Here is a 72,089-nt window from a genome sequence, read left to right as displayed (position 1 = left end):
CTAGTTTGATTAGTATGATGGATGAACAATTAATAAGGGACAGCAAAGCAATTTGACTTTAAGCATCAAGAAAAAAAAAAAAATATTGATTAATTTGTTATTATTTATGAATAGAGTGTGAATTAATCTAAAAGAAGACTTTCTAGTCTTTGTTTATTCCAACATTCCTAAGATTGACTAATTGGTTATCCTTTGTAAAAGAATATGAATTGAAGTAGGAAAAGACATTATGGTCTTTGTTGATTCCAAGATTCCAATCATGTTATTAGGCTTTCATGAAGCCCCAAATAAATTGATCTAGACAAAGACTTTCTTGTCTTCATTTATTCCAAGATTCCAAGTTCTAGTCGTTGTCATGTTATTAAGCTTTCGGGAAGCACCATGATGAGGACAGATTGTATATTGACCCACTTAGGCACATCTTGTTGAAAAATTTGTGTAAAATCACCAAGGGAATTAGTTAAGTGTCAAGAGAAATTGAGGATAATTACGAGATGAATATCTTTTGTTAGTATTATTACTAACAAAAGCATACACCCACAAGTTGTGTGTGCGAAAATTTGACATTTAAAAGATTTTATAAAAACTTATTTGCATGAAATATTAGAATTATTATTTAAAAGAACAATTTAAAAAAAAAATAATCGAAGCAATTGCACACACACACACACATATAGAAAGAGAAAAATATCCTAATATTTTTTTTAGGTTGTTTATTACACTAAAAAGATTCAAACTTTAAAATCAACATATGTTAGAGATTAGATAAATTTATTAATCCACAGATTTATCCATTAATAGAATATCTCCAAAATAACTCATGAAGTATATATTTCGAAGAAAAAAAGTTATGGTTCAGAAAAATAAGAGGTCTTTTTTACTTTATATAAATGATTTCTTTTTTCGTTTGCTTCCAAAGACATAATTGACTTGCCCACAGTGTAAACAATGCCCCCGTGATTGCAGCAAATTCTCCATTCACTTAATTGAGCCGCAGCCTCCATTTTTGACGAAATTCAAACAACTGGCAAAATGGGGATATGATATGGGAATGTGCTGGTCTCCCTCCTCTCCTTCACCAATTTCTCCTCTAGACTCGAATTCATTGGATAGGATACAACGCGTCACGTGTGGACCCACAACTTCAAGAGTTGTAATTCATTTGATCAGTTTGACCTGAATATATAAGTAATTCTCTTTCCTTATCAAAAGAAGCATTTTTTCCGTTGTTGCGTATAATTAATTTTGGCATGTCTGGGACCTCTAAATCTGCTTCACTCTATGTCTCAAGCTTTTGAGTTACTCTCATCACTTATGAGAAAAATTACAATTAATTTGAGCTCAAAGCTTACCTACCTAAAATGGATTTGAAGGGGCATCTCCTAGTAAGGTGAGGGCAATTTGTCGCTCTGGCCTAAAATGACTCCTTCTAGTTCTTTTCCCACCAAATCAAGCTGAAAAAACTTCAATCCATCTCCTTATTCACACACATCCATGATATGAGATTGATGTTAGAATAATTGTGGGTGGACGAGTCATCACTACAAGATAAATAATCTTTCAAAGCACTATGGTAGTTTTTTTTTTTTTTATGTAAAATTAATTCTACGTGAACACGGATAATCTAGACACATGATTGGATTTGTATGTTGAATCGGAGTAGTTAAATTATGTGAGGCAATTTCTTTTGTTCTTTTTTGATTGGCTAATCCTAATCCCCGAGTCATTCTCGAATTAATAAATCACATTAACAATGAAGTGTGAATAGTTAGTGGAATTGGGATTAGACACCACCATGCCTATCTAATGACTCGCTCAGTAGAGATATTTTTTCAACCCCCTTATTCAAGTCCAAACACGTGAGGCCAAACATTCAAAGTCATCGAAGAATGACCCACTCCTTTACTATACATAGAGATGGTAAAATGGGTCTTAGACCCATATATGACTCATTTAAATCATAAATGTGTCATGTATGTATCACTTATTTTTTTTAAAATCTAGTTAAATATGTTTAAAAATTGAAGGTTTAAGATAAATGAGTTTTAAATGGGTTGAACTTAGAAGCCATTTTCAACTAAAGTGTCACAATCTCTCTTCCCTCTTTAACTTTATAAAAATATTTTTTTTTTATAGAAATTGAAATTATAATTATTTTTAATATTTCAATTTTCTTTTCTTTTTTCTTTCTTCTTCCTCCTTCCTTAGCCGGTGGCCAAGGCGACAATGGCGACCGGCCAAGTAAGGCTTGAGGAGGCCTCGTTGATATTTGGTGAGGCTCGAGCTCGCTCAATGCCAGCAAGGCGAAGGCCTCACCGATGTCTAGCAAGGCTCGAGCCTCGCTAATCTCACGAGCCTTGAGCTTGCCAATGTCGAGTCGGCCTAGCTAGTTGGAGGCTCGCTTGTGGCCTGTCGTCGGTCTGTTGTAGTGGTGGTGGTGGGTCAAGAAGAGGAAAAAAAAAAAGAAAAAGAAAAAGAAAAATCATATTCTTTAAAAATAAAAATGAAAAATAATTAACAAATTCGTTTTTAAAAATAAAAATAATTAAAAATTCAATTTAAAAAATTATAAAAATAGAAAAGTATTTTAGCAATACCTTTTTTTTTTAATTATAAGAAATAAGCTTTCTCAAATTTAGTTAGATGAGTTGGGTAAAGGTCAAATATGGGTTGGGTTGAGTATGGAACAAAAATTTTGCATTACGATAAATAGGTCATAAGCAGGTTAAATGGATTGATTTAGATCAGACTATTTATGACATGACCCAAACCCAATCCAACCCACTCGTTTAACAGGTTTAACTATATAGTATTTGTCATATCATATTGTTTATATCACACACGTTCATCTTCTATCCAGTTCAGCCCATTCTATCTACTCAAAAGACGCATCTCTCTCGGAAGCTGTAAAACGAGTTCTTATTTATTCAGATTTTAGTTATCGTGCCATCCTTTAACGCCATTCTCAAGGGAGCGAGGCATTATCGCCCATTCCTGCATGCAAAATGCTCTTATATTTTACTATCTACCGTTAACAATTAAATTATTCTGGCCTAGGAAAGTTGATTTTCAAAGGCTGAGCGGGGCAAAATAAAGACCCAACCATACTGTATGATGTAACAACAACCCAACAACAACCCCAATCGCCCCCGCCGCCGCCGCCCACCCCCGGGGCCCGGGGGCCGGGGAGTTGTGAATTGTGAATTGTGATCTATACATGTACATGTGTTTCACGCTGATCGTCAGGCGGCCGATTCCCTAAAAAGTCAGTCCAATAATTATACCTGGCATGGTTAAGGTGGGACATTCTGTCTATCATCTCGCCCTCGGTGACAGCTTATGAATGGGATGACGAAATCCACGTGACGTCGCAGAGGCTTAGAGCACCATAAAGATCCCTTTGAATCTCGATGTTGGATACATCTCTCCTCTCTCCCAATATCCTCCCTGGACAACACAGTCCCTCGTCTCTCTCTTTTCGGCTGAGAAAGCATCAATTCCAAGATAATGAAAAAAAAAGCCCAGGAGAGAAACACACAACAATTCTTCACAAGAAATGTTCGCCGTTTTAAAGAAAAAGCTCGCTAGTTGGTATTCAATCCCTCTCAAGCTCGGAGAAGCTGTGCAATCTGTACTGCCGAAGAAATCGAACTCCAATGCATCCACAGAACTAATAGTTCACCACCACCAACAACAACAGCCTGAGGACCACCAGGTTCCCGAGTCACAGCAAGAACCATCCAAGGGCAAAAAGGTCGCCGAAGATAAGCCGAGGCCTACCAAGCCTGAGTGGGTCGTCTCCATCAAAAAGCTTGAGCAACTTTGCCGGGAAGACGTGGAGTCCCCGGGGCCAAACCCCTCCATTTGCCGGATCCCGCACTATCTCAAGGACGGCGAGGACAACGCCTGGGTCCCCCAGATAGTCTCCCTTGGGCCGTACCACCACGGTAAGGAGCACCTCCGCCATATGGAGCAGCACAAGTTGCGCTGCCTCCACCGCATCCTTTGGCGCACTAAGCACAAGAGTGACTTCTATCTAGACTCGGTGAGGGAGGTTGAACAGGACGCTCGCGGCTGTTACGAGGGATTGAAATCCATGAACATCGATGATTTCGTGAATATGATGGTTCTCGATGGTTGCTTTGTGATCGAGCTGTTCCTGGGGTTCACCACCATAGGGTTCGAAAAACTGGGCCACCCTCGCAATGACTCCGTCTTCTCAACACAGAGATCGATGCACAAGATCCGGCGGGACATGATCATGCTTGAGAATCAGATCCCGCTCTTCATACTCGACCGGCTTCTCGGCCTTCAGCTTGGTGATCCTAACCAGAAGGGGCTCGCGGCCAAGTTGGCGCTCCAGTTCTTCAACTATACCCGACCGACAGACGATCATCTTACTGAGGTTAGCATGAACAGAATTGCTATCGACTTGGTATCCGACCAATGTGAGCGCCATTGCCTCGAAGTGTATCGGTGGAGCCTCCTACACCCGAGCCAGAAGCGGGTGGGGAACCAGAGGCCGTTGCAGAGGCGGCAACAGCTCATCCACTGCGTGACCGAGCTCTGGGAAGCCGGGATTGAGTTCAAAAAGAAGAAGACAGACAAGTTCTGGGACATCCAGTTCAAGAACGGGGTCCTTTATATCCCCCAGCTTGTTATCCACGATGGGACGAGATCACGCTTCCTCAACTTGATAGCCTTTGAGCAGTGTAACTTCGATTGTGGCAACCACATCACCTCGTACGTAATCTTCATGGACAACCTGATCAATTCCGCCGAGGACGTTGGGCACCTCCACTCCTGTGGGATCATTGAGCACTGGCTTGGGAGCAATGCCGACGTCGCCAACCTCTTCAACCGGCTTTGCCAGGAGGTGGCCTTCGACATAAAAGACAGTTATCTCTGTGGACTGTCTAAGGAGGTGAATGAATACTACAGCAATAGGTGGAATGGCTGGATAGCCAGCCTCAAGCACAAGTACTTCAGTAATCCCTGGTCAATCATTTCGGTCATTGCTGCTTTCATTTTGCTCGCGCTTACTTTCACTCAGACCTTCTATGGAGTCTATGGCTACTATAGGCAGGGTTCTTGATTTCTCCTATAGTAGAAACTATCTTATGAATGATTTAGGAATGATTAAATTCTGGTGAAAATCTAGGAATTAGAATATTGGCTAATTGACTATTAGTAGCCAATTTGCAGATGAATGCTCGAGATGTAATGATCTCGCCTCCTAGTGAAAGAGAAACTGTGCTTGTGGTAAACTTGTACTCCATGAACTATATTTGTCACGCAATTTTGAGTTTAATATGGTAATGAATTTCCTGAAAACCATCTTATGATCTTTTTTTGTCAAATTATAACTTTCCACTTATGGTCTTTCAGCCTTTTTACTGCTATTAAATGTTTAAATTACATGACGAATCTAACGTATTCCGATGAAACTAGGCTACAGTTCTAAAGCATTCTTTTAAAAGGTGCAGAAAATGGCTGTGAAATAAGAAAAAGACAGCTCATCTATTAAAAAAAAAAGGTAAAATTTGCCTTTCTGCTGGACCCAAAGAAGCTCCATACTAACTCTTTTTGGGCGGTAACCCATGCAAATTTCGACTTCTCGTATTTCTTCTCTGTACCCGCCTTTATTAGACCGAGTATATCGCAATTATCAATGTTATACTCTACGTGAATTCCACGTGTTACCATGAGATCGAGGACTGTGTTTTACTTCATCCATCCCTAATCCAGACAAATATTTGCCTCTCTTCTTATCGAAAGAAGCATTTTCCCGCATTAATTTGGCATGCCTTGCGTTTCTACATGTGCTCCACCTCTGTACTTTAAGCCCCTAAGCTATTCTCACCATTTCTCTAAGATTTGTTCTCAATTTGTCACTCCTAAAAAACAGTACAGTTAGTTTGAGTTTGAAGCTTACCTATCTACAATGAATTTCAAAGCGGCATTTCTTATTAAGGTGAGCAAAGATTATCGTCATGATATGAAAATGATCTTGTGAGTGGATGAATCATCTCTACAAAAAAAAATGATCTAGAAGCCCTGCACAAAGTAGATACGGAGCAGGTACATGTACGCCACCACACTGCTAGATTCGTGACCCATTGCTGCGACACATGCGGCATCGACTTGTCTAGCAAGTGTTGGACGGCTGCAAGGCAGTGAATGCCCACCGCAACGCGACGGAGGAGGCGGTAGGGATTAGTGGTGATTGAAATGATCATTTGATGGGCTCAGGCCAGGCCCTAATAGATGGGGCCCAAGTTTTGGCCCTGGCTTGCCCAAAAGAATTGTTCTCCGCAAAATACTCAAGTCGGGTTTTTATTTAGACCCAAAAAAAAAAAAAATTGGGTTTTTATAACTAGTCAGCCTTGTCCAACTCATCCAAAAATACCTTTCGGTTCCATGTTGTTTAGCATGGGCTTGACCGAGCCCATAGCCCTGCCTTTTGTAATTAATTAGGACATGTTCATCAGAAATCTTAAAATTCATCACAAAAAATAAGTTTTAAAACTGGCAAAAAATGCAATCAAGTCCTAAACTTATAAAATCGGAGCACTCGAGTCATTCCGTTAATTCCGTTCATTTAGACTAATGAAAAATACTGACGTGATTTATCATAATCATTTTCTCTCCTATGTGGCTACTAGGTCAATTAAAACCATTCATGTCCGCAAAACGACTTTGTTTTGGATAATTTACTTATACAAAAATGACAATGTCTCGTCTGTCCCTCTTCACGTCTTTGTAACTGTGTCATCCTTCTTCCCAAATCGACGTCTCTTTTGTCTAAACCTTAAGCCCCAAATCAAATCGACGCAAATCATGATTTGGCTCCCTCACGAGTTGGAGTTCGATCCCCATGGTGATTTGGAGTTCATAGAGTTGGAGTTCAACGCCCATGACGAGTTGGAGTCTCTTCACAAACGCGAGTTCCTACAAAGACTAGTACCATGGGGGGTCTATATGTTAAAAACAAGAACTTTCACCAAAAGTTCAATCTATATCGTCTTCCTCTTTAAGTTATCTAAACATGAATGGACAATTCTCAACTATAATGAGTCTTTCCATGACCAGAATATCTCAAATTTAGAATAAAAAGAACACACAATTCCATCTTCAACTCCCCCAAATGCCGCATATCAATTCCATCAAATCCAATTGATAGCTAATTGCAACTACCAATCGAGAATATAATGCGAAGTGATCCCGACTGCAAACCTACCAAACCCTTGAACTCAGAGGCGGCAGATGAAGGGCCTAAATTCATCAGGGCCGCGGGCGGGGAGGGATGGGCCACCGCTGTTGACAAGGTCTTGGAGCCCCAGGTGGACCTGAGGGAGAGGAAGCTGATAAGCAGGGTCAGCTTGTAGATGCCTAGCGCGTACATCACGATGTAGAAGCCCAGCATGAAGTCGACCCGGAGGAGGTACGTGTACGCCACCGGACACGTGCGGCACCGACTTGTCCAGCGAGTGCTAGTACCGCTGTGAGACGACAAATGCCCACTGCAACTTGGCAAAGGCAGTAGTGAGCATCTAAGACTCGCGTGATAAAAATTTTGTTTATTGATTTATCGCATTTCTCGTTCTCCTAGGAATAGGTTTGGAAAACGTTGGTAACGATTTGATTTTCTATTTCCGAAACAGATTTCTATTCCGAAATAGATTTGAAGAAGAAATCGAAGCTAAAATTTTTAGCTTCTTAGTTTCGAAATAGAAATTGAGAAATCAATTTCTGCCGTAAATCAATTTCTATTTCAGAAATTTTATCATGCGCACCCTTAGTAACACCGACACCAACACATGCGACACGCGATACGGCACACCGACATGTTGTTTTTAAAAAAATAGATATTTTGATACGTTGAGATAAATTGTATATTAAATGTATATTTTCATACATACACGATAAATTATCATTTTTAATTAATTTAATTCAAGTTCACAACTAAATAAATTATAGAAAAAGAGTCGAGGATGAATTTATCCTAAAAACATTAATCCACCATTTGTTAATATCATTTATTATTTCAATTTAATAAATTCAACTTCATTCCGATAATCTATAAAATTTTAAGGAAAAAAGAAGAAGCAATCCACATTCTAAATTCACGTGTCAAAGTGTAGAAAGAGAAGAGAAAAATAAATTTGGGAGGTGAATTATGTGTTACGAGAAGTGAAAGTCAAAAGAAAAAATAAGACTGCTTTCTTCTTTCCCACTTTATTATTATTATTTTTATATTTTTTACATTTTGACTTCTCATTTATTGAAAATCTTTTAAAATTGACTCCGTGCTTATCGGAATCACATGTCGAAATTCCGAACTCACATGTTGGAATTATAGACTCAAGTGTCGGAGAGTATTGGAAGAGTTGACTAGGTGTCGGATTTTTCAACGCCTATTGACCGAGTATTGAAGAATGTCGGCGAATGTTGGACACATGTTGAAGTGTTTGACACAATAAAAAAAGCTCCCGAAAAATGTCGGTACTTCCTAGATAAGCATTAGTGGTGATTGAAATGATCAATTAATAGACTTGGGCCAGCCCCTCAGAAATTGGGCCTAATTTTTTGCCCAGGCTTGCCCATAGGAATATTTTATATATAAAATCTCAAGTTGGGCTTTAAAATTAATTAGCGTTGTCTAATTCATCCAAAAGTGCCTTTCAAATCCATATCACGTAGTGTCGTCTTGGGCAAGCCCATAGGCCACAATCCTCATAATTAAAGGTCCTTTTGTTGGAAAAGAAAGTTCTTTTCGAAAAAATTATTTTCTAACTTTTCGGTGTTTGAATGATAGAAAACTAGTCAATTTATAAAAAAACAAAATTGTTTTCGAAAAAATTATTTTCTAACTTTTCAATGTTTGGATGATGGAAAACTAGTCAAATTATGAAAAACTTTTTCATTAATTGAAAACAAAAAGTTTAGATTGGGGAAAAGAACTTCTCCCTTTGACAAAAAAAAAAAAAAAATCATTTTGCCATAATCAATAAATAAACAAAAATTAACTATTTTCTTAAAGGAGGATTTTCATAGAAAATATGTTTTTTTTTTCATGCAATTTTCAGTAAAACATATGCACCCTAAAATTTAGTGGCAATTTCTAGATAGTTCACGATGAACTAACAGAAGGGATGAGCGGAACAGGAAATCTATTGGATGTCGCCAGATTAGGGAGAGTCCCAACAGAGTATGCGCCTCCCTTATTTATTTTGTTGCTTGTCGGCCTCCTTTAACCACGAATGTTGGAAGAGTTGCGACAATGGAGCCGTATGATCATTTTTATTTATACCTCAAATGTAAAGTATTACCATAACACTCAAGACTCTATGATTTGATCACGTATGCACTCACACACTTTTGGTTAAAACATATAAAGGGGGCTGGCTCTTATTCCGTGACTTAAATAGCTTCTTTATACACATGCTTTCAAGTGTAATTGACGATAATGCCCATTGAAAAAGACAGTATTCTTCTTAAAACTCCTTTCTCTGAGTCGATTATTAAAATGCACATTAAAGTAATATAAGCTACAAACAAGCGCATCTCCTTTTTCCATTTTAGGCAACTCATCTTCGCGGACTTTCAGGTGGAAGTGTCACTCCTCCTCCGAAGCTCCTCAACTGTCTCTTCCATGGCGTCTGTCTTCTCACAGAAACGCAGGGCCACCTCCATGCACCCGTCGCTCCTCCACTGATGCTGTCATACTGGCTGCTCCATCGTGGATTCCCCCGTTGTCGATTTTTCTGTGTGATTGTGCAGCTGATTGGGCTTGCACAGGGATTTTTCTTTGATGCGGAAATGACTGAGGCTCTCCGAGAGGCAGAGTTACAATCGCTCTCGGGCGAAGTGACCAGGTTAAGCTGCATCATTTGGCAAAATGTCTTGAAGTTCGAAAAGTGAGGGTTTGCGTATAGTTTGTCTCTTGTGGTCGAGCTGTGGCGTTCTTTTTGAGATTTGCTTTATAAATGTTACTGGATTTGCCTTGTTACATGGAAAAGCGAAGCCTCGAGGATTATTTGGTCGGTTTGCCTGTACTCAAACTGACTTTTAATTGGAAAAATAAATGTACAGGGGCGGCTCTGATTCCATAACTCAAATCACTTCATACACATTCTTTTAAGTTTTAATTGACCATAGTGCCCATGAAAAAGGCAGTGTTCTTCTGAAAACACGCACTCTCTCTCTCGATTATCATAAGCACATTAGAATAAGAAGCTAGAAGCGCACCTTCTCAATCTCCATTTTGGACACTCTCTCAGACATCCACGGAGTAGCCAAACTAAAAGGAATAGTTTAATTAAACAACATGATGGAACATCGAAACATTTCAAATTAACACTTCCCCACATGAGCAAATATGCTTGGGTGATCCAAATGGCATGTGTATGACACCATATGAACCTCAATTCAACTCATTGCAAATCTGTACAGCAAGTATATCTACCATTTCAAATGTGTTTCAAGCTTCAAAATGTCATGATTTGAATAAAAACATAAGTTCCATGTAACGTTGTGGTATATGAATGCATATGTATGATGGGTCAAAATAACATCAAAATGAGATTCAACCACCATTGTGAAGTCACACTCAACAAATTTCAATAAGTATACAACATGCACAGCCTAACAAGTGCATTGATTTTACAAGAAGTTGCTAAGATTTCAAGTTTGATGCTTATTTATGTTAAGTATCTCAAGTGTCGCTTGCAAAAAGGATGAAGCTCTCATCATTCAATGACGAAATAGTGCAAGTAGCAAGTTTTCAGATCACGTTCCATATACTGAAGCCATGAAAATGCAATGATTCAATGATAAATCGATATGGATTCTGAGCTATTCAGCATGGACGTGAAACAGTAAAGCGCTAGAAATGCTGTCATCATGGACAACCAACGTCTTCCTCCCATGACACCGAAACACATCAAAGTTGTGCTTAACAGGTGTTGGCCAGCAAGCATTCCAACAACCATAATCCAAATTTCACTCCTTAAAATGGCGTTCAAACAAGCCAACGTGACCAGGGATTGAGCATAAGCGAGTCTAATATCATGTATTTCATTCGTACAAAACATCAAACATTTGGTGTGCACAAACATCAACAACTTCATAGCGAACATTCGGCTTCAATTAATACAGTGAATCAAGTGAATTTTAAGCCGTCAAAATATATACTATTTGGACAAACCAATGAACATTTCATAAGCGTAACCAACAATATAGTCTCTTGCAGTATATAGAGTAAACATTCAACACACATAGGCAGATGTCAATCATGAAATCGAGAGAGAGACAGAGAGAGAGAAGCGGAGCTTGTTGAAGCAACCGAGCTGGTGGAAGCTACTGAGAGAAACAAGTTGCTAGCTGAGGAGGGACGTGAGAGGAGAAATCAAAGGAGCGCTCAAGATTGGAGCGTGCGAGGGTGGACTCCACTCCTGAATTCCCATCGCTGCGGGCCGAGTTCTCCCTCGCGCACTCTGATCTTCAGGGTTGTGGATATAATGCCGCTGGCAGTGGAAGTTTGGGAGCGGCATCCAACCCCGCGTGCTCCGATCTTGAGGGTTGTGGGTGTGAACCGGACGAGTTTCTCATTGTGTCAATGACGGAGACCATGACGATTTCTTGACTTCACCAGAGGAATCGGCGGTCGGCAGCGGAAGCTCGGGAGTGGAGTCCACAAGCTCCAATGAACTACCTGACGATGATTCCAATTCCAAGCGAACCATCTCCAGCTGCAGATCTGGCCAGGAACTCCGTACTGCATCAAGAAAAAGAGCAGCAGAGATTCCAGCACATATCAGCATTAAAAAAAAAATGAAGAACAAGAAAAGAAAAGGAAAAACAGTATAAGAGATGATCGAGTGATTTGTGTTCTAAATGCAGATTCCAATGACCTATACAGACATTAATTCTTGCCCTCCGACTATTAGAAGATAAGAAACTGATCGGAGCCTAAAAAGGGATAATAAAAAGAAGGATATGAAATACATCACTGCAAATAAATTACGATTGACATCAATTTGAAGATGTCATCCAAGACTTCCATAAGGAAATTTGACAAAACAAGTTGCCACTACTAATATCTCAACACATACTGGGTTATCTGAGTTGGATTGTCATTGATAACTGCTTAGCTATTGCGTATCCTTTAACAACTGTTCTTGGCTTTGTCCACATTACTTTTTCCTCGCAAATCACTTTACCTACTCTTCATACAACCGTCTTGACCATGTTCCATGTCGTGAGGCTTCATATAGCAACTGCTCCCTCATAATCTGCACCTTTAGCGCCTACTATCCCTGCAACTTGTGTTTTTATTGAAAAGTCTGCCGCCGAAGTCCATTTGAGTGACTACCAATCATCCGTCGTTATATTTCAACAATTGGACACGGGGCATTTTCTTATCTTGCCATCGATCACCAGATGTTATCTCTGTGATTGTAAACCATTTTTGCCTAAATGTCATATTTTCTCCCAGGATCAGCACATGACGACAAGGTCAATTTTGGGTGTCAATAGAAATATAATAGTTTCATGGGTCGAATTCCTCCATCAAGAAGCAAGATGATTTGCCTCAAACTAAGCCTCTTAGAAGTTCTTATCCTTCTTTAGGTTTCCAGAGTTTTGAGACGAAGATTTCTGGGAAGGTATGTTGCCAGTTCTAGGGGCCTCCCCTCAGAAGGAGTCCAGAAAAAGTTCATAAGTCAGGTCAATTGCTTATGTGTGACATATATGTGCTTGATATTGCCAGGCCTATGAGCAGGAGTGAGCATTATGTTAGAAATTCTACATGCGTAAGGCCTTAAGCAACAGTTCAGGGTCAGTCTCGTCCTCCAAGAAATGTTGTGCAGAAAGCTCATATTATGCAGCTTCTTGTCTTTTCTAATCACTTTATTTTATATTCACTCTGCAGAAGCTTATACAAAGAGATTAATCGTATTGGGCCAGTTTTCACATGGATAACTTTTTGCTGGTTCTTGTTTTATGTGGTATCATTTTGTCTATAATTTCTGTTACTTTTAATTTGGCCAGATTGTGGAGCATGCGGCTGATGATGATGCACCGGTTGAAGGAGAAGCTCTAGCCAAGGTGTCGCTGTTTTAGAAAGAAACAGAGTCGCTATGTCCCAATGCCGAGGCTCTCGAACAAAGAACAAGCTCGCATATTGAAAATAGAAAAAGTACAATAAATCCAGGAATTTTTGCTGCTGTTGCTACTACTTTGTCTTCTCTAAGGCAAAGGATTTAGGATGCTTCCAATCTGATGTACATTCTAGTGAGTCATCTCTCATTACTTATTGATTTCTGTATTTTTCGAGGTGCATTACTTCTCTGTGCCATGGGCTTGGGAACTGCTTTTGTTGTACTCCCTTCTCCATAACTATTCAGGCTATCAAATCCATGTCCTATATGCAGCATAGCTATTGAATGCTCTTTCTCTTATTCCGCTTCAGTTAGCTAACAGTTGGCTGGGATTTGACAGGGGATGCTATAACTATCACTAATTTCGTCTTATCTTATGTATTCATCTTTTGGCACCTTTCTTCGAGTGTAATTCTTCTCTCGGTCTCTGGCCTTATGCACCACACAAACTTGATCGAATTCTTTCTTAACGTGTTTTATATTTGTCGAGACGAAGGGTTTGCTACTGATTATTACTCATGAGATGAGCTTTGAAGCAACATTTCTTAGCTTCCTCTCAAGACCAATATATATAGCTGATGGGAGTTGAGACCCACGAGGTATTTAAAGTGAAGCATCAGCATACTTAACGTATACTTGTAATTCATTTTGATGAAAATATGATGTGGGGTTTGTGATTATCACCAAGTAGTTCTCTAAGCTCCTTTATGAACATAATATTTGTTTTATACCAACCCAAATGGTCACAAACGTCAAACAGGCACTGGTATAAGTCGATCAGTACTTTTATTTTACGTCTTTGGCCTCATGTGAGGTAAAACATATTTGGTTGCGATCAACTTGATCATGAAATGTAACTTATTATTTTCTATTGTATGTTGAGAGCCACTTTCACTTTTGGGAAACCAACATATATGAAAGTTGACTGCATACGTTCAAAGTACACCTATGGACTCAACTAATCATAACTTCATTTCAATCTTGAAAAATTGACCCTATGACCATTCCAATGATCATCAATTCCGCGGCACTATATACACTTGCCATTTAAACATATCAAATGCAAAAATTCAACCAAAACAACAAGAAAGCTTAAGAAGAACAAAATCCTCCACCAAAAAAATCTAGACAACCATGGTTAATTCATGACACTGGACTACCACAACTCCATTTACTTACTAACTTCATTGAGACTCTTAAGAACTATCGTTAAATATTAGAAAAGATGAAATTACCTGGACACCAAAATTTAAAGAACGTAAATTTAACTAGATCTACACTGCAAAATTACTTAATTCGGAGATATTTTTTATTCTCTTTATGACAATCACTCATGAGGAGCCAAACTTTCCATTTGGTGCTTCAACCTTTGTGAGGGAAAAGCAAACGTTGTCATCCACTCTAAAGGATAAAGCTGGATGAGACCATCCTTTTTGAGTCTATTCCGCTTGTGAGGATGCATGACCACATTCCACTGCTCTGTCAAGATATAAGAAAAAGTTCTGCTTGCGTAACTTTGCTTCTTGACTTGCAACCCATGTTATGCTTTGAGAATGTTCGAGGATTGTAGAGAGAAACTTTTTAGACAGAGAAGTTCTAGATTTTTATTACTTGTGACATAAATGAGGAGAGGAGACCTTTATATATACAAATACTCTTTTGATTACAATGGTAGATCTTTCCTCAATCTAACAGTGAAAATTTTATATCTCCATTTACTAACTACCCGTATTAATTATAGGAACACTCCAAAATAGTGTACAATTTTCATATTGCCTGCCCTAAGAATATTCTATCATAGAGAAAAAAAAGCCTATCACTTAAAGGCTCGCTCAGTCTTCTTGGATGATCCTTAGTCCATCGTGCTAGGAAATCTTTGGACCATGACACATGGCTCGATGTGGGTGGAGTTATCTTTACAAGATAATAATCTTTCGAAGTACTATGAATATTTGGTTATGTAAAATCAATTTTACGTAAACAAAGATAGTACATACATATAATTGGAAATGTAAATGTCGAGTCAGATTAATGAATTATGTGGGGCAATTCCTTTTGTTCTTTTATTTTTTTATTTTTTTAGGTAATCACAATCCCCAAGTCTACCATGGACAAAGGACCACATTTTCCCCACCCCGAACTAATAGTGTATGTGTCAGGTTAGGTATGGATTGAAAATTTTACATGACGAATAAATGGGTCATAAACGGGTTTATTTGAAAAACGATAAATGAAATTACAAAAATGCTAGGTGAGGTATGATGAGAAGGAAGTAATGGCGGTGCTTGGAACCGTCAATAACTTAGAGGCATTTACATCATCCCTCGAAAAGTATCTTCTAACAAGTTCCAATGGTCATATCGTGGATTTAAATATCTTGCATGAGAACTTCCAAAAGTGTGATTGTATCAGAATTTGATTAGGGAGGAGGAGGAAAGAGATTGTGCAGTGGCAAATTTGTAATTAGATTGCCGGTGGAATTGCGGATCGTGCATGACTAAAAAGAGAAAGAAAGTCAATGGGTCAAGATTCACCATCAGGGGTCCCACCTAGGAAAGTTCAAGGGATGTGGTACAAGGTTGGACGTGGCTCAATCACGAAAAGATAAGAATTTCCCAACTGGCCTTCAATTATTAATTTCAAGAAAAGGACCTTAGGAGAGTGCTTAGAGGGATAATTAACCACCTCAGGAGAGTGCTTAGAGGGAAAAGGACGGAGCTAAACACGAGTCCATATGCATTGAATAAAATCAACATGATATATATATATATATATATATATATATATATATATCTACTATTATGTCTCTTGCTTGATATTATCATGTCCAATCAATACTAAATATGTTAAAATCAATTTATAAAATATATGACAGATTGAAAGTAGGCATTAAAGCAAGTGAGTTATCTTCAATACATTCTTTCAGTCACATTTAATTTAGTATACCAATTTAGTAACCCAGATTTAGTAAATATAACATTTCTTCATTAATTACAATCAACCTCATCCATGAATTTTAAAATTCTCTTTGTTTATTGACAAGCCTTTCTACGTGTTCTTGTCTCATGATGTAAGTACTATGTAAAATACCTTCTTGGCGAAGCAAGGAGGAACTTCATGCATGAGTTATACGAACACTTTAACAAAACCATTTTCGAATTTGATCCTTGATTAGTGTTTTGATTAAGGATTCACTAAATGTTTGATTCTTCACAGATCAAGTACAAAACTCAAATTTATATTTTGATAATCTCAATCAACTTTAGGTTTGCATCTTATCCGATTCATGAATTAGATAATGATATTCATTTTTTAAACGTAACAAATGATCATTTATAGGAATATTTTTGAAATCATTCAATATTTGCAAAATAAACCGAAGCTAATATTTCCTCTATTTTGGAGAAAAGAAAGATATGTAAGTATGGGAGGGAAAATATTGTATGCATGCAATCAAATATCTCAATTATTGGGGTTTGGTTTAATGCCTAGGGCGGTGCCGGTGGGGCTCGCTTCATTAGTAACGTGATTAGTTCGTTGGGGGAGGACCCCATTGAACGCCAAGTAGTCAAGATATTTTTTCGAACCCTTCTCCAAGTCCACATACGCGAGGCCAAATATTCAAAGTCGTCGAGATATGACCACACTCATCATATTAATAGTATTGCACACTAAAAAATTTCTTCTATTCAATCCAGCTCGGTCTATAAATACTTGAAAGGTACTGCACCGAGATGTGTACATACACACAATTTGGTGAAAGAGAAAGGATACGAAGAGCTTAAAATTCATTCGATTGCTTCTATGAGAGAGGTGAGATGGGCATAATGATATCTAATTCTCGTGCTATCATTTAAGTCTGTTCTTAAGGAAAGTGAGGAATTATCACCAATTCCTACATGCAAAATGCTGCTATATGTGACTATATATTTCTCCCAGTCATAATTAAATCATTAAATTTAATTAAAAGGCTAAGCGGGGCAAAATAAAACCCGACCGTTCGCATGAGGCGTCCGATTGTACCATGTATGGATAAGGTAGGGCATGTTATTAATAACGGTTTCACATTATCAGTACAATGACGAAATCGACCTGACCTCCTAAGGGCGACAATATTATAAAGCTCGTTTTGGGGGAGAAAATCGTCCAAAACCCTTAGCCATCAAAGTAGCAATTCACAGACCAAACCTATTGCTTAGAAAGCATCAATTCAAAGAATGAAAACCCATTGAAGGTAAAGGCAGAGGAACACAGACCAGTTCTTCACAAGAAATGGCTGCTATTCACGACAAGGAGCTCTTCTTGGGTTGGTATTTAATCACTCTCAAGCTCCGAGAAACTGTGGAATCTCGACTCCCCAAGAAATCAACCTATGGGGGCGAAATCGTCCCTGACTATGAGCGAAGGCCTCCCAAGTCCGAGTGGGTCGTCTCCATCGAAGAGAAGCTCGAGCAAGGTCGCCAGGACCACGTGCCAAGCTGTTCGTAAAATTCTAAACGCAAGTGCACGTATCGAACAAGTAATATAATGATGAGATAAAGTATCGTCCCACGGAGATCGATGATTAATAAACCAATTAAATACTAAAATAGACTAATTCTAAAATTTATCTAACAAATCAAAATATAATTAAGAATGAATTAAAAACGAAATTTGTAGACTAAATGCAGTAAATCGATCGATAAATATGTTAGAGCATCCGATTTCACCATAACCACTATATATGAATTTCAGATTGTTGTGAATACAAGAACGATATCAAACATGTGATAGCAGAATTTCCTAATCTATTTACTATCCTATCTCTAGGTATAGCAAAACTACTCAGCTTATTAATCCACTATATTTCTATGTGAATTAAAATAAACATGAGCGCATTAAAAACTATGAATATTCTCGGTTTACAATGAGTCTTTTGGATCACCTTATCACCGAAAGCTACACAAATAACGCGGTATATTTCTATCCACGTTTAATTCATGGTTATATATTATAATGAGCAATTGCATATTATCACCTCTCAATCTCAAACATGCACATCGGATCATTCAAGTGGTGGCTAGTCACCAAAAGCAAGTAAACGCAATAATATATAACTCACATGAATGAAATCAATTGTAAAACATAAAAATCATGAAATTCATATCATCATGGTTAGGCTACATCGTAGCCCTAACAAAAGAAAATTAGAACATAGTAGAATAAGAAATAAAAATAGAAATATAGATCAAACCCAGCATCTTGAATCAAAGGACAAGAATTCTATCACCACTTTTGTCTTCTCTTCAAAATACTTAAAAACTCTCAGAACAATGGAAAACGATCTAACCCCTCTAAACCCTAGCTGCTCTCTTCCTTCCTATTTATAGGAAATCTAAAATATCTACTTGTAGATAACATTAGGGAACAAAATCAAGAATTTCCTAATTTGATATCCATCTTCCATCGCTGCTTTTATTTGAATTCCTGATAATTGCCCTTCTTTTCCTTATCTTCTCCATATCTCATTATTCTGTATAAACAAGGAAAATTTAAATAATCAGAAGGAAATTCAAATATTTTATCATAGATAATGCATTAATTGTTGCCTAAAATAGGTAAAATAACTCTATTTTTATAGAGTTATCAAACCCCCAAACTTAACATTTTGCTAGTCCTCAAGCAAAATCAAGACATAACACATACTCAACCTAACAACCTTCTCTATGACATATTTCCATAATTGCTCAAATTCACAATTCAAAGAAAAACACAAATTTCATCCAAACATTGAAATCGATTTATAAATTAAGACCAATTCTAACTATATGATCCAAGTGTGTGTGTGAAAGTCCTAATCTTTTTCGAATTATATGCAATCCAAATAAATTCACATTAACATGCAACCTCTCAAAAATTCTCAATAATTATGACCAAATCTCATAGGTTTGCTTTTCATTCCTCTCTCCACTAATGTAAGCTAATTATCCAATCAAAAATCAATAGGACTTTTCTCGGGTTGTAATGTAAGGCTGGGCTAAAGGTGAGATAACTGGAATTTTAAGCTCAAATCACCCATCAACATGTTGATTTCTAGGATCTAATTAGAGCCAATTTCACTCCTTTAAGATAATTTTTCTGCCGCCATATATCATCATTCTTTTTTTTTTCTTTCCTTTTCTCTTTTTTTTTTTTTTTTTTGAATTGCTTTATGGTGGAGTTTCTCCCAAAGTCCCTCCAAATATGACGTAAAAATTTCCAACCCATTGAGTATCCAAATGGCTCACTCAATTGAAAGTTGGATAGGGAACCATAAAAGCAATTTTTTTTTGACAATACACCCCAAACTACCACTGCAATCACTTTTTTTCTTCTTTTTACTCCATCATTCCTCCCAAATTTCTATCAAGCTCAAATAATTTTTTTTTTATCCCAAAAGAAAATCAACGTGTTCATAGGGCATGGGATAAGGATATAATTTGATCACGGCTAGGCTAAACATATATGGGTGCCACTGAAAAATTGGGTAATAATTAAGGCTCAACAGGTGACTAGGGATAAATAAATAGGGTTGGCTTGAAAGGCTCAATCGATCCAAAACTGCCTATATCATTTTCTCAATTAGATTTAGCTTAGGATTTCGCCTCAACAGAAATCAAACAAATTTAAGATTTGGGTGAAATCTAAGAAAATCACATATTTCACATGAATGTTCTCTAGATTTACACATAATTCAAAAGTAAGGACTTTTAGTGCTCAATAAGTGGATCAACATAATCAGAATTAAGATTAACTCACACAACAATTGCAAGTTTAAATAAAATTTAAATTTTCCTAAGAATCATAAAAATTTACAACCAGGAAAGCAACCATGATAAAAAAAATTATCCAAAATTTTTTCTCCCCCCCCAAACTTGAATGAAGCAATGTCCTCAATGCGAAAAATAGAATAGGAAGAAGAAAACTTCCCGGTTGTAAGATAAGTCCATAGATGATCTTGATGATTAAACTCTTGAAAGGTGCTCCCTAAAAATTAACTCCGGATAAAATAGAGAAAATTAATCTTTTTTTTTTTTTTTTTTTTTTTTTTTTGCAAAACATAAACTTAAAAATAAATAAAAACATAATTAAAATGCTTGGGTTGCCTCCCAAGAAGCGCTTGCTTTATAGTTTTCAGCCAAACTATCTCGATGTCGCTATTCGGGAGGATGAAGTTCAATGGTGGTCTTCGCTTGTTGTAACCACCTTCAAAGTAGGGCTTCAAACGTTGACCGTTCACTTTGAATGTGCCATCAGTGTCATGCGCAACTTCAACTGTTCCATATGGGAATACTTGTGTAACTGTAAAAAGGACCAGACCATCTAGACCACAACTTTCCTGGAAAAAGTTTAAGACGAGAGTTATAGAGTAAGACTTTTTGACCAATTTTAAACTCTCTTGAATATGTGCTTGTCATGCCATCTTTTTGTACGCTCCTTGTACAACTTAGAATTTTCATAGGCCTCATTGCGAAATTCCTCTAATTCATTCAGTTGCAATAATCTTTCTTCACCTGCAGATTGCATATCAAAATTCAGAAATTTCAATGCCCAATATGCTTTATGCTCTAATTCCACTGGTAAGTGACAAGCTTTTCCAAACACTAGCCTAAAAGGAGACATCCCAATTGGAGTTTTGAACGCTGTCCTATAGGCCCAAAGTGCATCATCAAGTTTTATTGACCAATCTTTCCTAGAGGCATTCACTATTTTTCTAAAATTCTCTTGATTTCCCTATTCGAAATCTCTACTTGACCACTAGTCCGAGGATGATAAGGGGTTGCAACCTTATGTGTGACTCCATACTTACTCAAAAGTGCTGCAAATTGCTTGTTGTAAAAATGTGTCCCCCTATCACTTATGATTGCTTTAGGAGTGCCGAATCGGGTAAAAATATTTTTCTTCAAAAATTTCACCACAACTTTAGCATTATTTGTTGGTAATGCTACAGCTTCTACCCACTTAGACACATACTCCACAGCCACTAAAATATATAAATTTCCATAAGAAGGTGTAAAGGGTCCCATGAAATCAATACCCCAAACATCAAATAATTCACACACAATAATGTTGTTTAAAGGCATCTCATTTTTCTTGAAATATTTCCAGTTCTTTGACACCTATCACATGAAGCTACATAGGAGTATGCATCTTTAAAAAGTGTAGGCCAATAAAATCCAGATTGTAAAATCTTAGCTGCAGTTTTTGTGGCACCAAAATGGCCACTGCCTCTCCATCATGACAATGATGTAGAATGTTTGCCTTCTCTTCATCTGGAACACATCTCCTTATAACCTGATCTGCACATACTTTAAACAAGAAAGGTTCTTCCCAAAATAATTTTTAACATCAGAAAAGAATTTTTTTCTTCTGTTGATATGATAATTCAAGAGGAAGAACATTACTTACCAAATAATTTACAAAGTCAGCATACCAAGGAATTGACTTGATGGAAAAAATTTTCTCATCGTGGAACTCTTCTAAAATTGGTCTTACCTCTTCCTTTGAATTTGAAATTCTTGATAAGTGATCTACAATTAGATTTTCAGTACCCTTCTTATCTTTGATTTCCAAATCAAATTCTTGCAGCAATAAAATCCACCCGATCAACCCGGGTTTTGATTCTTTCTTTTCAAGCGATACTTAAGAGCAGAGTGGTCGAATAAACTATAACTTTTGAGCCAATTAAATAAGAACGAAATTTATCAAAAGCAAATACTACCGCCAAAAGTTCCTTTTCTGTTGTTGAATAATTCAATTGTGCACCCGACAAGGTTCGACCGGCATAGTATATGGTTTGAAAATTTTATTCTTCCTTTGTCCCAAAACAGCTCCTACCGCATAATTGCTAGCATCACACATCAACTCAAAAGGTAAATCCCAATTTGGTGCTGCCATGATTGGTGCTGAAATTAACTTCTCCTTTAAAGTGTTAAAAGCCTGCATGCATTCAACAGAAAAATTAAAAGGAGCATCCTTTTCCAAAAGATTAGAAAGAGGTTTAGCAATTTTTGAAAAATCTTTTATAAATCGCCTGTAAAATCCTGCATGCCCCAAAAATCCTCTCGACAAGTTTCACAGATGTTGGCGGAGGTAATTTTGCAATGACCTCCACTTTGGCTCGATCGACTTCTATTCCGTTTTGAGAAATTTTATGCCCGAGCACTATTCCTTCCCCGCACCATAAAGTGACACTTCTTCCAATTCAAAATAAGGTTAGTCTCCTCACATCTTTGTAAGACCAAGGCCAAATTATTTAAACAAGAATCAAATGATAGGCCAAAAACAGAAAAATCATCCATGAAAATCTCAATATATTTTTCAACCATATAAGAGAAAATAGCCATCATGCATCTTTGAAAAGTAGCTGGTGCATTACAAAGACCAAAGGGCATTCTTCTAAAAGCAAAAGTACCATAGGGACAAGTAAAAGTAGTTTTCTCTTGATCTTCCGGTGCAATAGGAATCTGATTATACCCCGAATATCCATCCGTAAAGCAATAAAATTCATGCCCAGCAATTCTTTCTAACATCTGATCAATAAATGGTAAAGGAAAGTGATCTTTTCTAGTGGCATCATTCAATTTTCTGTAATCCATACACACGCCACCCAAGAATCGTTCTAGTTGGAATCAATTCATTGTTGTCATTTTTTGAACAGTCATACCACCTTTCTTTGGCACAACTTGTACAGGACTTACCCAACAACTATCGAGATAGGATAGATGATACCGGCATCAAGTAGCTTAATTACCTCAGCTTTCACTACTTCTTGCATCTTCGGGTTCAAACGCCCGAGGTTGGATAGTGGGTTTATATTGCTCTTCCATCAAAATTTTGTGCATGCAAATTGAAGGACTAATTCCCTTGATATCAACTATTTTCCATCCAATTGCACCTTTATGCTCTCTTATTACTCTAAGCAATTTCTCCTCCATCAAATCTGTCAAAGAAGAAGATATAATTACCGGTAAAGAAGAAACTCCATCTAAATAAGCATATTTCAAATGAGAAGGTAAGGGTTTGAGTTCAAGAATTGGAGGCTCTTCAATTGATGGTTTAGGCTTTGTAATGTGTTGTCCCAACTCTTCAAATTTAATTGCCTTTTGCCTTGAATATGGTGGAATTGCCTCCATGAAATTTGCGTACTCCTTTATCTCCTCATTATGAATATCTTTGTCCCTTGGTTGAATCGACATGCTTCAAGTGGATCTTCAAAAATATTTTCTGGAAAACCTTATTCACCAACTTGTCAACTGTCTCAACTCTAAAACAAGAATTATCATCAGATGGATATTTCATTGCTTTAAAAACATTAAATGAAACAAGATCATCTTGAACTCTAAGGATCAACTTCCCCGTTGTACATCAATAAGAGCTCTTCCCGTTGCTAGAAAAGGTCGACCTAAGATAAGTGGTACCTCAAAATCTTCCTCCATGTCAAGAACTATGAAATCTGCAAGAAAGATAAATTTGTCAACTTTTACCAAAATATCTTCCACAATACCTCTTGGATATTTAATTGATCGATCAGCCAGTTGAAGTGACACTGTAGTTGCTTTTACCTCGCCCAATCCTAATTTCTTGAAAACAGAATAAGGCATCAGATTAATACTTGCACCTAAATCACATAATGCTTTTTCAAAGTAAGAATCCCCAATAGTGCAAGGAATAGTAAAACTCCCTAGATCTTTTAATTTCGGAGGCAATTTGTTATGTAGGATGGCTGAACACTCCTCGTTTAACTTCACAGTCTCATAATCCTCCGTTTCCTTTTGTTTGCCAAAATCTCCTTCAAAAATTTTGCATAACTAGGCATTTGCGCTAAAGCATCTGCAAAAGGAATGTTAATGTGCAATTTTTAAATACATCAAGAAATTTAGAAAATTGCTTATCTATTTTGTGCTGCTGGAGTCGCTGAGGGAATGGAATTGGCGGCACATATGGCTTGGGATTATCTGGAAAAAGTTTACTCTTGCTTGTCTCCTTTGATTGTTTATTGACCGCTTCTTCCTTGTCTCTGACAATCTCTGCTTCTCCTACTTGTTTACCGCTTCTCAGGGTAATAGCCTTTATGTTTTCAATTGGATTTTTTCTCGTGTTGCTCGGCAAAGAACCCTGTTGCCTTCCCGACATCATGCTTGCTAATTGACCCACTTGTATCTCCAGATTTCTGATTGAAGCCTCTTGGTTTTGAAATCTCACATCCGTGCTTTTGATGAAGTCATGAGTTGTGTTAGCAAGTTTGGTGACTATATTTTCCAAATTTGACTTTGTCTCTTCGATTGTTTGAATCCAGGTGGTCTCGTCACATTCTCGATTGTTCCATGAAAAATTTGGATGATTGCGCCATCCCGGATTGTATGTGTTGGAGTAGGGATTATTCGTGACCTGTTAAAATTCCCAACAAAGTTAGAATTTTCATGAGATTGTTTGAAAGTATTACCTACCCGACACTCTGTGCTAACATGTCCCCCACCACAAAAATCACATGTCAAAGTGTGAATTTTCATGGCTGAAACACTCATATTATCAAGCTTTTTGTTGATTGCTTCAAATTGTGCAGCAATTGCAGCAAAAGCATCCACTTCATGAACTCCGCTAACTTTTCGCATTGGTAATCTCTCTGTAGGCCACTGATAATTATTGGACGCCATCTCTTCTAATAAATTGTAGGCTTCTTCTGGTGTTTTATTATTTAAAGTCCCCCTACAGCCTGCATCAATCATAGAACGAAGATTTGCACTAGAGCCATTATAAAAGTTTGTACCTCGCATCCATACGGGTAGTCCGTGATGTGGGCATCTCCTAAGAAATTCTTTGAATCTTTCCCATGCTTCATATAATGATTCATTATCCATCTGCATAAAATTAGTAATATCGTTACGCATCTTCGCAGACTTTGCGGTGGAAAGAACTTACCAAGAAATTTTTGAGCCATATCATTCCATGTAGTAATTGATCCTGCAGGAAGAGAAGAAAGCCAACTTTTAGCTTTGTCTCTAAGAGAGAATGGAAATAATCTCAATTTAATAGCATCATCTGTAACTCCATTATATTTAATGGTGTCACGTATTTCAAGAAAAGCATCGATATGAGCGTTTGGATCATCGCTTGGTAGTCCACCGAATTGCACCGATTGTTGAAGCATCTGAATAAGTGACGGCTTAATCTCAAAGTTGTTTGCTTGAATTGCAGGTCTTCTCATACTTGATGTGGTGCCTTGAACTGTTGGCGCAGCATAATCTCTTAAAAGTCTGCGTGATTTTCATTCTCACCGTCGCCATCTTAGCTTGATTTCTCTCGTTCTCTTAGTCGCCTTTTGAATGTACGCTCGATTTCTTGATCAAGTTCAACAAGTTTCCTTGTTGGCTACGTGTCATAAACCGATGTACACCCTGAAAAATAAAACAAAACAAAAGCTAGATTAAACTTAGAATTATCTGGTATCAATATTAATTAGTATTAAACAAACGATCCCCGGCAGCGGCGCAAAAACTTGTTCGTAAAATTCTAAACGCAAGTGCACGTATCGAACAAGTAATATAATGATGAGATAAAGTATCGTCCCACGGAGATCGATGATTAATAAACCAATTAAATACTAAAATAGACTAATTCTAAAATTTATCTAACAAATCAAAATATAATTAAGAATGAATTAAAACGAAATTTGTAGACTAAATGCAGTAAATCGATCAGATAAATATGTTAGAGCATCCGATTTCACCATAACCACTATATATGAATTTCAGATTGTTGTGAATACAAGAACGATATCAAACATGTGATAGCAGAATTTCCTAATCTATTTACTATCCTATCTCTAGGTATAGCAAAACTACTCAGCTTATTAATCCACTATATCTCTATGTGAATTAAAATAAACATGAGTGCATTAAAAACTATGAATATTCTCGGTTTACAATGAGTCTTTTGGCTCACCTTATCACGAAAGCTACACAAATAACGCGGTATATTTCTATCCACGTTTAATTCATGGTTATATATTATAATGAGCAATTGCATATTATCACCTCTCAATCTCAAACATGCACATCGGATCATTCAAGTGGTGGCTAGTCACTCAAAAGCAGTAAACGCAATAATATATAACTCACATGAATGAAATCAATTGTAAAACATAAAAATCATGAAATTCATATCATCATGGTTAGGCTACATCGTAGCCCTAACAAAAGAAAATTAGAACATAGTAGAATAAGAAATAAAAATAGAAATATAGATCAAACCCAGCATCTTGAATCAAAGGACAAGAATTCTATCACCACTTTTGTCTTCTCTTCAAAATACTTAAAAACTCTCGAACAATGGAAAACGATCTAACCCCCTCTAAACCCTAGCTGCTCTCTCTTCCTATTTATAGGAAATCTAAAATATCTACTTGTAGATAACATTAGGGAACAAAATCAAGAATTTCCTGATTTGATATCCATCTTCCATCGCTGCTTTTATTTGAATTCCTGATAATTGCCCTTCTTTTCCTTATCTTCTCCATATCTCATTATTCTGCATAAACAAGGAAAATTTAAATAATCAGAAGGAAATTCAAATATTTTCTCATAGATAATGCATTAATTGTTGCCTAAAATAGGTAAAATAACTCTATTTTTATAGAGTTATCACAAGCTCATGGGCAAAGCTCTCCATTTACCGGTTTCCACACTATCTCAAGAATGGTGAGGACAAGGCCTGGGTCCCCTGATCGTCTCCCTCGGGCCGTACCACCACGGTGAGGAGCACCTCCGCCATATGGACCGGCACAAGTGGCGCTGCCTCCACCACATCCTTGAGCGCTCCAATCAAAAGATAGACCTCTATCTAGACTCGGTGAAGAAGGTCGAGAGGAAAGCTCGTGCCTGCTATGAGGGAACCATATCCATGAGCCGTGATGAGTTTGTGGAGATGATGGTTCTTGACAGTTGCTTTGTGATCGAGCTGTTCTGAGGATTCACCGAGGGATTTGAGAAACTCGGCTACCCTCGCAATGACCCTGTCTTCTCAATGCGGCGATTGATACTTGAGATCTGGCGGGACATGATCATGCTCGAGAATCAAATCCCGCTCTTCATACTCAACCGGCTGCTTCGACTCCAGCTCGCGACCCCAACCGAAGGGATGCGAGCAAGCGGCGATCCATTCTTCAACACTCGATGCCAACGCAGACAATCGACCGAGCCACAAAAGATTGAAGTTCAACCCGTTATACAACCATGACACGGTCCATTACCTCGAAGGGTTTCGGCGGAGCCTCCTGCACTTGGGCTCTAAGCGGTCCAAGACCAAGCAGTGGCCTCAGAGCCGGGAAAAGCTCACTTTCTGCTTGACCAAGCTAAGGGAAGCCGGGATCAACATCAGGTTGAGCTATCCGAACAATTTTTGGGACATCCAGTTCGAGCAGGGGATCCTCAAGATCTCCAGGCTTGAGATCCATGAAGGGACGAGGTCGCTCTTCCTCAACCTGATAGCCTTCGAGCAGTCTCACTTTGATTGCGAGAACCACATCACCTCTTACGTAATCTTCATGCACAACTTGATCAGCTCCCGAGGACGTTCAATACCTCCGCCGCTGCGGTATTATCGAGCACTGCCTTGGGAGCAACGCCGAGGTCGTTGACCTCTTCAACCGGCTTTGCCGGGGTGGCCTTCGACATTAAAAACAGTTATCTCTATGATCTGTCCAAGAAAGTGGACAGATACGCTTAGTCAAATGGCTTTCTTGAGAGCCGCTCTCGCTCAAAAGTGGAATGCCCGGAGAGCCATTCTCAAGAACAAGTACTTCGACAATCCATGGTCAATCATTTCCTTCATTGCTGCTGTTGTTTTGCTTGTGCTTACTTTCATACAGTCCCTCTATGCTGTCTATAGCTACAATAGGTCGCGTTCTTGATTTCTTATACAGTGGAAATTATTTGATGAGCCTTCGAGGAGTGACAAAATTCTGGTGAAATTTTGGGAATTAGGATTGTGAATAATTTGACTATTACTATTAGCAGCCAATTTGCAGATAAATGCTCGAGATGTGGTGATCTCACCTCCTTGTGAAAAAAAAAATATGTGATGGTGGTCAAACTCTTCCAAGTTCAATATGGCAATATATTTCACGAAACCGCATTCCACTCATGAATCTTTCAAACTTTTTTACTTATATTAAATATTTAAGTTACATAGCTAATCTAAGTTTTCCCCGATGATATTGAGCGAAAGATCTTAAGCATTCTTTAAGAGGTGAAACTAAGGCTACGGAAAAAGAAAAAGACAACTTATCAAAAAAAGAAGAAAAACGTTTGCCCATTATTAGGCAAAAAAGAACCCCTAAACCTCTCCGTTTTTGACAGTAACCTACGCGAATTCTGAGCAGCTTCCTATTTATGACGAAGTTCAAACAATTAGAAAAAGGCGACCGGTTTAGGAGTTTGGAGGACTCCCTCCTCTCCTTCACCAATTACTTCGTCGATCCGTTCATTGGATACGTTGAATCACAATAAACTGATTTTATGAATCTCACGAGGGTTTTACATGTGAATCTCACAAGATTAAATGTCAAAGAAGCATTTTCCTACATAGTACAATTGGCTCTCCCATGTGAGAGTTGTTCTCTCGCCTTTGTGAGAGCTCTTCTCTATCCTAATGTGATAGTTTCCCCAAATCCCTATTTTTTTGTCCGATGGAAACCCTAAAGGAAGAGATCTTCATAAAGTGAATTTTTATGATCTAACAAATAATCAGACGTATTTAAATATTCTTGTCATTCTCTTTTTACTTGAAAAAGGTGCTCAACCTATAGGGATTGTTTATGATATTTTAAAGAAGGCGGGAGTTTGCTTTTATAGAATTTCGTCTTAATTAAAGGAAAATCAGTTAATGACATACAAAAGAAGAGGGTGTGAGTGATTCATATATAGCTTTATACATAGATATAAATTTTTTCCTACTATACTTTCTGAGCTCCCTCCTCTTCTTTTGCTCTATCTATACTTTTTTTTTTTTTTTTTTTGGTATTCTTTTCTAACTATTCATATTAACAAGTGTATTGAACAAATATAATTCCATCTTGTAGAAACAGATCTCTTCTTCTTTCTTAGATTTTGTTTTCTTTATCTTTACTTCATTCAAAAATAAATATCTTTTTATATATGAGTTCGTTTGATTGGTTGTGATACAAACAAGAAGCCTTTTTTTTGGTTAAAAGGGAAATGGATAACGTAGAACACAATGTCCAGCCACCTGCAATGTTTATTACCGGTCCTGCACCGATCTTTATACTTCCAAAACAACCCACATCCCTGACACGTTTAACCTCCATTTTCCCAAACATTCCCACATCAACACCCATACAGATTCTTTCAGTAAATAAATGGGAAAATTACTAAAAACTCATAAATATATTGTACCACTTGTCACGGGTCGATCAATTTCAGTCGATCAAACACCCCGTGGCCTTAGGATCGGTGATCCCAAGTCAGCCTTGTACACACACACACTCGAACACAAGAGTTGGATGAGCAAAGAGAGTGTATTCCCTTGTGAACGAACTGTTACAAAGTGGGAGAGGGATCCCTATTTATACAAGAGCGGGTCGTATATCGGCCGTTGATTGTCCCTCCGATCCAACGGTGTATTTTAAATACGTATCATCATTACAAGGCTACCCATAGGCTACTCGATGTCTGTACACGGCAGGCCCTTGGGAAGACCATGGGTCGCATACGCCAAGCCTTGAGCAAACCATGGGCGTGTCTCAGAAGCAAGATCAGGGTTGCCGGTCCGTCTGACACGCGATCAGCCGAACGGTCACAGGCTGCTCGTGGGCTGGACGAACATCGCTCATGGGTCGCTCATGGATTGCGCATGGGCCTTTTGCTCGTTCTGCTCATGGGCAACCGTGGGCTATTCTCGGGTAGCCCTTTGTGTGTGACACGGCCGATCACGGATGATCTTGGATCATGCTTTGTTCGTGGGCCGTGTCATTCTCCCCCACCTAATCAGGCGACGCCCTCGTCACGTCTATGGCATGGAAGGCTTCAATGTGTTTCTTGAACTGCCACAGAGCCTCGGAGGGTTCCCAACTTGCTTCACTCTCGGAAGGCCTCTCCACCAGATAAGGTATTCCTTCCTTGGTGCACGATATTTTTTCCATATGATCTAGTCGGCCATGATGTACTTAACATCCCGATCATAGGAGGTCTTCGCCCCAAGGGGAGCTTGTTGTGATGTGCCTCGATTCAGATCATCCTCGTCCGCATGGAACGGCTTTAGCATGCTCACGTGGAACATGGGGTGTAGCTTGAGCTTGGATGGCAAGTCCAGCTTGTACACCACCTTCCCAATTTGCTGTATTACTCTGAAAGGGCCTTCATAGCGACGGATCAGCCCTTTGTTTACATCCCTGTATTGAAGGATGAGGTGCAATTTGGCCAGCACCAAGTCCCCGACTTGAAACTCCACATGCCATCGCTTTTTGTTGGCCTATTTCTTTGTGTGTTTCGCGGCTCTATTCAGACACGCCCGCGCCAAGTCGGCGTGTTCATCTCATTCCTTTGCGAGCTTGTACACGGACGAACTACTCCCTCGGTATCCTGAGGTGATTGTGCTTGGCGTGAGCGGCTGCTGCCGGGTCACAATCTCGAACGGGCTTTGGTTCGTGGACTCGCTCCATTGCAAGTTGTAAGAAAATTGGGCCACGTCGATCAGCCGTGCCCAATTCACTTGTGTGTTGCTCACATAGTGCCGAAGATAGATTTCCAGTAATGCATTCACCCGCTCCGTCTGTCCGTCGGTTTGGGGATGCATGTTGGTGGAAAGGTTGAGACTCGTCCCTACCAACTTGAAGAGCTCGGTCCCAAACTGCCCGGTGAACCGAGAATTGCGATCGCTCACAATCATGTACGAAACGCCCCAATATTTGATGACGTGCTTGAGGAATAGCTTGGCGGCTTCCTTGGCTAGGCAATCCTTTGTTGCTAGCACGAACGTCGCATATTTGGAGATGCGATCTACCACAACCATGAGGGTCCAACACCCTTGGGACTTGGCGGCTTCCTTGGGTGAATGCATTGCTGGAAATCTATCTTCGGCACTATGTGAGCAACACGCAAGTGAATTGGGCATGGCTGATTGACGTGGCCCAATTTTCTTACAACTTGCAGCGAAGCGAGTCCACGAACCAAAGCCCGTTCGAGATTGTGACTAGGTAGCAGCCGCTCACGCCAAGCGCGATCGCCTTAGGATACTGAGGGAGCAATCCGTCCGTGTACAAGCTCGCTAAGGAATGGGATGAACACGCCGACTTGGCGCGGGCGTGTCTGAATAGAGCCGCGAAATGCACAAAGAAATGGGCCGACAAAAAGCGACAGCATGTGGAGTTTCAAGTCGGGGACTTGGTGCTGGCCAAATTGCACCTCATCTTTTGATATAGGGACGTAAATAAAGGGCTAATCCATCGCTATGAAAGCCCTTTCCGATTCAATCATAAACTTTTTATTTTGATAAAATCAATCTTAAACATTTTGCAATTATGCCTTACCAAAAAAGAATATGTTGCAATTATGTCAATTCAGTCTATTCGACCATTTAGCTAGTCGGCGTTGACATGGACATCAATCGGCGCCGGCCGTTTGATCGACACCGACGTGATAATTTTTTAATAATATTTTATTATTTCAATTTTTATTTTTATTTTTATTTTTTTTTTTTTCCTTTTGTTTTTTTTCCTATTCTTCCTCTTTGGCTTCTCCTGTAGTGGCCATCGGTGATGATCGTGGCCATCGGGCGAGGCCGTGACCATCGCGGACGGCCGGTGAGGCGAAAGTGAAATACACGTACTTAAATCCACCTCAATCCTCACTTTCAGATTTGTCTTCGTGCTCCTCCTCCTTAGTCCTCCCCTGTTTCAGCTCCCGATCCATCTTTGAGTTGAATCTTTCTTCCATCTTCGAGCGTGAGTGCTTTTCTTTGGTTTGATTGAATCGAACCTAGAAGAGAGCATCCATCATTCGCGTTTAGTAGCTCGAAAAGATTTCATTTTGGTTGGTGGGCATCTGAGTTTTGGATCGGCAGAATCATAGAGAGAGGAAGAGTTTTATGGGTCTTTTTGACTTCGCCCAGGCCTGCCATGGCCTCGCTAGCTGTGAAAGAGGCCGCCTTCGCTTGCACATGGTGAGGCTGGCCTCGCCTAGATGTGGGCGAAGTCTCCTCACCCATGGCCCTTAGGCCTCACACAGATCGGGGCAAGGCTGCCAGCGAGGGTTGGCGAGAACCACGACCTTCCCCGGCGGTTGGCGTGGGCTTCGTGGCCCTTGCCCAGTAGCTAGCGAACCTTGTCGGTCACTGAGGGGAGAAGAAGCAAAGAGGAAGAAGAGAAAAAAAAAAAAAGGAAATAATAATAAATATGTTATTTAAAAATTGTCATGTTAGTGTTGGCTAGTGTCCACTTTAGTATCGGGTGGCCAAATTTGATTAGATGGACCGAATTTGCATAATTACAAGATTGAGCTAACAAAGAAAAATTATGACTGAATTAACAGAATTATAATAGGTTTAGAACTTTTTGATAATTTTCACGTAAATCAATTATTGGCAAATTTTGTCGATACAATGTTTGTCTCTTCTTCAATGATTTGGTCTAGCCGTGCATTCTTCATTCAAGTAACCAATTTACTCTCTCGGTGCTGATTGACTCGCTGACCTCTCTCTATCTCGAGCTAGGATTTTACTTTAGTGAAGGTTGTCCGCTCTCCGTTGGTGCTGTCTGTTTCGTTGGTTTGACTCGGGCCCGCTGTTAGTTTATCTTCAATTTTACTTTCCCGTCCGGCGCTGCGATTTTGCCCTTTGACAGTCACATGGTGCCCTGAATACTAGGGGTGTCAAAAATTGAACTGAAAACCGAACCGAACCGAACCGAAAAATTTGATTTTTATTGGTTTGATTTTTATCGGTTAATTGAACCGAACCGAACCAACAAACCGATAAGAGCTTATTTCTTGGAAATGAAAAATATAGAGAACAGAAAAAAAAGAAAAAAAAAACAAATGCAAAAACCGAAAATTGAAAGTTGAAAACCAAAAAACCGAACCGAACCGAAATTTCGGTCGGTTCGTATTCCGTCGGGTCTTATTCGGTTCGGTTCGGAAGTTTTTCCTAAATGTTCGGTTCGGTTCGGTTTTTTTAAAAAGTCAAACCGAACCGAACCGTTGACACCCCTACTGGAAATAGGGATGGAATGGTAGTATGTTAATGAGCTTCGTTTGGCGGCCTTGTGCAAAAGTTTAGATGATACAAAGCTATTATAAGTCACTTAAGATATATTGAGGATCTTGAGCTAGAATTGTTACGGGTTGGGCACTCCCCTGATGTTCTAGGAACTTAGAGCCTCAATGACTCATGAAAGGCCCAACATGATTTTTTTAATGGAGATAAAGAATAAGGTGAACTTCATTTAGCTTTCAAGTTTCCGAATTCTACACTGGTGCAGCCAGAAGGCATTGTTGAGGGTTTAGCAATCATATGGGATGAGGAGGCCTCGTTGGAGGTGGTCTCAAGTTCAAAGGAGTATATAGACCTGTGCAGCGAAAACCCATCTAGTGGACAGTTTATGAGGATCACTTTTTTACATGCCCCTTCTCTTGTGGGAGCAACCACACACGATGCATGCTAGCAACCAACTCCCTTGGATTTTTATGAGTGATTTTAACAAAATACTTTATAACTGGGAGTTGTTAAGAGAGAGACGGATCACTATCGTAGTTGCCTTCCAAGAACTTTTAAATGACTGTTCACTAATGAATGTCGATAGCAAGGAGTGTGCATATACTTGGGAAAATAACAGAGAAGGAGATGCCTAGGTAAAACAGAGACTGTACGAGGTCTTGTGTAACATCAAATGGAAGGCTTTGTCCTTGATTGTAGAAGTTATTGCTTTACCGGCCATAAGTTCGGACGATAGGTCCCATTCTACTTTCCTTGTATCCAGTGGGTGAGAGAATGAAAAAAGAATTCAAATTTGAAGCTTTCTAGTTGAATGATCAAGAATTTAATGAGATTATAAAAAAGAACCTGGTTAGATCCTGATTCGCAAAGGAGGTTCACAAGAAAGCTCGAAGGTTTCCAACGAATTGGATGCATGGAGTTTGAGGAAGTTCTCAAATTCTTCTCATCATATAGGGGTTTTAAAGAAGAAACTTACTGAAATGACAAATAGAACGTTAGGAGCATTTCACAAGGAGGTTTCCCAAGAAAATGTGGATCAAATTGAAAAACTCTAGAGATAGAAAGAGGTGTACTAGGGCTTAAGATCCCAGATTAATTGGCTAAAATGAGGTAATTGGAATACAAAGTACTTTCATGCAACAAGATTACAATGCTGAAAATTGATGAACAGATTCGGTGTCATGAGCCTAGCCTCTTGAGACAACACAACGTAAACATCTATCAAAGCCTTTATGAGACGATGATACCTAGAGATTTCCAACCAATCTTGAACTAGTGCCCTTGCATAGTCCCAGATGAGATGAATGGAGGTTTGATTGCTCCCATAACACTAGAGGAAGTGAAAGAAGCAATGTTCCAAATACGAGCTCTTAAAGCTCCAGGTCCAAATGGACTGGACGGCCAATTTTATCATCATTGTTGGGAGGATATTTAGTCAGACATGTTTCAACTGGTTAAAAAGTTCTTTAAGTCAAGTACTCTTGACCCTTTGATTAATAAGACATATTTCATTTAATTTAAAAATTCCCGACCCTGAAATTATGAACCAGTTTAGATCCATTAGCCTATATAATTTTAGTTATAAAATCATTTCAAAGATAATGGCTAATTGTTTAAAAGGTTGACTCCTTGAGCTCATAGCCATTGAGCAAAGTGCCTTTTGTGAATGGAAGGCAAATTCAAGATAATATTTTTATTATTTGGGAGGTTTTACACTGAGTGCTAGGAAGAGGGAAAGAAAAAGTTTTAGGCTGTATTGAAATTGGACATACAGAAAGCCTATGATTGAGTGGAATGGAATTTTTTTAGGCCATGTCTGCTTAAGATGGGTTTCTATGAAGGGTTCTTTGGTCATGCAATGTGTCTCAACCGTCTCCTTTAGTGTGAAAGTGAATGAAGAACACTACAGTACTTTTAGTTTACGCAAAGACTTCGATAGGGAGACCCACTATCTCCTAATCTATTCATCCTAATAGCTTATGTTTTGTCTTGGCTCATGTACAAAGCTACAGAAGAGGGGAGTATAAGAGGAATCAAATTAAACATGTTTTGCCCGCACATTCTCTCATCTATTATTTGTTAATGATGCCCTCTTTTTTTTGGACGAAATAGTTAAAGAGTGCCAGAACTTGGTAGCCACATTGAATCACTATTACTTTGTGATAGGCCAAACCATTAACTTGAATAAATTAGGAATCTATTTCAGAAGTGGTTGTCCTTTGCATTTAAGGAGAAACATGGCACAAGAGTTTGGGGTACTGATTATTGAGAAGACAGGGAAATTAATTGGGGCTAGTCAAAGAGACAAGTGTTCGCATAAATGTTAGCAAGGGTTAACATGAAGCTTGAAGGCTAGAAGAGAAACTAATGTCCTAAGCAAGCAAGAATGTTCTCATAAAAATAGTTGTGCACGCCTTGCCCTAGTATGCTATGATAATATTCAAGATTTCGGTCTTGGTTTGTAAAGCAATTGAACAATAGGTCGCTTCTTTATGGTAGAAACAAAATGAGTCAAGGAAGGGCATGGATGGGAAGAACTGGGATGTGCTAAAAACCAGAAAGGACGGAGGGGGACTTGACTTCAAAGACGTGATTATCTTTAACAAAGTCATGTTGGGCAAACAGGCTTGGGGACTATCACAACCCCCCTCAACCTCATGGAGTCAAGTTCCCAGAGGAATTTATTTCCCCAAAGGAGACCTATGGAGTGCAAGAAAGGGGTCTCGTCTGTCATGGGATTGGTAAAGCTTAGTAATGGGTAAATATGCATTTTATCCTAATGTGAAATGGCTGGTAGGAGATGGCAAATCAATCAACGTTCGAGAAGATAAATGGCTATTAACTAGGTTGATTGGGGGCCCGGTCAATAGGGAAGATTCTTTAGCGTAGTCGAATTGTTTAACTAGGAGACCAAAGCGTGGAGTGAGTAGAAGCTACACGACTTATTTGAAGATTACATAGTGAATGAGATTCTATCAATTCCAAAATTAAGAAGCAAAAATAATATTTACACCAACCTCGACTTTTCTTTTCTTTTCTTTTTTCTTTTTATAAAAAGGCCTCAACTTTTCCTTTTTGTGGTAAATAATAACTTAACAAATCAAAGATATTGCGGAAATAGCAAGTGTTGCGTTTTTTTTTTTTTTTTAAAGTTATTGCCAAACGTGGAATATCAAAATTGAGCCCTCTCATGACCTTATGCTGAACCTAGTATTTTATAATCCCATCATTTTCATCTACGTAATTGAACGTATGACAGCCAATAATTATAGCTTGTGTGGGTAAGGTGGGGCAAGTTAATCGTGACACTCCTAGCTTTGCTCAAAGCATGGACAAATCCGTCTCTCCACCTCCTTCTATGCATATTGCATATGCAAAATTTCGTTCAATAAAATGATACTAATTATAATTCTGGTTAACACCACAAAAAACGCCAAATTGATACTCTTATGATAAATTTATCTCTAACTAAGTTTTTAACCATAAAAAAACTCTAAATTGATACACCTTTGACACATTTATTAAAAGAGTTAATATCCTGAAAAACCTCAAACTGGTATATCTGTGACAAATTTATCCAAAACTATTTTTTTGACCATGAAAAACCCCAAACCGGTACATCTGTGACAAATTTACCCCGACTGACCATAAAAAAAAAAAATCCTAAACTGGTACATTTATGACAAATTTACCTAAAACTAATTTATTCGATTGCAAAAAACCATAAATTGGTAAATTTGTGACAAATATATCATCCGCTAAATTGATTAATATAAAAAAAATCACAAAAATTGTAAATTGTGACAAACGGAGCGTAAAATCCTAAATTAATGTACCAGTCAACCGTCACGTGCCATTTAACTTAACACTCCTTCTCAGCCAAGACCAGGTTCTCGGCTTCATTCCCATATGACTCGTCTTAGTTGGAGTAATGTCTTCATTTTTCTTGAAGGGAAGGCGAACAAAGAATTCCGGATTTTTCCATAAAGGATGAGAATACTTTTGCGAGAATTGAGAATGGGATTCTAAACAGCATTCTAGCAACTTCTGCATGATTGGATCTAACAAACTCATTTGGATGGAAAAAAGTCTTTGGATATTGACAAATTTAGAGAATTAGTCCCTATACTTAAGACTTTTTCCAGGAATAATACGAAGTTAAGGAATTTGAGTCATTATGTCCCAACTAATGATCAAATCTTTGTTGGGAAGACTGGATCCAAAATTTTTTGTAGTTATGGAACATTGGGGAAAAAACTGGACAGTTACTAGTGTAGTTCTTACATTAGTAGAAAAAGTATCTCTTGATGCAGAATTGAAATATCGGACACAGGAAATTCAATATTGTTGGAGAAATCTCAGTGAAAGTGTTTTGAAGTTGACAAAACGTTTCATCAGTCTAGTCTGAAGGTCTGCGGACTCGTTAGTTAGAGTTTGAAGACTTCCGGACAGCCGAGACTCAAGACTCAAAGTCTATCCTCATTGACAGTCTCTAATCCGTTGAAGTAAGGTTATCCAGAACTGGATGTTTTGTTCAGGATTTAATCTTATCATCTGGAGAAGATCTCGTGGCTAGAGAAGACGTATCAGAATCTTTTGATTGATCAAGTTTGATTCAATGACTGAAGATTCGATGATTGTCTAAATATTATTGGAAGGTTCTACTTATGGAAACCGAGATCCCGATTGTATGGGCGAACGAGATTGATGGGCTATCAACACGTTCCTTTAATAGCTCGAACAATCTTCCTAATTGATTCCGTCCAACGGGTAGATTTGAGGAATTCCTTTGGTAAGTGCCAACGGGTATGATGGCATAAAGGAGTATATAAGGAAGACGTTCTTAGTTGTTCGAGGTGTGCGCGATAGAAGAATTCCAAAGTCTGAAGCTCCTATTTGTTTAGATAAATCCTTTGAGCGAATACTTGTATACAAAAGAGAGTCTATATTTGTGAGAGACCTTGAGGAGGTGTGGTAGAACATCTACACTGTGGAATCAAGGCAAAGCTGTGCTGTAACTTCTCTTTTGATCATAGTGAAATCCAGCCGGTGGGCTGTCAGTGCGGAAGAGTGGACGTAGGCTTGGAATAAGCCGAACCACTATAAATCCTGTGTTCAAATTTCTCTCTCTCTACCTCGATCGTATTTCAATTTGTTAAGAATTGCTTCCGTATTTGGGACAAATTGTTTGTGTGCCTATTCACCCCCCCTCTAGGTGTTTATACTAGCAATATCAATTGGTATCGAGCACGTGTACTTACTTTATTTGAAGTGTTTTACTTCATAGTAAAAGATCCATGGCTAGTATGCTAGCACCGGGGCTGATGGAAGGGCAAAGCAATACCAGACCACCGTACTTTGATGGAAAGGATTACAACATCTGGAAGAACAAGATGAAAGCTTTCCTACGATCAAAGGATCCTCTTGAATGGGACGTTGTAGAAAAAGGAATTACTCCTACCACTTTGCATTAGTCTCGAAAGAGGAAAAGAAATCTGAAGAAACCAGCGGAATGTGTCGGGAAGAAATAATCAAGAGACAAACACTCGATGCAAAAGCAATTTACTCCTTATATTGTGCTTTATCACCAACTGAATATAATAGAATATCTTCTTGTGGTACAGCAAAAGAAGTTTGGGACAGATTGCATATCACCTATGAAGGAATGGGTCGAGTGAAGGAAACAAGAATCAACATTCTTCTCGGTCAATACGAAGCCTTGAGAATGAAACCGGGAGAATCAATATCGACATGTTTAGTCGTTTTACAGATATTGTGAATGGTCTTGAAAATCAAGGTCAACCAACTTCGATCCCATGAAGGTAAACAAGCTGCGTGGACTCTCCACGGATTGGAATCACATAAAGACTTCGATAAGAGAGACGCAGAGAATTATGCCACTATCTCGTTGACGAGCCGATTGGAACTCTTCAGTCCTATGAAGTGGAAAGGATCAATGAAGATGAAGATCCAAAAGGTAAGAAATCCATTGCATTAAAATCAAATGATGATTCGATGATACAGATTCTGAAGATGATATGGACGATGAGGAGCTTGCTCTCATGATAAGAAGATTCAGAAAACTAAATAGAAAATGAAGAAGGTTCAACTCAAAGAAACAAAGCTTTCAAAGACAGCAGACCAAGTCTGTTGATGATGAGGAACCAAATAAAGATGTAGTTTTTTGAATGCAAGAAAAAGGGACACATCGGACCCCAACTGTCCTCTTCGAAAAAGAAGAAAGGAAAAGCTGAAAAATTTCGAAAAGCTCTCAAAGCTGAAACCCGGAGTGATACCGAGTGTGAAGAAAGTGATAATGAATATGCCAATCTATGTCCGATGGCACAATCGACTCGGACTCGAATCGGACTCGGGATCGAGACTCGAGACAGTGAATTTGAGGCAAGTAATTTTAAAATTCCTGTCAAAGTTTCTAAATATATTGATGAACTATGCTTTAGTCTTAAGACTTCTCTCAAAAGAATTTCCAAACTGAAAAAAAGAAAACTCAGCTCTAAAACAAAAGGAAAATGTTTTAGCAAAAAAGAGTTAAAAGTCTAGACTTGTCTGTTTCCAATCTTAAAGAAAATGAAGAAAATCTTTTAAAAGAAAATGCTTTTTTAAAAACAGACTTATCAAATATATCAAAGAAATTTTCTATAGGGTCTGAAAAACTTGAGAAAATTCTTTTAGCACAAAGACCTTACTTCAATAAGTCTGGTCTAGGTATGACAGAAGAATCAATTCCCTTGATTGATTTTCCTAAAGTAAAAGAAAGAATTAAGAAAAGGCTTTCGAGTGAGGTTTACAAAAATCACTTCAAGAAAGTTTTTGTAAAACCCGTAGGTAGAAATGCTCTCAGATGTTCTAAGTGCAACAGTCCGGATCACTTTGAAAAGAGTGTCCTATGGTATGGAAACTTGTTAAGAAAGTATGGGCTAATATGTTTATCTTACTAACACCAACGGACCCAAGAAAATTTGGGTACCAAAGAAAGCTTGAGACTTTATTTTAAATGCGGGTCTCCGTCAAGAAACAGTAAAGTGGTATCTTGACGGCGGATGCTCAAGATACATGACGGGAGACTCAAATTGTTTTATAAAGCTTGCTCAAGTAAATGGTGGAAAAGTTTCATTTGGAGGAAACAGCAAAGGAAGTATTGTGGGATTTGGAACCGTGAAAATTGGTACTCTCACAATAAGTAATGTTTCCTTAGTAGAAGGACTCAATTACAATCTTCTCAGCATTAGTCAATTGTGTGATACTAGTTTCAAGATCTTCTTTCAAGAAGGAACATGTTCTGGAATCAGTAAAGACTCTACTCAGTCTTTCATGGGTCGAAGATATGGAAATATCTATCTTCTGGATGTGAAACCAAATGAATCGCAATGCCTTATCTCAATTCAAGACGAAGCAAGCTTATGGCACAAAAAGCTTGGTCATGTCAACATGAAGCAATTAGCCAAAATCTCATCAAAGCAGCTTGTTCGAGGTCTACCCAAATTGCCATACCAAAAGACTGATTCATGCACTCCATGTATTCTGGGAAAGCAGGTAAGAAATTCTTTTAAGCCAATAAATCATGTCTCTACTAATCATATACTACAGTTGCTACATATGGATCTCTTCGGACCAACCAGAACTCAGAGTATTGGGGGTAAGAAGTATTGCCTAGTAATTGTTGATGATTACTCCCGTTTTACTTGGGTATATTTCCTTTCAAGTAAGTCCGAAACCTTTTCGTATTTTGAAAAATTTGCTAAAAATGTTCAAAATGAAAAAGGATGTGTTATCTCTAGTATAAGAACAGATCATGGAGGTGAATTTGAAAATCAAGATTTTACAAAATTCTGTGATGAATCTGGCTTTAAGCATGTGTTCTCCTCTCCATATACTCCTCAGCAAAATGGAGTTGTGGAAAGAAAGAACATATCTCTTCAAGAAATGTCTAGAACTCTTTTAATTGAAAGTAAAATTTCTTCTCGATTTTGGGCTGAAGTCTGTTTCAACAAAGATGCTATATCATCAATAGAGTCTTCTTAAGATCTATTCTTCAAAAAACCCTTATGAGTTATTCAAAGAAAAGAAGCCTATTGTTTCATACTTTCATGTATTTGGTTGTAAATGTTTTATATTGAAAAATGCAAAAGATCGAGTTGGTAAGTTTGAAGAAAGATCGGATGAAGGTATCTTCCTTGGATATTCTACATCAAGCAAAGCTTACGAGTCTATAACAAGAAGAGTCGATGCGTAGAGGAATCAATGAATGTCAAATTTCAAGACTCAACGCAAGATGAATCAAGTCGACTCATCAAGAAGAGTCCGAACTTGCTCCGCACCCTCCAAAGTCTACAACTCAAGAAGCATCTCAGACTGGAAAACCAGCATCAGGTTGTTAGTGAAGATCCAAATAAAGAAAGAGATCATCAACCAGACAAATCAACAAGTAACTGGAAGCATAAGTCCAGTTATCCCAAAGATCTTATAATTGGCGAAATTAATGAAGGAATTCGCACCAGATCCAAAAGGCGAGAAGAGTCTAGTCTTTGTGGCACTCGTTTCGAAATTGAACCAAAGAGCATAGAGAAGCTTTATCGATGAAAGCTGGATTGAAGCTATGCAAGAAGAGCTCAGACAGTTCAGCATAAATGATGTCTGGGAATTGACATCCAAACCAAAAGGTAAAACTGTTATTGGAGCTAAATGGGTGTTCAGAAACAAAATGAACGAGAAAGGAAAAGTCGTACGAAATAAAGCAAGACTCGTGGCCAAGGGATATACGCAAGAAGAAGGAATAGACTATGATGAGACTTACGCTCCCGGTGGCAAGGTTAGAAGCTATTCGACTATTACTTGCGTTTGCTTGTTATAAGAATTTCAGGTTATTCCAAATGGACGTCAAAAGCGCTTTCCTAAATGGATTTATCCATGAGGAAGTTTATGTGGAACAACCACCAGGGTTTGAAGACCCAAAGAAGCCAGACTCAGTCTTTAGACTGAAAAAGGCTTTGTATGGTTTAAAGCAAGCACCTCGAGCTTGGTATGACAGATTAAGTAAGTTCCTAATACAAAATGGTATTGTCAAAGGTAAAGTAGATACGACTTTATTTATCAAGAAGGAAAACAAAAGTTTCTTACTTGTTCAAATATATGTGGATGATATTATTTTTGGATCCTCTAATGAAAGTCTGTGCAAGAATTTTTCAAAGTCTATGCAGGATGAGTTTGAAATGAGTATGATGGGAGAATTAACATTCTTTCTTGGTCTTCAAGTAAAACAATTGAAGGAAGGAACTTTTATTTATCAAGAAAAATATGTTAATGATCTTGTCAAAAGGTTTGGACTAGAGAAGTGCAAAAAGACCGACATACTGATGTCAAGTTCTTTGAAGATAGACAAAGATGAAGAAGGGAAGAAAGTTGATCAAAAGCTGTACAGGAGCATTATTGGATCACTTCTTTATCTTACTGCCTCTAGACCTGATATTTTGTTGAGTGTTTGCATCTGTGCTAGGTTTCAATCAGATCCTAGAGAATCTCATCTCAGTGCTGCGAAACGCATCATTAAATACGTCGCTTCATCATCAAGCATCGGTCTATGGTATCCTAAGAATGGAGACTTTAATCTTCCGGGGATATTCGGGACGCAGATCTGGTCGGTTGCGAGTTGATAGAAAGAGCACTTCAGGAACTTGCCAATTGCTTGGAAGCAGAACAGTGTCTTGGTTTTCAAGAAAACAAAGTACTGTGTCTATTTCAACAACAGAAGCAGAGTATGTAGCTCTTGGAAGCTGATGTTCTCAAATTCTATGGATAAAACAACAGCTAAGAGATTTTGAAATTGAAGACTCATGCACGGAGATTAATTGCGACAACACCAGCGCTATCAACCTCACCAAAAATCCAATTCTCCACTCAAGAGCAAAGCATATAGAGATTCGACATCACTTTATTAGAGATCATGTTCAAAATGGAGATGTTTCAATTCAATTTGTTGACTCAAAGAATCAATGGCTGATATACTCACAAAGCCTTTGGAGAAAAATCAATTTGAGTCTATACGACCCGGACTCAACATTTTGAGGTATGAGGATATCAAAGTCTAAAGACTTTCAGACTCGGAGCTTACAAGACTTTATCTACGATCTTGGCTCGACCTTGACTGTAAGTCTTTCTCTCTCCAATCTTATCTTGAAAAGGTACGATCATCGACTTGTTTAAATTGTTGCTATATTTAATTAACGTAAAAAATTGCATCGATTCATTGTCAAAAGGGAAGTTATTTTTGAAATAGCTATTTTTGCGGATAAAGACAGTTATTTTGAAAATGCATATTTTTATTTCCTTTGTGACGGTTCGTTTACCCTTCTTTTTAACCGAACGAGCACTATCGATTTCTCTTCACTTTTCTATTCACTTTTCTCTCAAAAACCCTAGAAAGCATCGATCCTCAATTCCCGTTTGTCTTCTTCGCTCAATCTTCAAAAAGTTGTCATCTTTTCTGGGAAAGTCAAGCAAGGAATCTTCCAAACACTGAGAAAGATGTCATCTTCGCGAAAGTCCTCAAGAATCGCAAGCAGGGGACCACAGAGAATGAGTGAGGGGCCTACGCACTTCGATCTTACCGAAGATGAAGTTACTCCAGATCGGCAACCGAGCCCACAACATTCTCAGCGGCGTCATTCTCCACCATCTAGTCCTCAAGGCGTTGTTCATCAGCATCGGAAGAAATCATCGAGGATGCAGACCCCGTAAGAGTTCAAAAGCCCGCTTTTATTTACAAGCTATATCGTGCCTTAAAAGGAATTCGTACTCCTTTGAACTATGTTGATGATTTTGTTAAAGAAAAAGGATATAGGAACGAATATATCTTTCTGCGAAAAATGGAAAGTTTGGGAATCGCTCGTAAAGGGGTGGCTGAGGAAACCCTTGCGAATATCCCAAGTGATCCTCGTGACTGGGGGCCGAATCCCGTAGATGAGAATGACGATGACAACTGTTCAGTCTATTTCAACCGAAAATGGGTATTGCGGCTGAAATTCAAGGAAAAAGGGGAGATTTGTTCAGATCAAAGGAACAAAAGGATCTGTACTCGAAATTGCTGAAGCGTGGGGTAATAAACCCTAGGAGTGTGGACTTTGATTTTCTGGATGCTGTGAAAGTGAACTTGAGGGAAAAGTTCAGTTATCTTCAACTTGAAAAGTTCTGCTCTGACTCAACTGAGGCTTATGCTGAATTGACTGCATATTTCTATTCAAATCTTAGCTTTTTAGATGCGAATAGATTCTCCTTCAGCGTTAAAGAACAAGAATATGTTGTGGATATGAATATCTTGCGAGATGTGTTAGAAGTTGAGAGAGGCGAGATATCAACCAATCAAAGTTTCCATTGCTCGGGCCACACTTGAACCGGTGAAGGACAGGATAACGGATGAGAAGATCACCTACTCAAGGATGAATGCATTCAACATCTTGCTTCACAAGATTGTGATTAATTGCCTTCGGCCGAAATCAACTTCCAAAACCGATGTTTCAAGCTCGAGACAAAGTTGATGTATGCCATCCTCTCGTGGAAAGAAGTTTTCTCTCCCTCATACCGTTATGTTTCACATGTACGAGCAAAGATGATGAAGGACAGAGGTCAACTCCTTACCCAAGTCTTGTTACGAAGTTATTCAGACATCTGAATATTCAGCCTCCGCAAATCTTTTGTGTTCGATCATGCGATCATATGGTGGTAGGACTGAAAATGGTGACCAAAATGCGTCCGAAGGAACGAGCAAGGAATTGGAGAAATTCAAGGAGAAGACTCCGCCAAATCTCATCAATTCTCTTCGCCGCTAAGAGAAAAGGGAAGGAGCCCATGGATGCTCCATCAAAGAGAAGAAGAGCTCTCCTCGTTGAGGATGAAGATGATGATGAAGACATCACCATCTCCGCAATGGCCTTGAAGAACTTAAGTCGTCTGTTCCACGTAAAGAATCGGAACAAAAGACGAAAGAAGCGAGAGGAGAAGGAAGAAGAAGAAAGAGAAGCAGATGAGAAGGAAGAAGAAGAAAGAGAAGAAGAGGAGAAGGAAGAAGAAGAAAGAGAAGCAGAGCAAGAAGCGAGAGGAAGAAAGACAAGAAGAAAGAAGAGAAGAAGGAGAACCCGAGGAAATCTCTTCTCCACCGTAGGCATGGAAACAGGGGAGATCGGGGAGAAAAGAGTGACGTCTTCATATCCCGATGCAAGTGAAGGAATCGTCGCTCGCTCTCGCAGATGCAGAAGATGTTTATGCATCTCAATTTCCAGAGGAAGGTCATGAAGCTTCATTGCCAAACCTGCGAGATTATGCTGATCCACCATCGTCTGCTTTTACTCCATCAGATCGAGCCGAAGCAAGTACTCAGACTGATAATGGAGCAGATTTTCGCAGAATCATGGATATTCTCTTGGAGATGAAAGGTCGATTTATGCCTTGGGATGCGAAGTTCAAAGCTTGAAGAATGAAGGTCAAGCTTCTTCCTGTTCATTGAATGATAAGATGCAAGCCCTCTCTATTCGAGAATCAGGCCAATGCCAAGAGTGAGGAGGTTGTACGGCTAAAGGAAGACTTTAAAAGGCCTGGAAGGCATCGTTCGTCTATGGAAGATTTCCAGCTTGTCCGCGTTCCCAAGCAATCTTAACTTCATCTCATCCTTTTTAATGATGACAAAAAGGGGGAGAGATGCAAGATTTGATCAAAAACTTTTCATTCATTAACTTTTTGTTTGTTGGATTGTTTTGAGGTTTATGGTTTGAACCTGTTTGACTTTGTTTTGTGTCTGGATAAGAATTGCCTAGACTTGGACTTGACTTGACTGCTTCTATTAATCAATATTGATATCTTATGAATGGCTTAATCATATACTGGACTAACCTATTTTCTGTGGTTGCAGATTCTAGTGTTATTCTATTAGCCATTTATTTCTATAAGATATGCATATGTGTTTGAGAAATGTTTTGCGGGTCAAAGTTATCCAAATCGCAGGAAGGTTTTGTCACCATCAAAAAGGGGAGATTGTTGGAGAAATCTCAAAGTGAAAGTGTTTTGAAGTTGACAAAACGTTTCTATCGATCTAGTCTCGAAGGTCTGCAGACTCGGTTAGTTAGAGTCGAAGACTTCCGGATAGCCGACTCAAGACTCAAAGTCTATCCTCATTGACGATCTCTAATCCGTTGAAGAAAGGTTATCCGTAACTGGATGTTTTGTTCGGGATTTAATCTTATCATCCGGAGAAGATCTCGTGGCTGGAGAAGAGTATCGAATCCTTTGATTGATCAAGTTTGATTCAATGACTGAAGATTCGATGATTGTCTAAATATTATTGGAAGGTTCTACTTATGGAAACCGAGATCCCGATTGTATGGGCGAACATGATTGATGGGCTATCAACACGTTCCTTTAATAGCTCGAATAATCTTCCTAATTGATTCCGTCCAACGGGTAGATTGGAGGAATTCCTTTGGTAAGTGCCAACGGGTATGATGGCATAAAGGAGTATATAAGGAAGACGTTCTTAGTTGTTCGAGGTGTGCGCGATAGAAGAATTCCAAAGTCCGAAGCTCCTATTTGTTTAGATAAATCTTTGAGCGAATACTTGTATACAAAAGAGAGTCTATATTTGTGAGAGACCTTGAGGAGGTGTGGTAGAACATCTACACTGTGGAATCAAGGCAAAGCTGTGCTGTAACTTCTCTTTTGATCATAGTGAAATCCAGCCGGTGGGCTGTCAGTGCGGAAGAGTGGACGTAGGCTTGGAATAAGCCGAACCACTATAAATCATGTGTTCAAATTTCTCTCTCTCTACCTCGATCGTATTTTAATTTGTTAAGAATTGCTTCCGTATTTGGGACAAATTGTTTGTGTGCCTATTCACCCCCCCTCTAGGTGTTTATACTAGCAATATCAAATATTCCTCAAGAAGAACTTTAGTATCTAAGATTGAACAACTAGCTCCAGTATCTATGAGAGTGATGACAGTGATGGGTTTAGCAAACTTTGATGTAAAGATTTTTACAGGGAAATGGGGACAATGGAGATGGCTTGAAAATATGTCGGGGTTTTGTTCTGAAGAAGTGAGAGATATATGATAAAGATCTTCGAACCTTTCGAACCTTCGAATCGAATCGTTTGTAAGAGTTTGGTAACAGAGAATGACACAGAGTCTGTTCAGATGGTTCTTCATCCGTAGAGAATAGAGATTCGACATCATCATTTTCAAGTGAAATGCCTGTCTTAATTTCTATGTGATTTATCAAATGATGCTGACATTTTCTTGCTTGAGGGTAGTTTTTGGCGAAATGACCTTTTTGGTTGTAGATAAAGCATCAAGTTGATTTCTTGTGGTCTGAACAATCTTTCTTTTTGCGTAGGAATCACCATTTCTTGTTTCTCCGGAAGTGCTTAGAGCCACTTCTGGATTTCTTTATCCAAAATTTCTTGAAAAGTTTTTTTTTTCTAGAAGACTTTCCGCAAGAACCATCACAGTCTTTCTTGGAATATTTGATTTTCAGCTCCGGCGAGAGCGGGCTCTATCAAGTTCTCTATTGTCCGTGATATGAGTTTTGACCATTTGGCGCTTTAGGCACGAATCATCAAGGCACGAAGGATCTCTTGCTGTATTTCTCCCAAAGGAATATCCATAATTCTTCTATTTCTACTAAGAAAAGATTTTTCAACCTGTTGGGATAACTCTTTGGGGATGGAAGTCAAAAAAATTTGCTTTAGGTTTGGATTAGCTCCAATACCATAGAAAAGCTTGAGCATTTCCCGATAATGCTTATCGAGATGTTTTTTTCTGAAGAGAATTGCATTTTCTTTCAAAGAATTCTCTCCTTTTGAGCTCATGAAGGTCAGAAGGTTTTCCAATGAAAAAATGATACAGGAGGGTAATGGCATGGCTAAAGCATGGTGAAAGTAAAAATTGGACTTGATCCTGTTCTGTCACCGATTGCCACCAATGTTTGAGACTTCCTGTAAACCTTATGACAAAACCAAAAAGAACATCATATTTATCCTAGTTGATAAGAGCTTGGACATTTAACCAAGTATGAAATTCCTCAAATCTTTTTGGCCATTTGGAATAAGGAATGTTATCAACAAAGTGCAAAACTATTTGGAAGAAGTAGTCACATTTCGAGAAGGATTATTTGCTTGAATCACATCTGGTTTAGAATGGTTGGATTCCATATCTTGGTCTGGAGGGTCGGCCATAAATATGGACGGAGTTATCGGCACAATAGGGAAGGAATCAATGTCAGGGATTGAGAAAGATGAAGAGGGTGAAAGAGATATTGATTCTGACTCAGTATTAGAGTTATTAGGAAAAGCTGGTTCTACTAAAATTTGGTCTTTTGTAGTAACAGGATCCACATTCTTCCTGATTGCTCAAATCTTTCAGGAATGATTCTAACTGATTTGATAACATCATCTGGCTTGGCTTTTCCTTCATAACAAGCAAGGATTCTTTAGGCATCTTCTCATTCCCCTTCTCTTTCCTTATTCGATCCAGTTCCTCGAGGCAATTTCGCATCTCTGCCACATCTGTCTTGTCCTGTTTAATAGGGACGTCTGTGAGGGCGGTGAAGATAGACGTATTATGAGGGGGTGGAAGCGAATGTTCTGCTCGCAACGTTGTTGGAAATGGGCTGAAGGGATTGAACCTTCCTTCTTCAAGGAGTTGGATCTATCTTTTGAGCTTTTCTATTTCTCGGGGCTTTCAAGATGATGATATCCCAAATGTTGTCTGGATTCCAAGGCATGAAGCCTTTTTTGGAAATCCAAAAGCATCTTTTTGGTTGTTTCATCATATCTTCGAAGATCTTGTTGCACATCCACAATTTTGGAATCAATTACTTTGAACGCATTGTTGTGTGCTAAAAGAGTCTCCGATTGCCAATTTAGGACAGCTTCAGCAACATGAGTCCTTTTATGTCTTCCATGTTCATCCACATCGATGGGGGCAAGTATCTTAGGAGCATGCCGATATCTGCCTTGTGGGTCAATGAATTCTTCTGGAGCAGGGAATGAGAGTTTTGAACTTTCTCGAACAAGAGGAGGAAAGTCTGTTTTGTGAAACATGGCGATGGAAGAACTCGGTGGAGTTTCTTTCGAAGCCTCAAATGGGTAGGAATGTTTCTTTACCCACTTTAAGATTGGCTTATAAAATGGGGAAAGAGCTAGCTTTTTATGAGGATGAGATGGAGGAGGTGACGGTGATGGAGTTGGTGGAACAGGGGGTGGAGCAGTGAACTCTGGTGGTGAAGCTGGAGCATAGGAAACCATAAATTGGAATTTGTCACACTCACTAAGAGTATCAACGGAGGAGTCTCCATTCAAGTACCTTTGGTACATCGTATCCTTTGACTTTCTATGCTTCCATCGAGGTCTTGTAGTTGGGTTTACTTCATCAGGAGAATTTGTATAATAGGAACATTGACAAAAGGGGTCCCATAAACAGTGACCATACTGGTCTTTATAGTAATAGACAGGATTTCCATTACTCTGGAAATGTCGGATAAGCTTTTTGGGATCTGACTCGGAAATTGACTCGAAACACATGGTTCTATCATGAAGAGGGTCGAGAAGATAGAAGGACTTTCTTCCTTTTCCTTGCCAAATTTGATGGAAACGGTACCATCTTTTTTCCTGACAAATTCAGAGTCTGAAGACTGGAAAGGCTTGTTCTTTTGATAGAGCTTTTCATAGTTGGTAATCCAGGTTTCTGAAAGGAGCTTGGCCAACTTTTCTTTTGAGATTTGCCTAGGAACATGAATGCAGGATGCTTGATCATTCTGCATAGAGATGAATAAAGCATCTTCATTTCCGTTGTGAAAATTCAAGTCAAGAGCAAGGTTCTGCACTCTATAAACCATCTGGTAGTGCAATGTTGCTACAACAGAATCAGCAGTCTAAGGAGCTCCAATGAGCTGGACTTGGACCTTTAGAAAGGAAAGTAGCTAGGGATCTGAAAGAGCGATATTGAAGTTTGGATATAAGGTTACAAAAACTGTTCCAGCATTCAAAGTGGTTTGGACGATACCAATACAAGCATACTGGTATTCTAGGAATCGAGTATCCAATAATGCTATTCTTGCCACAACCAGCAAGCCCTTGCGACTATGAAAGGTGAGAGCAAGACGAATAGCTTCATAATAGACATGAGAATATCCCTGTTAGGTCCATTGCCTGGGAAACTCTAGAGGGATTTGAAGAGTAACAAAGTACTCCTTTTCAGTGGTAGGAATGGGATGTTGATCGAATTGGAGGACTGGACGTACTCCTTTACTTCCTTTAGAGTTTGGCAGATAAGTTGTCGAATGGAGTGGATAGGAGAAAATGATGAGGTGGGTTTAGCAAAAGCAGAATAAGGGTTCATAAGGGGAAGTTGAGTTTCAAAGATTTTGGTTTCATCACTAAGAGAGACTTCATAAAGATAGTTAATCTTAGAAGCATTTGACACTCGAAAATCTGAAGGGGTTGAGGAAGATAGGGATGAGGCAAGAGAAACAGGGGCTTCTAGTATCTCGGGATTAGCCATAGTGTGAAGAGATCTTCTCAACACTGGATTCATCTACTGAGCGCATGGAACGGATCTTATTATAAATGAAACCATGGCTCTGATACCACGAATGGACCTAGACTTACAACCAGAGAAGACAAAGTCAATTTCCTGCAGGTATGCCTTCCCACAGTAGGCGAACCTCTTGTTCAAGCCTTTCAAGAACAGCCTTTTAATAGAAAACTACTATGACTTTTAGTTCAGAGCCTAGAGACACTCAGAGATGCTAAGATTGTAACATTTCTAACTACCCGAGCTGCATTTCTCAAAGGATCCTACCAGGTTGGAGAAGAACAGGAGTTTAGAAAGCTATTGAAAGTTTTTCACAAAGCACTCACTTTATTTCAAGGGACTCTGCCCAACACATTACATCCCATTAACAAAAACTAACAAATGGTAAATTTGTCACAAGTATACCAGTTTGGGGTAAATTTGTCAAATGTATACCAGTTTGGGGTTTTTGATAGTCAAAAAAATAGTTTGAGGTAAATTCGTTACAGATGTACCGGTTTGAGGTTTTTCAGGCTATTAACCCTTATTAAAACCTAATTTTTTGACTGTCAAAACTCCAAACTGGTATATATGTGATAAATTTACTCTTTAATCACAAACTGATACATTTATAACAAATAGAGAGTAAAACCCCAAATTAATACACACGTCAATTACTACATGTCATTCAACTCAAAAATTTAACCGAAAATATAACGAAAATCAACAAAAACTAAATTTATCACAAATGTATCAGTTTGAGGATTTTTGTTAAAATTAATTTAAGGTAAATTTGTTACAAATTTATTAGTTTAGAGTTTTTGTAATATTAATCTTTATAATTATTATAATCAAACCTTTAATGATTTCGATGGCTGAAATTGACGTCACCTCATAAGGCCTAGAATATGCGCAGGGGCACACAGCACGTCAACGCATCATAGACCTCAGAAATCAATCAGGCTTAGGAGAGTAGCTTGCGCTGGGGCGACAGTAGGGGCTTTCACTAATACGGGGAGAAAAAAAAAGGGGGAAAAACTAAAAAAGAAAAAAGAATCTCTTCCATGGCGTCTATCTCCCAACAAAAACGCAGGGCCACATCCATGCAGCCATCGCTCCTCCACCGCCGGGCTCGTCGTGCCGGGCCGCTCCGTCGTGAGTTTGATAACTGTGAAACATCGTCAATCCTTCTGAGACACAGAGTAATCATCGGTCTCGTGCGAAGTGACCTGGTTAAGCTGCATCATTTCGCAAAATCTCTGGAAGTTCGATAAGCGAGGTGTTTCTCTTGTGGTCAAGCTGGGACATTCTTATATTAGATTTACCCTGTGAATGTTACTGGATTTGTCTTATTATGTGGATCATATGGGCGGTTTGCCTGTGCTCTATCTCGTCTTGCTGAGAGAGAGATGCTGTCTGCGACCACGTTTGACTGATTGCCTTTTAAGTTGATTACATGGAATCTCCAACATACTAGAGAAATAGAGCGACATCGAAATGGATACCGTCTCTTCCTTTGAAATTTTGTTTGTAACTGGTTGGACCGTATAGGGTCAAGAGTTTAATTTACATAGGTTGCTTTCCAGGCGGTATAAAGGGCAGGAGTTGCTTCAGATGCTTCATATGCTGATTCGGTGCCAGCCTTGGGGAGCAAGCGCTCAGTAAGAGAAGGATTTTGTACTGCTGATAATACCCTATTGCCTGGACACAACCCTAGCAATAAAAGGTCCATGCATTCGCATGAGACTTTCTTTCCTGGCTCGCTCTGGCTTGTTTTGTCCAATTTGTTATTCATCTATATATTGTTCGGCGTTGCTCATCATCATATCTGTTACCGCTATGATTCTGCAAGCTTTCCAATTCCAAAGAACATTAGATTTGGTTCATTCAGGTTAGTTTGTGTCTAGTAGAATAGCATGCTGATATGTTGGCGTTTTGCAAACAATGAGGTGATATTTCCATATTAAGTAAAGGTAGTAATGGAGTAAATGGTAGGGTGAGCGATTCCAGGTTTCTTATAAGTTCCACCTAGAATCTGAAAACCTACCATCGGGTACAGGTTCCTCATTTTTTGGAACCTAAAACCTACTCGTTGGAACCTAGAACCTAGAACTTACCCTATCAAAAGTTCTAGGGTCGGTTCTAAGGTCCAACAAGTTCCTTTTTCTTTTTCTTTTTTGTTTCATTTTTAGTTAAACAAAACGAAAATGAACGTAATAATAATAAACAAGCTTGTCATTCATCAAAGATAATACAAAATGAACAAAACTGTTAACAAAAGAAAATGAATTGTTGGCAAGGAATTCAACTAAATAAAAGTAGGGTGAACGGTTCCAAATTTCGTACAGATTTTATCTGAAACTTGGAACCTACCCATTGGAATAAATTCTTCATTTTTTGGAACCTAAAACCTATTTTGCATACACTAGAACTTGGAACCTATCCTGTCATAGGTTCCAAGATCTACCTAGGTCCTACTTATATTATTATTTGTACGATTACAATTCAATAATCATAATTTATATTTAAATACACGAAAAATATGAACATTAATAAAATAAAAATCTTAGCCATAAAATGGAAACTCGGATTAGTGCTTCTAGATTATACACTCATAATCGAACATCATGGAATATCGGAAGATCGCACAGAGATATGGATCAAGAAAAATATTAAAATTTGTTCTAGGTTCTAAGTTATAGGTTCTAGATTTTTCCAATTAAGAACCTGGAACCTACCCGTTGAAAAAAGTTCCTCATTTTTTGGAACTTGGTGTTGGATGTATTACCTAAAGCTACTATGTAATAGTTACATATTAGGGATTTCAATTGTACTTTCATTATTATTATTTAATTAATGGCAATGACGTATTCATTCATTTGTCCAATTATTTTATATTTATGAATGATTCCATAAGATCAGTTGCAACTAGACCTATTCTTGAGATGTCAAGAATATATGTGACAGGTTCATAGTTAGGCTGAATCTTTAAACCGTTCCTGGTCGATGGATTATTGAGTGGATATTAATAATCCTGTTAAGACCGGTGTGTTCATAACTTCACCATTAAGTATTGGATACTTAAGAGAATGATGAGTCATAAGTCATTGGGTATTGTGATGCCTAAGTTAAGAATACAAGTGTTTGTATTAGACAAGTTCACTGAACGTGACGCATATGGAACGATTAGCAACATGGAAGCTTTTAGCATGGTCAATGTCTAATTGTTCATGCTTTGGTCTTGTGTAAATAATCCTTAGACCTGAGACACAGTGTTAACTTGTGTGTCGAACAATTATGGTTCACAGGTGCACATAATACTAGGTCATTGATCCGTCTTTATACCTAATGGTCATAATTTGTTCATATACGAAGTTGCACGTGTGCAATATGGAATCTGTGCGCAATATGGAATCTATCTCCTTGTTACATGCAAGGTATAATAATGATATCCTATGCAATCTAATTATGACATTGCATTGAAATCCTCGGCCGGGGTTGTAACCGAGAATAAAATTGTTTATGTCTCGAATAAAATGCATGTCAATTAGATTTGTGCATATGATTGAATTGGTGACTTGACAAATATTCCATGGTCTTTATTTGATCGGGACATAGTAAGATAGAGGGATTGAATTACACTATAGCCAAAACTAACAAGTTCATTATGTTCTTAAAATATTCACACTATCTGGGTAGCCATGATATATTGTTAGATGTCAATCATGGCTTGTAAGACCCAAAGATTAATCGGGACAATTAATTCTTTTGGGAGTATTAATGTGTTAGTACAAGTCTTACTACCAACTTAGTGATGAACCTAGAGATGTCACACACCATAAACAATTAGGATAACATGGAACAAGAGAGAAATATTATTGCAAATGTGTTTGCAATTACTGTAATCGAATTGAGTCGATTTGAAATTAAATTAAATGAGATTTAATTTAATTTGTATTATAGTCACGAGCCTACTTGCATATGATGCACACGCATGTGCAAAATGGATACATGTTAATGTATTCCAAATGTACATATAAAGATTATGTTCTTTTTATTTTTAAAGGGGATTGATTAATTATTTATTTATTCATTTAATTAATTAATAACTAATAAAAATTGAAGCTTCATGCATGTGCACGATTCGTGCACATGCACGGCATGATGGTCCATGCATGATCATTCGTGCATCAGCGGACGATCAGCAACGGTTGCTAATCAGTTTTATTTTTATTTAAAAAATTGATGGTTTTTGTGATATAACATGGGTTGCAAAAATAGAGAAATTTGAGAGTGTTCTTGTGTTTTTGAGACGCGAGAAAAAGAGGGATTCTCTCTCGTTCGGGTCGTGACTAAAACATCAAGGATACGGCGGATTGTCTCCACGAGATTGCTAGCACGATCATAGTGGTGAATATCCGAAAGTTCTCTCTTCCGTTCGACGTCCGTTGTTGGTGTGTCTGAACTAGAGGTCCGACGTTTATGGGGCTCGAACTGTAGAACATCCGAACCAATTCATATAAAGCACGCTTCGAGAGATAATTCGTTTAACTCCATTTTATATTCAGATTTTTTATTAAAACGCACGAACAACGCCTTCGGAGAATCATGTATAAAATATATCTTTGTTTCCGCTGCATTCTTTTTGTTAATCTTACCTATACAAGATTCATGAAACCCCAACAGTGGTATCAGAGCCAACCTTAGGCGTTTTTCGTGCGTTTAATTGATTTATAGTTCAAATATATTTTTGCGTTCTAATGGCCAATTTATTTTTGTTAAGATAATTGGTTTTCTTGCTCTTATGTGGCCTATAGAAGTTGGTTTATTTATGTGATAAATTTAATCAACTAAGCAAAAATTAGAACTAAATCAATTTTGAATCAAATATCCGTAACTTGTTATACTTTGTGTTTATATTCTGCGAATGATTCGTGATTGTGAATTTAAAGTTGACAACGCAACTTCCATTCGAAATCATGCTCGTGAAATTTGTTTCATCGATTTTGATTTCTTGACGTGGTCTGCGTTGTTTGACTTTAAATTTGATTAAATACAGAATTTTATCTATGCCTTCCGGAGCTTTAAATTTTGAATTTATGGCTCGTAAGGAAGAGTGGTGATCATGGAAAAATCCCTAATCATTATGATTGTTGTATAGATGAATGTATGATGATTAGGTATTCTTTTTGGGGATGTAATTATTAAATGGAGGCCGCGTCCTTCCTTTTATTTATTTTAATTTTTCATGAAATGTAATTTTAGTGTAGTTTAGTATTTCAATTGTTGATGTAAATGCTACAAGAGAGGAGGAGCCAATGGAGGAGCCATTAAGCTGGTGAGCTCTCTAGGCCCGGTCTTTAAAGAGTTGAAAGATTGAAGAAAAAGTGAAGAGCATGTCCATATTATTAAAACATTAAAATGGCTAAATGGGTCTTTTTGGCTCGAGACCTAATGAACCATAATTCCATGATCACCACATAGGATAGATGTTTATGTGATATCTATTTATCTATTGTGTTTATGTTATAGTGCATGTTAAACCGGTTAATGTGCAAAGTGAGACCATTAATAATGACCAAAATCTCCTTGTTAATAATATTAAGTCGAAACAGGTTTCGGACTCGTGGCCTTCCATCGTCATGGTTTGATCCAATATTATTGTGGTTAACTGACTGGCTATGGATACATAGGGGTTAATTACCATTCATAATATTGGACCACTCTATTATGCATGTGATGCTATGGGGTTGGAGCCAAATGATTTGTAATAACTGTCAGGTGAGGGAATCATTTGTGCTTTCAATACTTACATGAGACGATGGGTTAGACTTAACTATCATCATGATGCCAATAACTATTAGGTGAGGCTTTCATGGTCTAGAGGCCGAAGTTATGATTGGGACTCGCATATGATGTGTTGAACAAGTTGGTTCACTTACTAAGTTCATAGAACACCAATAACTGCTAAGTGATGTGGGCTTTGGGCTTGTGGGACTCCAATCCCCACTAGTAATCTTTACGCAACAAAGATTACCGCTTCCCATTTTAAGGAGTATGGGATTTGAATATAAATTTAGTGGGAGGATCTATTTCATTTAAAGGCCAAAATGAAATAGTTACTTTGAAAGATACAACGGCTAACAATTTATTTTCTGCAACAGATATATTATTACTCTGAAAATGGTGACCACAAACCCACTCGCTTCTATACTTGACAAGAATTGTTTGACTGGACCCAATTTCACTGACTAGGTGAAGAATTTGAGAATTGATCTCAATTCAGAAAAAAATTAGGTATGTGCTTGATGAAAAGATGCCAACCTCATTTCCTGAGGGTGGGACCCAAGAGGAGCGTGTCACTTATGATAAGTGGCATGACGATGACTTAAAAGTTATGTCATATATGCTTGCTTCGATGAATAATGAATTACAGAAGAAGTATGAATCTATGGAAAATGCTAGGTCGATCATTTTGCACTTAAAGGAATACTTTGATGAGAATAGTCGAACCTCTAGCTATGAGATATCTAAGGCATTATACCATATGAGGATGGCTGAAGGATCATCAGTTAATGATCATGCTTTGAAAATGATCTGGCACATTGAAGAATTGGCTAGGCTAAATCTCGTTATGGACAACGAGTTAGCTGTGGATTTGATCCTCCAATCTTTACCCGATTCCTTCTCTGGTTTTGTCCAAAACTTCCATATGCATAAGATGGAGAAAACTCTTGCTGAGTTGCATAGCATACTGGTAGTTTATGAGAAGGAAATGCACAACACGTGACCAAATGTAGTAGTTACGGCTAAGGCTTCTTCTTCAAGGGGTAAGACTGTTTTAAAGAAAAAGAAATGGAAGAGGCCTGTCAAACCTGTTGTGCAACCAAAACCCAAGATTGATAAAGGGAAATGTCATTACTGTGGTGTCAAAGGGCACTGGAGGAGGGACTGTAAGAAGTACCTCGCGAGCTTGAAGTTCAAGCCCAAGGACCAACCTTATGAAGGTATGGTGTCTGTGCTTATTTAAACTAATCTTATGGTTAGTGCTAAATCCTGCTCATGGGTTCTAGATTCTGCTGCAACTTCACATATTTATATGTCTTTGCAGAATCTGGAAACAAGCAGGATGCTAAGGTGAAATGAGATTGTCCTGACATTTGCCAATAGAGCAAGAGTTACTACATTAGCTATAGGGACTTTTCGTTTATGTTTGCCTTTGGACATGTATTGGTTTTAAAGAACTGTTTACATTATAAGAATGATGTTAGGAACATCATCTCTATACCTCGTTTGGGTAAAGAAAATTATGAATTTTCTTTTGCTGATGATGTATGTTCTATTTATCATAATAGAAGATGTGTTGGTTCTAGCTTATTAACCAACAATCTTTATACCATTACAATGTCTGGTAATGCAATTACCAATGTCAATAAGCAAAATAGAATTGATATAAATGACATAACTAATAAACGCCCTAGAGTCCAAATAAAAAGTATGTTTGGCATCTCCGATTAGGTCATATTGGAGAAGACAGAATTAACAAGTTGAGTAATGATGGGTACATTGATCTTTCAAATTTTGAGTCATACTCGACTTGTGAGGCATGTCTTCTAGGAAAAATGACCAAAGCGCCATTTATGGGACATAGTGCGCAAGCTGCTAACATATTAGGATTAATACATACAGATGTATGTGGACCAATTAATGAAAATGCTAGAGGTGGTTATAATTACTTCATTACCTTCACCGATGATCTATCACGATATGGTTATTTATACCTCATGAAGTATAAATTTGAATCCTTTGAAAAGTTCAAGGAATTCAAGGCTGAAGTTGAGAAGCAAATAGGAAAATGTATTAAGGCTCTTCGATCGGATCGAGGAGGTGAATACCTTAGTACTCAATTCCTGAAGTATCTTAAAGAGAATAGCATTTTATCACAATGGACACCTCTTGGAACTCCAGAACATAATGGTGTATCTGAACGAAGAAATCGTACTTTATTAGATATGGTGCGATCTACGATGAGTTACACCAATTTGCCAATATCCCTTTGGGGATAATGCCCTTGAGACAGCTGTATATATACTGAACAGAGTGCCGTCCAAATCTGTTCCAACTATGCCATATGAGATATGGCATAGTAGGAAACCTAGTCTTAATCATATTAAGATTTGGGATTGTCTAGCTTTCGTGAAAAAAGCTAAATATAGAAAAATTGGAGGCAAGATCTGAACAAGGTCGCTTCATTAGATATCCAAAGGAAACTCTTAGATATTATTTCTATTTTCATTCAGACCAAAGAATTTTGGTGAGCTAACACGCTTCTTTTCTAGAGAATCATTTCGTCCAAGAAGGTGGTGCTAGGCGGAAAATAGTCTTACAAGAAGAAAAATAATGAAGTGCCAAACAACCGAGTTCAGATACCAATTTCTGATTCAGTGGGAGCTTCTGATACACAACCTCTTAGGAGAAGTACGAGAACGTCTCACCCACCTGCTCGTTATAGATACTCAGTTGATCATATTGAACCATTATTCATTATGAATGATAGTGATCAACCTAGTGATCCTAAAACCTATGAGGAGGCGATGTCGAACATCGATTCTGGTAAATGGCTAGAAGTCATGAAATCCGAAATGGATTTAATGTACTCAAATGATGTTTGGACCTTAGTTGACCTACCTAGTGGTATTATACCAATTGGCTGTAAATGGATCTTCAAGAGGAAGATGAATGCTGAAGGTCAAATTTGAACTTACAAAGTATGACTAGTGGCGAAAGGATATCGTCAAAAAGAAGGAATTGATTATAACGAAACTTTCTCATTTGTGGCCATGCTAAAATCCATTCGGATTATTTTGGCTATAGTTGCACACCTAGATTATGAAATATTCCAGATAGATGTCAAAACGGCTTTTCTAAATGGTTTTCTCGATGAGGACATCTATATGGAACAGCCACGGGGTTTTGAATCCAATGGTGAAAAACAGAAGATGTGTAAGCTTAAGAGATCCATTTATGGACTCAAACAAGCCTCCAGAAGTTGGAATATCTATTTTGATGAGGTAGTCAAATCATTTGGCTTCATCAAAAATCCGGATGAACCTTGTGTATACAAGAAGATCAGTGGGAGTGCAATTGAATTTCTAATTTTGTATGTCGATGATATACTTTTGATTGGAAATGATGTACCGATGATATCATCGATAAAACTATTCTTGTCACAGAAATTCTCCATGAAAGATTTAGGAGAGGCAGCCTATTAACCAGTTGGAAAAGATTTAGGAGAGGCAGCATAAGAGATGATAATGGATTGAGAAAGGGAAAGAAAAGGAATTAACTATTAAAAATATATATATAAATAAAGGGGAAAAAATAGAAGACGACAAATAGTTTGGAAAATACAGGTGTTAGCTCGTAAAGTCTAATAACCGGTTGGCCAAGAAGATCTCCAGAGCGGCTAACGCAGTTCAACACATGACGAATCGTTTGCCTTGGTCATTTTGGCCATTTTAAGGCGGGCGTTTGGTCATTTCACAAGAGAAATATAAAAGCCACCCTTTGCCTTCGGTCATTTCACGGATCTCTCGCCCAAAAAGGGAAATTCAAAAATGACGAAGTACTCAATTTTTCTGGGTGCCGCGAGCCTCTCACGTCCTCTCTAGCTTAGCTGCCTCCAGTCTTCCATTTCCGATCACGGAAGACGACGGAGCTCCAACCTAGATCCCCGGATTTCCTCTCCCGCCCGAGGTACATTTACCCTCGATTCGAGCGTTCAGATGTCTCCGCCTACTCACCGTCAGCTGCTCCGGCGGCCTGACCTTATCTCGAACTGAATCACCTCCAGTTGCCGTGGGGAGAGCAACATCGAAAGTTGTGCGAGTAGGCCGATGGATTCAGTTGGTGCGAATGCTTCTTCGACATCGGAGACGGAAGCTTGAGGCCTATGACTGAGCGTTCCGTCGTCCGTTGGCGTCGAATTGCGAAGAGGCTCACGTTGTTGAGTTCGACAATCAACTTCGGCTCCATTTCAATCGCTGTGGTATACACTGCATGTTAAACGGGGAGAGAGAAGGATAGAGAAATCTTCATCGACGGCCAGTTCCTTGGGACGTTCCAGCGATGATGGAATTCGTCAATTGAGTTGTTCCTTTCCGGATTAAACTCATGTATCAAATTTCGAATTCATTATTAATAGCCGCAAACGAGGTTCACTATTTCTTCGGTCCACAAGGTTATTGGTGCTAATTGGTTCGAGAGTAGTGGTTTGGGTTCAATCATCAATGTGGTGGTGTCAGAGAATGGGAGGTGCCATGTGTTAGACGATGCGCATAAGTTGTTCGGTAAAATTATCCAAGACAAGGATCAGTAATGTTGCTGTTAGAAATTTAAATGTGCATGGAAGCATGGTATAGTTTATATTTGATAGAGAATGGACAAGGATAGGAAATTTTGAGAAGGTTTATGGGACAAAGATAGTTTCACTAGTTTATGAAAATAATTTTACAATAGTTGAAGGAGGTGTGTTGGTGAGGGAGCATGATCTGTGGTTTTTATGGTTAGCTCCCTACACAAAAACATGGAGCACTTGCTCCTTTATATAGGTTTCCAAAGTAGGTGGAGGAAGTCTAGAGACTTCTCTTACATGTTGGACATTTTCTTTTTTCTTCTAGAAAATGTTTTATTCTTTCTTCTAGAAAATTCATCTAGGGAATTCTAGAGAATTCTAGAAGTTTACCAACTCTAGGAAATTTTAGAAAATGGATCACCATTTCCAACACTCCCCCTTGATCCATTTTCGGGATACTTCGGATATTGTAGTCTATCCCATGTCTTTTAGTCCGTCTTCATTCCATGATCCCTTGTATCCTTTTGTCACGTACATAATGACTTTTCTTCAACGATGTCCCATATGTCTCGGGGCATCGAATGCTCTTAGTTGTAGTTGTTAGCTCGGCTCGGCTCGCTCTCGTAGGCTGCGGCTCGCTCGGCTTTGATTCTGGCTGCGCTCGCTCGTTGGCTCTCGCTCGAGCTCTCGCCTTTTTAGTTGAGGATGGTGAGGACAAATGCTCATAACCATCCGATATGCCTGGTTCTGACTTCATGGTCCCTTACGCCTAACTCAGTTACGAACCTGGGCATAACCTGGCTCTGATACCATGATAAAATATAAATATGCGCGGAAGTATGGTTTTGGTATTGATGATAGTTTTTTATTAGTGATGTTGTGTGCAAGTGTATGATATAGTTTGTAGAGGATGGACAAGGGATAAACTAGGATAATTAAAGGATAAAGAACATGGGATATGGGATATTTTGAGAAGGTTTATGAGACAAAGATAGTTTCACTAGTTTATGAAAATAATTTTACAATAGTTGAAAGAGGTGTTGGTGAGGGAGCATGATGTGTGGTTTTTATGGTTAGCTCCCTACACAAAAACATGGAGCACTTGCTCCTTTATATAGGTTTCCAAAGTAGGTGGAGGAAGTCTAGAGACTTCTCTTACATGTTGGACATTTTCCTCTTTCTTCTAGAAAATGTTTTCTTCTTTCTTCTAGAAAATTCATCTAGGGAATTCTAGAGAATTCTAGAAGTTTACCAACTCTAGGAAATTTTAGAAAATGGATCACCATTTCCAACAGTTGCCTTGCAAAATTCAATTATGGTCAGCCAGGAACTACAGGAATCCGCTTATCTCAGTTGGCGGATTCGGATTCCAACAAATAAGCTAAGTCAAACATCTCCTTTTACATAAGATCATGTGCGACTCCGCTTCACATTTAATTTTCGTACGCATATTCCCATCTGTTATACCCCGTTGCTCCCACCATTTACTTCACTGCCATAGAGACCATTCTTGTTTCAATCCGTAGCCTGGGGTTATTTGTTAACTTGAGTGAGATGGAGTTGCTCTTCTTCGTTATTGAATGCTGCAACCTGTTATCAATTACCTCGAGTTAGATGTGATTAATTTTCAATAAGATTAAGATCACATACTAATGACCACCAAAGCTCCCTCATATTCTAGGTTCTTGCTTCTCATCTAAACGAAGTTTATAAGTAGTCCACGTATGTCTAAAAGGCCTTGACATTCTGGTTGAGTATCCTCAAGCGTGCCTTTAAGTCTGTGTAAGATATCTTGACAAAGTTTATTTTTGAGGAGCAAGGCCCATGTAAGTGGGGCTCAATTCTTGATTGACTTCTTTTTAGTGGGTATCATAGGATTTTACCTAGAGGCCTGGAACAATGGTGCTGGAGAAATCTTCCTAGAATATTTTGAAGCTGACAAAACGTTTCCATCAGTCTAGTCTAAAGATTTGCAGACTCTTCAATTCAAAGTCTGAAGACCTCCGGACTGCCAGACTCAAGACTCAAAGTCTATTCTCATTGATAGTTTCTAATCCGTCGAAGAAGGGTTATCCAGAACTGAGTGTTTCATTAAGGATTTGACCTTATCGACTGGAGAAGATCTCTTGGCTGGATATGTCATAACGGAATCCTTTATTTGATCATGATTGATTCAGAGATTAAGGATCCGATGATTGGCGAAGTATACTTGGAAGGTTCTACTTATGGAAACCAAGATCCTGATTTTATGGGCGAGCGGGATTGATGGGCTATCGACATGTTCCTTTAATAGCTCGAATAATCTTCCTAATTGATTCCGTCCAACGGGTAGATTGGAGGAATTCCTGTGGTAAGTGCCAATGGGTATGATGGCATAAAAGAGTATAAAAGGAAGACGTTCCAGTTGTTTGAGATAGTGCGCGATAGAAGAATTCCAAAGTCTGAAGCTCTTTGCTCTTAGTCAATTCATTTGTTGAGCGAAATCTTGTACGCAAAAGAGAGTTTATATTCTAAGAAACCTTGAGGAAGTGTGGTAGACTATCTACACTTTGTGGAATCAAGGAAAGACTTGCTGTAACATCTCTTTTGTTCATAGTGGAATCCAGCGTTGTAACAAATCCGTGCGGAAGAATGGACGTAGGCTTGGAATAAGCCAAACCACTATAAACCTTGTGTTCAATTTTCTCTTCCTACTCTACTCGCTTTTTACTTTGATCATAATTCGTCTTGTTAACCAAAGAAGAACTTCCTTTCTATTGTCTGCTTAGTATTGTTCTTATATCACGAAGAATTATTTTTACACCTATTCACCCCCCTCTAGGTGCTTATACTAGCTATCTCAATTGGTATCAGAGCTTGTGTACTCACTTTGTTTGAAGTGTTTTACTTCAGAGTTAAAAATCTATGGCTAGTATGTTAGCTCCAGGGCTGGTAGAAGGGCAAAGCAATACTAGACCGCCTTACTTTGATAGAAAGGATTACAACATATGGAAAAACAAGATGAAGGCGTTCCTAAGATCAAAGGATCCTCTGGAATGGGACGTTGTAGACAAAGGAATCATTCCTAAAGCTGCACCTATCTCAGAGAGAGGAAAAGATACTGTTGAGTCTAGTGAAATGGCTCAGGAAGAGATAATCAAGAGACAAGCTCTTGATGCAAAAGCAATTTATTCTTTATATTGTGCATTGTCACCTACTGAATATAATAGAATATCTTCTTGTTCTACAGCTAAAGAAGTCTGGGACAGATTACACATCACTTATGAAGGAATTGATCGAGTGAAAGAAACCAGAATCAACATTATGCTCGGTCAATATGAAGCATTCAAAATGAAATCTGAAGAATCTATCACTGACATGTTTAGTCATTTTACAGAGATCGTGAATGGCCTTGAAAATCAAGGGCAACCAATTTCTGATCCCATGAAAGTAAACAAGCTTCTGCGTGGACTCTCTAAGGATTGGAATTACATAAAGACCTCAATAACGGAGACACAAAGAATTATGCCACTTTCGGTCGATGAATTGGTTGGGACTCTTCAGTCTTATGAAGTAGAGCAAATCAACGAAGATGAAGATCCTAAAGGTAAGAAATCTATTGCATTAAAATCTAATGATGATTCGATGTCACGATTCGAAGACGATATGGATGACGAAGAGCTTGCTCTCATGATAAGAAGATTCAGAAAACTGAACATAAAAGGAAGAAGATTCAATCCAAAGAAACAAAGTTTTCAAAAGCAAAGACTAAGTCTGTTGAGGATGATGAATCAAACAAAGATGTAGTCGCTTTGAATGCAAGAAAAAGGGACACATCGACCCAACTGTCCTCTTCGAGGAAGAAGAAAGGAAAAGTTGAAAAGTATCAAAAGGCTCTTAAAGTAGAAACCTGGAGTGATACGAGTGTGAAGAAAGTGATGATGATTATGCCAATATATGTTTGATGGCACAATCGGATTCAGATTCAAACTCCGAGACGAATCGATTCGAGATAGTGAATTTGAGGTGAGCAACTTTAAAATCCCTATTAAAGTTTCTAAATACATTGATGAGTTGTGTTTAGTCTTAAGATTTCTCTTAAAAGGATTTCCGAACTTAAAAAGGAAAATTCTGCACTAAAACAACAAGAAAATGTTTGAAAGAAAAGGTCAAAGTTTTAGACAAAAATGTTTTTACCTTGAAAGAAAATGAAGGCAATCTTTCAAAAGAAAATGCATTCTTGAAAAATGATATCTGAAATATTTCCAAAAGATTTTCTATAGGATCTGAGAAACTATAAAAAATTCTTTCTGTTCAAAGACCTTATTTCAATAAATCTGGTTTGGGAATGACTCGGAAACCATTCCTTTAATTGATTTTTCTAAAGTAAAGGAAAGAATTAAGTAAAGACCCACAAGAGATGCTTACAAAAATCATTTCAAAAAGATCTTTGTAAAACCAGCAGGTCGCAATGCTCTCGAGATGTTCAAAGTGCAACAAAGTGCGAGATCATTTTGAAAAAGAATGTCCTATGGTTTGGAAACTCGTTAAGAAAGTATGGGCAAAAACCGCATGTCATACTAACACCAATGGACCCAAGAAAATATGGGTACCAAAGAAAGTTTGAGTTTCTTTTTTAAATGCATGTCACTATCAAGAAAAAGGTAAAATGGTATCTGGATAGTGGATGCTCAAGACATATGAGAGGAGATTCAAATTGCTTCGTAAAGCTTCAAGTAAATGGTGGAAAAGTCTCATTTGGAGGAAACAGGAAAGGAAGAATTGTGGGATTTGGAACTGTAAAGATTGGAAACCTCACAATAAGCAATGTTTCCTTAGTGAAAGGACTCAACTACAATCTGCTAAGTATCGAACGGTTTGTGTGATACCGGTTTCAAAATCAACTTTCAAGGGGAATATGTTTAGGAACCAAGAAAGATTCTACTCAATCATTCATGGGTCGAAGACATGGAAATATCTACCTCCGGATGTCAAACCGGATGAATCGCAATGTCTCGATCTCAATTCAAGACGAAGCAAACTTATGACACAGAAAACTTGGGCACATCAATATGAAGCAAATAGCCAAAATTTCAGCAAAAAGGCTTGTTCGTGGTTTACCCAATCTATCATACCAAAAGTCTGATCTATGTACACCATGCATATTGGGAAAGCAGGTAAGAAATTCCTTTAAACCAATAAATCAAGTTTCCACTAATCGTGTACTGTAGCTCCTGCATATGGATCTCTTTGGACCAACTAGAACTCAGAGTATTGGAGGTAAGAAATATTGCCTAGTAATTGTGGATGACTACTCACGATTTACCTGGGTATATTTCCTGGCAAGTAACTTTGAAACCTTCTCTTACTTTGAAAAGTTTGCTAAAAAGGTTCAAAATGAAAAAGGGTATGTTATTTCAAGTATAAGAACAGACCATGGAGGTGAATTTGAAAATCAAGATTTTACAAAGTTTTGTGATGAATCTGGTTTTCAGCATTTGTTCTCTCCATATACTCCAAGAACAAAACGGAGTTGTGGAAAGAAAGAATAGGTCGCTTCAAGAAATGGCTAGAACTCTTTTAATTGAAAGTAACATCTCTTCACGTTTTTGGGCTGAAGCAGTTTTACAAAGCATGTTATATTATTAATAGAGTTTTTCTAAGACCATTCTGGAAAAAAACCCCTATGAGTTATTCAAAGAAAAGAAGCCTATTGTTTCATATTTTCATGTGTTTGGATGTAAATGCTTTATATTAAAAAATGCAAATGATCGAGTTGGCAAGTTTGAAGAAAAATCAGACGAAGGCATCTTCCTTAGATATTCAACCACAAGCAAAGCGTATAGAGTCTACAACAAGAAGACTCAATATGTGGAAGAATCAATGAATGTCAAATTCCAAGATTCTATGCAAAACGAATCTATTCAAACTCATCTTGAAGAATCTGAACCTGCTCCAAACTCTACAAAGTCTAAATCTCAGGAAGCAGCTCAAACTTCGAAAGACCAACATCAAATGATTTTTGAAGATTCAAATGAAGAAAGTGATCATCAATCTGACAAATCAACCAGTAACTGGAAGCATAAGTCCAGTCATCCCAAAGATCTCATTATTGGCGACATTAATGAAGGAATTCGCACAAGATCCAAAAGGCGCGAAGAGTCTAGTGCTGTGGCTTTTATTTCTGAAATAGAACCCAAAAGCATAGAAGAAACTTTATCTGATGAAAGCTGGATTGAAGCTATGCAAGAAGAACTCAGGCAATTCAACATTAATGATGTCTGGGAGTTGACTCCTAAACCGAAAGGTAAATCTATTATTGGAACTAAATGGGTTTTCAGGAACAAGATGAACGAGAAAGGAAATGTCGTAAGAAATAAAGCAAGACTCGTGGCCAAGGGATATACGCAAGAAGAAGGGATAGACTATGATGAGACTTACGTACCAATAGCAAGGTTAGAAGCAATTTGATTATTACTTGCTTTTGCTTGTTATAAGAATTTTAGGTTATTCCAAATGGACGTCAAAAGTGCTTTCCTAAATGGATTTATCCATGAGGAAGTCTATGTGGAACAACCATCCGGGTTTGAAGACCCAAGGAAACCGACTCGATTCGACCGAAAAAGGCTTTATATGGTTTAAAGCAAGCACCTCGAGCTTCGTACGACAGGCTGAGTAAGTTGTTAATTCAAAACGGATTTGTCAAAGGTAAAGTAGACACTACTCTGTTTATCAAAAGAGAAAACACAAGTTTTCTGCTTGTTCAAATATATGTTGATGATATTATTTTTGGATCCTCTAATGAAAGCTTGTGCAAGAAATTCTCTAAGTCTATGCAGGATGAATTTGAAATGAGCATGATGGATGAACTAACCTTCTTTCTTGGACTTCAAGTGAAACAACTGAAGGAAGGAACTTTTATTCATCAAGAAAAATATGCCAATGATCTTGTCAAAAAGTTTGGACTGGAAAATTGCAAAAAGACTGATATACCAATGTCAAGCTCTTTGAAGATAGACAAAGATGAAGGAGGAAAGAAAGTTGACCAGAAGCTATACGGGGAGTATCATTGGTTCACTTTTTTATCTTACCGTTTCTAGACCCGACATTATGTTTAGTGTTTGCATTTGTGCTAGATTTCAAGTAGATCCAAAAGAATCTCATCTCGAGTGCCGCAAAGCGTATTATCAAATACATTGCATCAACTTCGAGCATTGGTCTTTGGTATCCTAAAAAGGAGACTTTACACTTCTCGGATATTCAAACGCAGACCTAGCCAGATGCAGAGTTGATAGAAAGAGCACCTCGGGTACCTGTCAACTACTTGGAAGCGGGGACAAAGTATCTTGGTTTTCAAGAAAGCAAAGTACGTAGCTCTTTCTACAATGAGAAGCGGAATATGTAGCTCTTGGAAGTTGTTGTTCACCCCGTGGATAAAACAACAGCTAAGAGACTTTGGAATTGAAGATTCATGCACGGAGATTAACTGTGACAACACCAGCGCAATCAATCTCACCAAGAATCCAATCCTTCACTCAAGAGCAAAGCATATAGAGATTTGACATCACTTCATTAAAGATCATGTTCAAAATGGAGAAGTTTCGATTCAGTTTGTTGACTCAAAGAACCAATTGGCAGATATATTTACAAAGCCTTTGGAGAAAAATCAATTTGAAATCATCCGTTCCAAACTCAACATCTTGAAGTTTGAAGAAGTTAAAGTCTAGAGACTCCTAGACTAAGACGATCAAGGTTTTCTTTTGTAAATTATTTTCCTATGTCTAAATTCTCATCTCGAAAAGGTACGATCATCAACCGTGTTTGATTATTGCTATCTTTAATTGACGTGATTATTGCAGCGTTTCCTTTTCGAAAATGGAGTTATTTTTTAAATGAAAATTATCTAATTTTTCGAAAAAAAGGCAGTTATTTTTTAAAAAGGCATCTTTTTACTTTCTTTTATGACGTTCCGTATGAGTGTTATATATACTGTCGATTTCTCTTCGTTTCTCTCACAAAACCCTAAGAGAGTATCGATCTTCCATTTCTGTCTTCTTCTCTTGTTTAATCTTCGAAAAGTTGTCATCTTTCTTGGGAAAACAAGCTTAGAATCTCTCAAAGACTGTGAAAATGTCTTCCCAAAGAAAGTCTTCGAGGATCGCGAACAAGGGACCACAGCAAATGCGTGAGGGGCCTATGCACTTTGATCTCACCGAGCAAGAAGAGTTTACTAGTCAGCATCAGAGCCCACAACATTCTCAGCAGCGTCCATCTTCTCCATCTAGACAACAGGAGGTTGCTCGACAAGAAAAGGAAGAAATAATTGAAGATGCAGAACCAGTAAAAGTCTATAAGCCCTCTTTTACCTACAAGTTTTATCGTGCTTTAAAAAGGGGTGGAACTCCTTTGAACTACATTGACGAATTTCTGAAAGACAAAGGGTACAAAAATGAAACCTTCTTTTTACGCACTATGGAACGGTTGGGAATTGCCCCTGCTGGATCGGCAGAAGAAGCAATGGCAAATATTCCAATCGATCCTCGTGTTGGAGGGCTGAATTAGATAGATGGGAATGATGATGACAAGTTGTACAGTCAGTTTCAACCAAGAATGGGTGTTGCGGCAAAAATTTGGGGAAAATGACAGACTTGTTTCGATCGGAGGAACAAAAGCATCTATACTCTAAGTTGTTGAAGCGTGGGGTAATAAACCCTAGAAGTGTAGAATTTGATTTCCTTGATGCTGTGAATGTTAAATTGAGGGAAAAATTCAGTCTTCTTCAACTTGAACAGTTCTGCTTTTCGACTCTACGAAGCCTATGCTGAACTCACTGCTTATTTCTATTCGAATCTTAATTTCCTGGATGCGAATAGATTCTCTTTTAGTGTCCAAGATCAGGACTATGTGGTGGATGTAGATATGTTGGCTAATGTGATTAGGGTTGAGAGAGGGAGATATCAGCCTATCAATGTCTCTATTGCTCGTACTACGTTGGAACTTGTTAAGGATAGAAGGACCGAGGGAAATGTTTCCTACTCAAGGATGAGTGCATTCAACATTCTGCTTCACAAGATTGTGATTAATTGCCTCAGACCAAAATCTACTTCAAAGATTGATGTTTCAAACTCAGAGGCAAAGCTGATGTATGCCATCAATGCAGGGAAAAAGTTCTCTCTTCCACATACTATCATGTTCCACATGTACAGGGCAGTGATGAAGGACAAGGGTCAACTTCCTTATCCAGCTCTTGTGACAAAGTTATTCAGACATTTGAATGTTCAGCCTACATGAATTCTCTGTGTTCGATCGTGTGATCAAATGGTGGTGGGACTGAAAATGGTCTCTAAAATGCGTCTGAAGGAACTCAACAAGGCGTTGGAGAAATTCAAGGAGAAAACCCCTGTTAAATCTCATCAAGTTTCTTCGGCTGCAAAGAGAAAAGGAAAGGAGCCCATGGTTGCTTCATCCAAGAAAAGAAGAGCTCTCATCGTTGAGGATGAAGATGATGAGGAAGACATCACCATTTCTACTATGGCATTGAAGAACTTGAGTCGTTCTGTTCCAGAATCAATGGAGAGACAAGATAAGATGAGACATATAGAGGACATGGAGAAAGAGAAAATTTGGAAGCAGAGGAGAAAGAAGCAGAGGAAAGACAAACAGAGGAGAGAGAAACAGAGGAGAGAGAAGCAGAAGAAAGAGATGAAGAGGAGGAAAGAATTGAAGAAGAAGAAGAAGAGAGAGGAGATCAAGCAGAAACAAAGAATGAGGAACACTCTTCTCCACCTGAAGGCATGGAAACAGGGGGAGATCATGAGAAAAGAGGAATGTCCTCATATCTTGCTACTAGTGAGGGAGTCAGTCGCTATCCAGCAGATCCATGGGACATCTATGTCTCTCAATTTCCTGAGGAGGAACATGATGTTTCATCGCCCAATCTGCGTGACTATGCTGATTTGCCATCGTTTGCCTTTACTCCATCTGATTGTGCAGAAGCCATGCGTTGCACCGAAAATTCAGCAGACTTTCGCAGAATTCTTGATGTTCTCTTGGAAATGCGGGGTCAGATATATGCTCTAGGATGCGAAGTTCAGAATTTGCAGAATGCAGGTCAAGCTTCTTCAGTTTCTCTGAATGATCAGATCCAAGCCCTTTCTCTTCAGATTCGGGCAAATGCTAAGGGTGAAGATGTGGCACAACTGAAGGAGGACTTGAAAAAGCTGGAAGGCATTGTCCAGTCAATGGGAGATTTCTAGCTTGTTCGTGTTCCCAAGCATTCTTGAATCCATTCTCTTTCCATCTCAACCTTTTTTATGATGACAAAAAGGGGAGAGATGCAAGATTTGAAACTTTGAACTTAAATTTAAACTTCGAACTTAAATTTTGTTGAACTTTGGTTTGTTTTGATTATGACTTGACTTGAATGTTTGGATGTGGACTGAATTTGGGATTTGGATTTGATTGCTTACTATTGATATCTTATGAATGGCTTCACTCACATGAAAGACTAACCTATTTTCTGTGGTTACAGATTCTAGTGTTATCATTAAGCCATTTATCTTTATAAGATATCCATATTTGCTTGAGAAATGTTTTGCAGGTCAAAGTTATTCAAATCTGCAGGAAAGTTTTGTCACCATCAAAAAGGGGAAGATTGTTGGAGAAATCTTCCTGGAATATTTTGAAGCTAACAAAACGTTTCCATCAGTCTAGTCTGAAGATTTGCAGACTCTTCTATTCAAAGTCTAAAGACCTCCGGACTGCCAGACTC

General features: G+C 38.4%; 2 protein-coding genes and 1 non-coding gene across 3 annotated transcripts; all 3 read left to right on the top strand.

The window, feature by feature from the left end:
- Positions 1-3,556: 3,556 nt before the first annotated feature.
- LOC104418525 (UPF0481 protein At3g47200) lies at positions 3,557-5,095 on the top strand. The gene has a single exon (XM_010029891.3). It carries the CDS (start codon positions 3,557-3,559, stop codon positions 5,093-5,095), a length of 1,539 nt encoding a protein of 512 aa, XP_010028193.2.
- A 12,233-nt stretch (positions 5,096-17,328) lies between these two features.
- Positions 17,329-28,121, top strand: LOC104420406 (UPF0481 protein At3g47200). The gene is given in 8 exon segments (XM_039302433.1): positions 17,329-17,633; positions 18,322-18,329; positions 26,832-26,902; positions 26,905-27,333; positions 27,440-27,746; positions 27,748-27,840; positions 27,842-27,900; positions 27,932-28,121. Coding segments are annotated over 8 exon segments (1,326 nt in total). The 5' UTR covers positions 17,329-17,435; the 3' UTR covers positions 28,093-28,121.
- Positions 24,969-25,074, top strand: LOC120288630. The gene has a single exon (XR_005546733.1). It is a non-coding gene; the product is annotated as a small nucleolar RNA R71 (small nucleolar RNA).
- Positions 28,122-72,089: the final 43,968 nt, after the last annotated feature.

This window comes from Eucalyptus grandis, chromosome 9 (genome assembly GCF_016545825.1).
Source record: "Eucalyptus grandis isolate ANBG69807.140 chromosome 9, ASM1654582v1, whole genome shotgun sequence".
Lineage (NCBI taxonomy): Eukaryota > Viridiplantae > Streptophyta > Magnoliopsida > Myrtales > Myrtaceae > Eucalyptus > Eucalyptus grandis.
Note: the sequence above shows the minus strand (reverse complement) of the source record. Positions and strands in the feature narration are given on the sequence as shown.

Bases quoted from the DNA above. Each gene is read 5' to 3' on its own strand.
- LOC104418525 (XM_010029891.3), top strand. From the start codon at position 3,557: ATGTTCGCCGTTTTAAAGAAAAAGCTCGCTAGTTGGTATTCAATCCCT.